The sequence below is a fragment of the Phyllobates terribilis genome, unplaced genomic scaffold (assembly GCF_046119375.1).
Source record: "Phyllobates terribilis strain yellow unplaced genomic scaffold, ASM4611937v1 Scaffold_1__5_contigs__length_1240528914, whole genome shotgun sequence".
NCBI lineage: Eukaryota > Metazoa > Chordata > Amphibia > Anura > Dendrobatidae > Phyllobates > Phyllobates terribilis.
Genome location: NW_027362761.1, coordinates 46,506,016 through 46,578,104, shown reverse-complemented (window position 1 = coordinate 46,578,104; position 72,089 = coordinate 46,506,016).

Genomic DNA, 72,089 nt, shown 5'->3' with positions numbered 1-72,089 from the left:
TATTTTTGTGTCACAACAGTCAGGAGACACTACTGTTTTTCTTTACGGAAAAAACTACCAAAAGCTGAATAATAGAGATGTTTTACCGTGGGATGGCAAAACCACAGTTATTGTTTACTGGGATATACCACACTTTTTTAAATAGAGATATTTGCGGCTGAACAATGAGCGACACACTCAAACTGCTTTTTTTTTAGATACCAAAGGCCCAAAACTGGATAGTACAGCGATTTGACCCGTGGAACTGCGAAACCACACTGGGATGTCGGGCCTACACAAGACTATTTTCAACAGATATATTTTTGTGTTACAACAGTCAGGAGACACTACTGTTTTTCTTTACGGAAAATATACCAAAACCTGAATAATAGAGATTTTTTACCATGGGATGGCAAAACCAGTTATTGTTTACTGGGGTATACCACACTTTTTTAAATAGAGATATTTGCGGCTGAACAGTGAGCGACACACTCAAACTGCTTTTTTTTTTAGATGCCAAAGACCGAAAACTGGATAGTAAAGCGATTTGACCGGTGGAACTGCAAAACCACACTGGGATGTCGGGCCTACACAAGACTATTTTCAACAGATATACTTTTGTGTCACAACAGTCAGGAGACACTACTGTTTTTCTTTACTGAAAATATACCAAAACCTGAATGATAGAGATTTTTTACCGTAGGATGGCAAAACCACAGTTATTGTTTACTGGGGTATACCACACTTTTTTAAATAGAGATATTTGCAGCTGAACAGTGAGTGACACACTCAAACTGCTTTTTTTTTAGATACCAAAGGCCCAAAACTGGATAGTACAGCGATTTGACCCATGGAACTGCGAAACCACACTGGGATGTCGGGCCTACACAGGACTATTTTCAACAGATATATTTTTGTGTCACAACAGTCAGGAGACACTACTGTTTTTCTTTACGGAAAAAACTACCAAAAGCTGAATAATAGAGATTTTTTAACGTGGGATGGCAAAACCACAGTTATTGTTTACTGGGGTATACCACACTTTTTTAAATAGACATATTTGCGGCTGAATAGTGAGCGACACACTCAAACTGCTTTTTTTTTAGATGCCAAAGGCCCAAAACTGGATAGTACAGCGATTTGACCCGTGAAACTGCGAAACCACACTGGGATGTCGGGCCTACACAAGACTATTTTCAACAGATATATTTTTGTGTCACAACAGTCTGGAGACACTACTGTTTTTCTTTACGGAAAATATACCAAAACCTGAATGATAGAAATTTTTTACCGTGGGATGGCAAAACCACAGTTATTGTTTACTGGGGTACACCACACTTTTTAAATAGAGATATTTGCAGCTGAACAGTGAGCGACACACTCAAACTGCTTTTTTTTTAGATACATAAGGCCCAAAACTGGATAGTACAGCGATTTGACCCGTGGAACTGAGAAACCACACTGGGATGTCGGGCCCACACAAGACTATTTTCAACAGATATATTTTTGTGTCACAACAGTCTGGAGACACTACTGTTTTTCTTTACGGAAAATATACCAAAACCTGAATGATAGAAATTTTTTACCGTGAGATGGCAAAACCACAGTTATTGTTTACTGGGGTATACCACACTTTTTAAAATAGAGATATTTGCGGCTGAACAGTGAGCGACACACTCAAACTGCTTTTTTTTTAGATACCAAAGGCCCAAAACTGGATAGTACAGCGATTTGACCCATTGAACTGCGAAACCACACTGGGATGTCGGGCCTACACAAGACTATTTTCAACAGATATATTTTTGTGTCACAACAGTCAGGAGACACTACTGTTTTTCTTTATGGAAAATATACCAAAACCTGAATGATAGAGATTTTTTACCGTGGGATGGCAAAACCACAGTTATTGTTTACTGGGGTATACCAAACTTTTCTAAATAGAGATATTTGCGGCTGAACAGTGAGTGACACACTCAAACTGCTTTTTTTTTAGATACAAAAGGCTCAAAACTGGATAGTACAGCGATTTGACCCATGGAACTGCGAAACCACACTGGGATGTCGGGCCTACACAAGACTATTTTCAACAGATATATTTTTGTGTCACAACAGTCTGGAGACACTACTGTTTTTCTTTACGGAAAATATACCAAAATCTGAATAATTGAAATTTTTTACCGTGGGATGGCAAAACCACAGTTATTGTTTACTGGGGTATACCACACTTTTTTAAATAGAGATATTTGCGGCTGAACAGTGATCGACACACTCAAACTGCTTTTTTTTTAGATAACAAAGGCCCAAAACTGGATAGTACAGCGATTTGACCCATTGAACTGCGAAACCACACTGGGATATCGGGCCTACACAAGACTATTTTCAACAGATATATTTTTGTGTCACAACAGTCAGGAGACACTACTGTTTTTCTTTATGGAAAATATACCAAAACCTGAATGATAGAGATATTTTACCGTGGGATGGCAAAACCACAGTTATTGTTTACTGGGGTATACCACACTTTTCTAAATAGAAAATTGCGGCTGAACAGTGAGTGACACACTCAAACTGCTTTTTTTTTAGATATAAAAGGCCCAAAACTGGATAGTACAGCGATTTGACCCATGGAACTGCGAAACCACACTGGGATGTCGGGCCTACACAAGACTATTTTCAACAGATATATTTTTGTGTCACAACAGTCAGGAGACACTACTGTTTTTCTTTACGGAAAAAACTACCAAAAGCTGAATAATAGAGATGTTTTACCGTGGGATGGCAAAACCACAGTTATTGTTTACTGGGATATACCACACTTTTTTAAATAGAGATATTTGCGGCTGAACAATGAGCGACACACTCAAACTGCTTTTTTTTTAGATACCAAAGGCCCAAAACTGGATAGTACAGCGATTTGACCCGTGGAACTGCGAAACCACACTGGGATGTCGGGCCTACACAAGACTATTTTCAACAGATATATTTTTGTGTTACAACAGTCAGGAGACACTACTGTTTTTCTTTACGGAAAATATACCAAAACCTGAATAATAGAGATTTTTTACCATGGGATGGCAAAACCAGTTATTGTTTACTGGGGTATACCACACTTTTTTAAATAGAGATATTTGCGGCTGAACAGTGAGCGACACACTCAAACTGCTTTTTTTTTTAGATGCCAAAGACCGAAAACTGGATAGTAAAGCGATTTGACCGGTGGAACTGCGAAACCACACTGGGATGTCGGGCCTACACAAGACTATTTTCAACAGATATACTTTTGTGTCACAACAGTCAGGAGACACTACTGTTTTTCTTTACTGAAAATATACCAAAACCTGAATGATAGAGATTTTTTACCGTAGGATGGCAAAACCACAGTTATTGTTTACTGGGGTATACCACACTTTTTTAAATAGAGATATTTGCAGCTGAACAGTGAGTGACACACTCAAACTGCTTTTTTTTTAGATACCAAAGGCCCAAAACTGGATAGTACAGCGATTTGACCCATGGAACTGCGAAACCACACTGGGATGTCGGGCCTACACAGGACTATTTTCAACAGATATATTTTTGTGTCACAACAGTCAGGAGACACTACTGTTTTTCTTTACGGAAAAAACTACCAAAAGCTGAATAATAGAGATTTTTTAACGTGGGATGGCAAAACCACAGTTATTGTTTACTGGGGTATACCACACTTTTTTAAATAGACATATTTGCGGCTGAATAGTGAGCGACACACTCAAACTGCTTTTTTTTTAGATGCCAAAGGCCCAAAACTGGATAGTACAGCGATTTGACCCGTGAAACTGCGAAACCACACTGGGATGTCGGGCCTACACAAGACTATTTTCAACAGATATATTTTTGTGTCACAACAGTCTGGAGACACTACTGTTTTTCTTTACGGAAAATATACCAAAACCTGAATGATAGAAATTTTTTACCGTGGGATGGCAAAACCACAGTTATTGTTTACTGGGGTACACCACACTTTTTAAATAGAGATATTTGCAGCTGAACAGTGAGGGACACACTCAAACTGCTTTTTTTTTAGATACATAAGGCCCAAAACTGGATAGTACAGCGATTTGACCCGTGGAACTGAGAAACCACACTGGGATGTCGGGCCCACACAAGACTATTTTCAACAGATATATTTTTGTGTCACAACAGTCTGGAGACACTACTGTTTTTCTTTACGGAAAATATACCAAAACCTGAATGATAGAAATTTTTTACCGTGAGATGGCAAAACCACAGTTATTGTTTACTGGGGTATACCACACTTTTTTAAATAGAGATATTTGCGGCTGAACAGTGAGCGACACACTCAAACTGCTTTTTTTTTAGATACCAAAGGCCCAAAACTGGATAGTACAGCGATTTGACCCATTGAACTGCGAAACCACACTGGGATGTCGGGCCTACACAAGACTATTTTCAACAGATATATTTTTGTGTCACAACAGTCAGGAGACACTACTGTTTTTCTTTATGGAAAATATACCAAAACCTGAATGATAGAGATTTTTTACCGTGGGATGGCAAAACCACAGTTATTGTTTACTGGGGTATACCAAACTTTTCTAAATAGAGATATTTGCGGCTGAACAGTGAGTGACACACTCAAACTGCTTTTTTTTTAGATACAAAAGGCTCAAAACTGGATAGTACAGCGATTTGACCCATGGAACTGCGAAACCACACTGGGATGTCGGGCCTACACAAGACTATTTTCAACAGATATATTTTTGTGTCACAACAGTCAGGAGACACTACTGTTTTTCTTTACGGAAAAAACTACCAAAAGCTGAAAAATAGAGATGTTTTACCTTGGGATGGCAAAACCACAGTTATTGTTTACTGGGATATACCACACTTTTTTAAATAGAGATATTTGCGGCTGAACAGTGAGCGACACACTCAAAATGCTTTTTTTTTAGATACCAAAAGCCCAAAACTGGATAGTACAGCGATTTGACCCGTGGAACTGCGAAACCACACTGGGATGTCGGGCCTACACAAGACTATTTTCAACAGATATATTTTTGTGTCACAACAGTCAGGAGACACTACTGTTTTTCTTTACGGAAAATATACCAAAACCTGAATAATAGAGATGTTTTACCGTGGGATGGCAAAACCACAGTTATTGTTTACTGGGGTATACCACACTTTTTTAAATAGAGATATTTGCGGCTGAACAGTGAGCGACACACTCAAACTGCTTTTTTTTTAGATACCAAAAGCCCAAAACTGGATAGTACAGCGATTTGACCCGTGGAACTGCGAAACCACACTGGGATGTCGGGCCTACACAAGACTATTTTCAACAGATATATTTTTGTGTCACAACAGTCAGGAGACACTACTGTTTTTCTTTACGGAAAATATACCAAAACCTGAATAATAGAGATGTTTTACCGTGGGATGGCAAAACCACAGTTATTGTTTACTGGGGTATACCACACTTTTTTAAATAGAGATATTTGCGGCTGAACAGTGAGCGACACACTCAAACTGCTTTTTTTTTAGATACCAAAGGCCCAAAACTGGATAGTACAGCGATTTGACCCGTGGAACTGCGAAACCACACTGGGATGTCGGGCCTACACAAGACTATTTTCAACAGATATATTTTTGTGTCACAACAGTCAGGAGACACTACTGTTTTTCTTTACGGAAAAAACTACCAAAAGCTGAAAAATAGAGATGTTTTACCTTGGGATGGCAAAACCACAGTTATTGTTTACTGGGATATACCACACTTTTTTAAATAGAGATATTTGCGGCTGAACAGTGAGCGACACACTCAAAATGCTTTTTTTTTAGATACCAAAAGCCCAAAACTGGATAGTACAGCGATTTGACCCGTGGAACTGCGAAACCACACAGGGATGTCGGGCCTACACAAGACTATTTTCAACAGATATATTTTTGTTTCACAACAGTCAGGAGGCACTACTGTTTTTCTTTACGGAAAAAACTACCAAAAGCTGAATAATAGAGATTTTTTACCGTGGGATGGCAAAACCACAGTTATTGTTTACTGGGGTATACCACACTTTTTTGAATAGAGATATTTTCTGCTGAACAGTGAGCGACACACTCAAACTGCTGTTTTTTTAGATACAAAAGGCCCAAAACTGGATAGTACAGCGATTTGACCCATGGAACTGCGAAAACACACTGGGATGTCGGGCCTACACAAGACTATTTTCAACAGATATATTTTTGTGTCACAACAGTCTGGAGACACTACTGTTTTTCTTTACGGAAAATATACCAAAATCTGAATAATTTAAATTTTTTACCGTGGGATGGCAAAACCACAGTTATTGTTTACTGGGGTATACCACACTTTTTTAAATAGAGATATTTGCGGCTGAACAGTGATCGACACACTCAAACTGCTTTTTTTTTAGATAACAAAGGCCCAAAACTGGATAGTACAGCGATTTGACCCATTGAACTGCGAAACCACACTGGGATATCGGGCCTACACAAGACTATTTTCAACAGATATATTTTTGTGTCACAACAGTCAGGAGACACTACTGTTTTTCTTTATGGAAAATATACCAAAACCTGAATGATAGAGATATTTTACCGTGGGATGGCAAAACCACAGTTATTGTTTACTGGGGTATACCACACTTTTCTAAATAGAAAATTGCGGCTGAACAGTGAGTGACACACTCAAACTGCTTTTTTTTTAGATATAAAAGGCCCAAAACTGGATAGTACAGCGATTTGACCCATGGAACTGCGAAACCACACTGGGATGTCGGGCCTACACAAGACTATTTTCAACAGATATATTTTTGTGTCACAACAGTCAGGAGACACTACTGTTTTTCTTTACGGAAAAAACTACCAAAAGCTGAATAATAGAGATGTTTTACCGTGGGATGGCAAAACCACAGTTATTGTTTACTGGGATATACCACACTTTTTTAAATAGAGATATTTGCGGCTGAACAATGAGCGACACACTCAAACTGCTTTTTTTTTAGATACCAAAGGCCCAAAACTGGATAGTACAGCGATTTGACCCGTGGAACTGCGAAACCACACTGGGATGTCGGGCCTACACAAGACTATTTTCAACAGATATATTTTTGTGTTACAACAGTCAGGAGACACTACTGTTTTTCTTTACGGAAAATATACCAAAACCTGAATAATAGAGATTTTTTACCATGGGATGGCAAAACCAGTTATTGTTTACTGGGGTATACCACACTTTTTTAAATAGAGATATTTGCGGCTGAACAGTGAGCGACACACTCAAACTGCTTTTTTTTTTAGATGCCAAAGACCGAAAACTGGATAGTAAAGCGATTTGACCGGTGGAACTGCGAAACCACACTGGGATGTCGGGCCTACACAAGACTATTTTCAACAGATATACTTTTGTGTCACAACAGTCAGGAGACACTACTGTTTTTCTTTACTGAAAATATACCAAAACCTGAATGATAGAGATTTTTTACCGTAGGATGGCAAAACCACAGTTATTGTTTACTGGGGTATACCACACTTTTTTAAATAGAGATATTTGCAGCTGAACAGTGAGTGACACACTCAAACTGCTTTTTTTTTAGATACCAAAGGCCCAAAACTGGATAGTACAGCGATTTGACCCATGGAACTGCGAAACCACACTGGGATGTCGGGCCTACACAGGACTATTTTCAACAGATATATTTTTGTGTCACAACAGTCAGGAGACACTACTGTTTTTCTTTACGGAAAAAACTACCAAAAGCTGAATAATAGAGATTTTTTAACGTGGGATGGCAAAACCACAGTTATTGTTTACTGGGGTATACCACACTTTTTTAAATAGACATATTTGCGGCTGAATAGTGAGCGACACACTCAAACTGCTTTTTTTTTAGATGCCAAAGGCCCAAAACTGGATAGTACAGCGATTTGACCCGTGAAACTGCGAAACCACACTGGGATGTCGGGCCTACACAAGACTATTTTCAACAGATATATTTTTGTGTCACAACAGTCTGGAGACACTACTGTTTTTCTTTACGGAAAATATACCAAAACCTGAATGATAGAAATTTTTTACCGTGAGATGGCAAAACCACAGTTATTGTTTACTGGGGTATACCACACTTTTTTAAATAGAGATATTTGCGGCTGAACAGTGAGCGACACACTCAAACTGCTTTTTTTTTAGATACCAAAGGCCCAAAACTGGATAGTACAGCGATTTGACCCATTGAACTGCGAAACCACACTGGGATGTCGGGCCTACACAAGACTATTTTCAACAGATATATTTTTGTGTCACAACAGTCAGGAGACACTACTGTTTTTCTTTATGGAAAATATACCAAAACCTGAATGATAGAGATTTTTTACCGTGGGATGGCAAAACCACAGTTATTGTTTACTGGGGTATACCAAACTTTTCTAAATAGAGATATTTGCGGCTGAACAGTGAGTGACACACTCAAACTGCTTTTTTTTTAGATACAAAAGGCTCAAAACTGGATAGTACAGCGATTTGACCCATGGAACTGCGAAACCACACTGGGATGTCGGGCCTACACAAGACTATTTTCAACAGATATATTTTTGTGTCACAACAGTCAGGAGACACTACTGTTTTTCTTTACGGAAAAAACTACCAAAAGCTGAAAAATAGAGATGTTTTACCTTGGGATGGCAAAACCACAGTTATTGTTTACTGGGATATACCACACTTTTTTAAATAGAGATATTTGCGGCTGAACAGTGAGCGACACACTCAAAATGCTTTTTTTTTAGATACCAAAAGCCCAAAACTGGATAGTACAGCGATTTGACCCGTGGAACTGCGAAACCACACTGGGATGTCGGGCCTACACAAGACTATTTTCAACAGATATATTTTTGTGTCACAACAGTCAGGAGACACTACTGTTTTTCTTTACGGAAAATATACCAAAACCTGAATAATAGAGATGTTTTACCGTGGGATGGCAAAACCACAGTTATTGTTTACTGGGGTATACCACACTTTTTTAAATAGAGATATTTGCGGCTGAACAGTGAGCGACACACTCAAACTGCTTTTTTTTTAGATACCAAAAGCCCAAAACTGGATAGTACAGCGATTTGACCCGTGGAACTGCGAAACCACACTGGGATGTCGGGCCTACACAAGACTATTTTCAACAGATATATTTTTGTGTCACAACAGTCAGGAGACACTACTGTTTTTCTTTACGGAAAATATACCAAAACCTGAATAATAGAGATGTTTTACCGTGGGATGGCAAAACCACAGTTATTGTTTACTGGGGTATACCACACTTTTTTAAATAGAGATATTTGCGGCTGAACAGTGAGCGACACACTCAAACTGCTTTTTTTTTAGATACATAAGGCCCAAAACTGGATAGTACAGCGATTTGACCCGTGGAACTGCGAAACCACACTGGGATGTCGGGCCTACACAAGACTATTTTCAACAGATATATTTTTGTGTCACAACAGTCAGGAGACACTACTGTTTTTCTTTACGGAAAATATACCAAAACCTGAATAAAAGAGATTTTTTACCTTGGGATGGCAAAACCAGTTATTGTTTACTGGGGTATACCACACTTTTTTAAATAGAGATATTTGCGGCTGAACAGTGAGCGACACACTCAAACTGCTTTTTTTTTAGATACCAAAGGCCCAAAACTGGATAGTACAGCGATTTGACCCATGGAACTGCGAAACCACACTGGGATGTCGGGCCTACACAAGACTATTTTCAACAGATATATTTTTGTGTCACAACAGTCAGGAGACACTACTGTTTTTCTTTACGGAAAAAACTACCAAAATCTGAATAATAGAGATTTTTTACCGTGGGATGGCAAAACCACAGTTATTGTTTACTGGGGTATACCACACATTTTTAAATAGAGATATTTGCGGCTGAACAGTGAGCGACACACTCAAACTGCTTTTTTTTTAGATACCAAAGGCCCAAAACTGGATAGTACAGCGATTTGACCCGTGGAAATGCGAAACCACACTGGGATGTCGGGCCTACACAAGACTATTTTCAACAGATATATTTTTGTGTCACAACAGTCAGGAGACACTACTGTTTTTCTTTACGGAAAATATACCAAAACCTGAATAATAGAGATGTTTTACCGTGGGATGGCAAAACCACAGTTATTGTTTACTGGGGTATACCACACTTTTTTAAATAGAGATATTTGCGGCTGAACAGTGAGCGACACACTCAAACTGCTTTTTTTTTAGATACATAAGGCCCAAAACTGGATAGTACAGCGATTTGACCCGTGGAACTGCGAAACCACACTGGGATGTCGGGCCTACACAAGACTATTTTCAACAGATATATTTTTGTGTCACAACAGTCAGGAGACACTACTGTTTTTCTTTACGGAAAATATACCAAAACCTGAATAAAAGAGATTTTTTACCTTGGGATGGCAAAACCAGTTATTGTTTACTGGGGTATACCACACTTTTTTAAATAGAGATATTTGCGGCTGAACAGTGAGCGACACACTCAAACTGCTTTTTTTTTAGATACCAAAGGCCCAAAACTGGATAGTACAGCGATTTGACCCATGGAACTGCGAAACCACGCTGGGATGTCGGGCCTACACAAGACTATTTTCAACAGATATATTTTTGTGTCACAACAGTCAGGAGACACTACTGTTTTTCTTTACGGAAAAAACTACCAAAATCTGAATAATAGAGATTTTTTACCGTGGGATGGCAAAACCACAGTTATTGTTTACTGGGGTATACCACACATTTTTAAATAGAGATATTTGCGGCTGAACAGTGAGCGACACACTCAAACTGCTTTTTTTTTAGATACCAAAGGCCCAAAACTGGATAGTACAGCGATTTGACCCGTGGAACTGCGAAACCACACTGGGATGTCGGGCCTACACAAGACTATTTTCAACAGATATATTTTTGTGTCACAACAGTCAGGAGACACTACTGTTTTTCTTTTCGGAAAATATACCAAAACCTGAATAATAGAGATTTTTTACCGTGGGATGGCAAAACCACAGTTATTGTTTTCTGGGGTATACCACACTTTTTTAAATAGAGATATTTGCGGCTGAACAGTGAGCGACACACTCAAACTGCTTTTTTTTTAGATACCAAAGGCCCAAAACTGGATAGTACAGCGATTTGACCCGTGGAACTGCGAAACCACACTGGGATGTCGGGCCTACACAAGACTATTTTCAACAGATATATTTTTGTGTCACAACAGTCAGGAGACACTACTGTTTTTCTTTACGGAAAATATACCAAAACCTGAATAATAGAGATTTTTTACCGTGGGATGGCAAAACCACAGTTATTGTTTACTGGGGTATACCACACTTTTTTAAATAGAGATATTTGCGGCTGAACAGTGAGTGACACACTCAAACTGATTTTTTTTTAGATACAAAAGGCCCAAAACTGGATAGTACAGCGATTTGACCCATGGAACTGCGAAACCACACTGGGATGTCGGGCCTACACAAGACTATTTTCAACAGATATATTTTTGTGTCACAACAGTAAGGAGACAGTACTGTTTTTCTTTACGGAAAAACTACCAAAAGCTGAATAATAGAGATTTTTTACCGCGGGATGGCAAAACCACAGTTATTGTTTACTGGGGTATACCACACTTTTATAAATAGAGATATTTGCGGCTGAACAGTGAGCGACACACTCAAACTGCTTTTTTTTTAGATACCAAAGGCCCAAAACTGGATAGTACAGCGATTTGACCCATGGAACTGCAAAACCACACTGGGATGTCGCGCCTACACAAGACTATTTTCAACAGATATATTTTTGTGTCACAACAGTCAGGAGACACTACTGTTTTTCTTTACGGAAAATATACCAAAACCTGAATAATAGAGATTTTTTACCGTGGGATGGCAAAACCACAGTTATTGTTTACTGGGGTATACCACACTTTTTTAAATAGAGATATTTGCGGCTGAACAGTGAGCGACACACTCAAACTGCTTTTTTTTTTAGATACCAAAGGCCCAAAACTGGATAGTACAGCGATTTGACCCATGGAAATGCAAAACCACACTGGGATGTCGGGCCTACACAAGACTATTTTCAACAGATATATTTTTGTGTCACAACAGTCAGGAGACACTACTGTTTTTCTTTACGGAAAATATACCAAAACCTGAATAATAGAGATTTTTTACCGTGGGATGGCAAAACCACAGTTATTGTTTTCTGGGGTATACCACACTTTTTTAAATAGAGATATTTGCGGCTGAAAAGTGAGCGACACACTCAAACTGCTTTTTTTTTTAGATACCAAAGGCCCAAAACTGGATAGTACAGCGATTTGACCCGTGGAAATGCCAAACCACACTGGGATGTCGGGCCTACACAAGACTATTTTCAACAGATATATTTTTGTGTCACAACAGTCAGGAGACACTACTGTTTTTCTTTACGGAAAAAAATACCAAAAGCTGAATAATAGAGATGTTTTACCGTGGGATGGCAAAACCACAGTTATTGTTTACTGGGGTATACCACACTTTTTTAAATAGAGATATTTGCGGCTGAACAGTGAGCGACACACTCAAACTGCTTTTTTTTTAGATACCAAAGGCACAAAACTGGATAGTACAGCGATTTGACCCGTGGAACTGCGAAACCACACTGGGATGTCGGGCCTACACAAGACTATTTTCAACAGATATATTTTTGTGTCACAACAGTCAGGAGACACTACTGTTTTTCTTTACGGAAAAAAACTACCAAAACCTGAATAATAGAGATTTTTTACCGTGGAATGGCAAAACCAGTTATTGTTTACTGGGGTATACCACACTTTTTTAAATAGAGATATTTGCGGCTGAACAGTGAGCGACACACTCAAACTGCTTTTTTTTTTTATACCAAAGGCCCAAAACTGGATAGTACAGCGATTTGACCGATGGAACTGCGAAACCACACTGGGATGTCGGGCCTACACAAGACTATTTTCAACAGATATATTTTTGTGTCACAACAGTCAGGAGACACTACTGTTTTACTTTACGGAAAAAAGTACCAAAAGCTGAATAATAGAGATTTTTTACCGTGGGATGGCAAAACCACAGTTATTGTTTACTGGAGTATACCACACTTTTTTAAATAGAGATATTTGCGGCTGAACAGTGTGCGACACACTCAAACTGCTTTTTTTTTTAGATACCAAAGGCCCAAAACTGGATAGTTCAGCGATTTGACCCGTGGAAATGCGAAAACACACTGGGATGTCGGGCCTACACAAGACTATTTTCAACAGAAATATTTTTGTGTCACAACAGTCAGGAGACACTACTGTTTTTCTTTACGGAAAATATACCAAAACCTGAATAATAGAGGTTTTTTACCGTGGGATGGCAAAACCACAGTTATTGTTTACTGGGGTATACCACACTTTTTTAAATAGAGATATTTGCGGCTGAACAGTGAGCGACACACTCAAACTTCTTTTTTTTAGATACCAAAGGCCCAAAACTGGATAGTACAGCGATTTGACCCATGGAACTGCGAAACCACACTGGGATGTCGGGCCTACACAAGACTATTTTCAACAGATATATTTTTGTGTCACAACAGTCAGGAGACACTACTGTTTTTCTTTACGGAAAAAAACAACCAAAAGTTGAATAATAGAGATTTTTTACCGTGGGATGGCAAAACCACAGTTATTGTTTACTGGGGTATACCACACTTTTTTAAATAGAGATATTTGCGGCTGAACAGTGAGCGACACACTCAAACTGCTTTTTTTTTTAGATACCAAAGGCCCAAAACTGGATAGTACAGCGATTTGACCCGTGGAAATGCAAAACCACACTGGGATGTCGGGCCTACACAAGACTATTTTCAACAGATATATTTTTGTGTCACAACAGTCAGGAGACACTACTGTTTTACTTTACGGAAAAAAGTACCAAAAGCTGAATAATAGAGATTTTTTACCGTGGGATGGCAAAACCACAGTTATTGTTTACTGGGGTATACCACACTTTTTTAAATAGAGATATTTGCGGCTGAACAGTGTGCGACACACTCAAACTGCTTTTTTTTTAGATACATAAGGCCCAAAACTGGATAGTACAGCGATTTGACCCGTGGAACTGCGAAACCACACTGGGATGTCGGGCCTACACAAGACTATTTTCAACAGATATATTTTTGTGTCACAACAGTCAGGAGACACTACTGTTTTTCTTTACGGAAAATATACCAAAACCTGAATAAAAGAGATTTTTTACCTTGGGATGGCAAAACCAGTTATTGTTTACTGGGGTATACCACACTTTTTTAAATAGAGATATTTGCGGCTGAACAGTGAGCGACACACTCAAACTGCTTTTTTTTTAGATACCAAAGGCCCAAAACTGGATAGTACAGCGATTTGACCCATGGAACTGCGAAACCACACTGGGATGTCGGGCCTACACAAGACTATTTTCAACAGATATATTTTTGTGTCACAACAGTCAGGAGACACTACTGTTTTTCTTTACGGAAAAAACTACCAAAATCTGAATAATAGAGATTTTTTACCGTGGGATGGCAAAACCACAGTTATTGTTTACTGGGGTATACCACACATTTTTAAATAGAGATATTTGCGGCTGAACAGTGAGCGACACACTCAAACTGCTTTTTTTTTAGATACCAAAGGCCCAAAACTGGATAGTACAGCGATTTGACCCGTGGAACTGCGAAACCACACTGGGATGTCGGGCCTACACAAGACTATTTTCAACAGATATATTTTTGTGTCACAACAGTCAGGAGACACTACTGTTTTTCTTTTCGGAAAATATACCAAAACCTGAATAATAGAGATTTTTTACCGTGGGATGGCAAAACCACAGTTATTGTTTTCTGGGGTATACCACACTTTTTTAAATAGAGATATTTGCGGCTGAACAGTGAGCGACACACTCAAACTGCTTTTTTTTTAGATACCAAAGGCCCAAAACTGGATAGTACAGCGATTTGACCCGTGGAACTGCGAAACCACACTGGGATGTCGGGCCTACACAAGACTATTTTCAACAGATATATTTTTGTGTCACAACAGTCAGGAGACACTACTGTTTTTCTTTACGGAAAATATACCAAAACCTGAATAATAGAGATTTTTTTACCGTGGGATGGCAAAACCACAGTTATTGTTTACTGGGGTATACCACACTTTTTTAAATAGAGATATTTGCGGCTGAACAGTGAGTGACACACTCAAACTGATTTTTTTTTAGATACAAAAGGCCCAAAACTGGATAGTACAGCGATTTGACCCATGGAACTGCGAAACCACACTGGGATGTCGGGCCTACACAAGACTATTTTCAACAGATATATTTTTGTGTCACAACAGTAAGGAGACAGTACTGTTTTTCTTTACGGAAAAACTACCAAAAGCTGAATAATAGAGATTTTTTACCGTGGGATGGCAAAACCACAGTTATTGTTTACTGGGGTATACCACACTTTTATAAATAGAGATATTTGCGGCTGAACAGTGAGCGACACACTCAAACTGCTTTTTTTTTAGATACCAAAGGCCCAAAACTGGATAGTACAGCGATTTGACCCATGGAACTGCAAAACCATACTGGGATGTCGCGCCTACACAAGACTATTTTCAACAGATATATTTTTGTGTCACAACAGTCAGGAGACACTACTGTTTTTCTTTACGGAAAATATACCAAAACCTGAATAATAGAGATTTTTTACCGTGGGATGGCAAAACCACAGTTATTGTTTACTGGGGTATACCACACTTTTTTAAATAGAGATATTTGCGGCTGAACAGTGAGCGACACACTCAAACTGCTTTTTTTTTTAGATACCAAAGGCCCAAAACTGGATAGTACAGCGATTTGACCCATGGAAATGCAAAACCACACTGGGATGTCGGGCCTACACAAGACTATTTTCAACAGATATATTTTTGTGTCACAACAGTCAGGAGACACTACTGTTTTTCTTTACGGAAAATATACCAAAACCTGAATAATAGAGATTTTTTACCGTGGGATGGCAAAACCACAGTTATTGTTTTCTGGGGTATACCACACTTTTTTAAATAGAGATATTTGCGGCTGAAAAGTGAGCGACACACTCAAACTGCTTTTTTTTTTAGATACCAAAGGCCCAAAACTGGATAGTACAGCGATTTGACCCGTGGAAATGCCAAACCACACTGGGATGTCGGGCCTACACAAGACTATTTTCAACAGATATATTTTTGTGTCACAACAGTCAGGAGACACTACTGTTTTTCTTTACGGAAAAAAATACCAAAAGCTGAATAATAGAGATGTTTTACCGTGGGATGGCAAAACCACAGTTATTGTTTACTGGGGTATACCACACTTTTTTAAATAGAGATATTTGCGGCTGAACAGTGAGCGACACACTCAAACTGCTTTTTTTTTAGATACCAAAGGCACAAAACTGGATAGTACAGCGATTTGACCCGTGGAACTGCGAAACCACACTGGGATGTCGGGCCTACACAAGACTATTTTCAACAGATATATTTTTGTGTCACAACAGTCAGGAGACACTACTGTTTTACTTTACGGAAAAAAGTACCAAAAGCTGAATAATAGAGATTTTTTACCGTGGGATGGCAAAACCACAGTTATTGTTTACTGGAGTATACCACACTTTTTTAAATAGAGATATTTGCGGCTGAACAGTGTGCGACACACTCAAACTGCTTTTTTTTTTAGATACCAAAGGCCCAAAACTGGATAGTTCAGCGATTTGACCCGTGGAAATGCGAAAACACACTGGGATGTCGGGCCTACACAAGACTATTTTCAACAGAAATATTTTTGTGTCACAACAGTCAGGAGACACTACTGTTTTTCTTTACGGAAAATATACCAAAACCTGAATAATAGAGGTTTTTTACCGTGGGATGGCAAAACCACAGTTATTGTTTACTGGGGTATACCACACTTTTTTAAATAGAGATATTTGCGGCTGAACAGTGAGCGACACACTCAAACTTCTTTTTTTTAGATACCAAAGGCCCAAAACTGGATAGTACAGCGATTTGACCCATGGAACTGCGAAACCACACTGGGATGTCGGGCCTACACAAGACTATTTTCAACAGATATATTTTTGTGTCACAACAGTCAGGAGACACTACTGTTTTTCTTTACGGAAAAAAACAACCAAAAGTTGAATAATAGAGATTTTTTACCGTGGGATGGCAAAACCACAGTTATTGTTTACTGGGGTATACCACACTTTTTTAAATAGAGATATTTGCGGCTGAACAGTGAGCGACACACTCAAACTGCTTTTTTTTTTAGATACCAAAGGCCCAAAACTGGATAGTACAGCGATTTGACCCGTGGAAATGCAAAACCACACTGGGATGTCGGGCCTACACAAGACTATTTTCAACAGATATATTTTTGTGTCACAACAGTCAGGAGACACTACTGTTTTACTTTACGGAAAAAAGTACCAAAAGCTGAATAATAGAGATTTTTTACCGTGGGATGGCAAAACCACAGTTATTGTTTACTGGGGTATACCACACTTTTTTAAATAGAGATATTTGCGGCTGAACAGTGTGCGACACACTCAAACTGCTTTTTTTTTTAGATACCAAAGGCCCAAAACTGGATAGTTCAGCGATTTGACCCGTGGAAATGCGAAACCACACTGGGATGTCGGGCCTACACAAGACTATTTTCAACAGAAATATTTTTGTGTCACAACAGTCAGGAGACACTACTGTTTTTCTTTACGGAAAATATACCAAAACCTGAATAATAGAGGTTTTTTACCGTGGGATGGCAAAACCACAGTTATTGTTTACTGGGGTATACCACACTTTTTTAAATAGAGATATTTGCGGCTGAACAGTGAGCGACACACTCAAACTGCTTTTTTTTAGATACCAAAGGCCCAAAACTGGATAGTACAGCGATTTGACCCATGGAACTGCGAAACCACACTGGGATGTCGGGCCTACACAAGACTATTTTCAACAGATATATTTTTGTGTCACAACAGTCAGGAGACACTACTGTTTTTCTTTACGGAAAAAAACAACCAAAAGTTGAATAATAGAGATTTTTTACCGTGGGATGGCAAAACCACAGTTATTGTTTACTGGGGTATACCACAATTTTTTAAATAGAGATATTTGCGGCTGAAGAGTGAGCGACACACTCAAACTGCTTTTTTTTTAGATACCAAAGGCCCAAAACTGGATAGTACAGCGATTTGACCCATGGAACTGCGAAACCACACTGGGATGTCGGGCCTACACAAGACTATTTTCAACAGATATATTTTTGTGTCACAACAGTCAGGAGACACTACTGTTTTTCTTTACGGAAAATATACCAAAACCTGAATAATAGAGATTTTTTACCGTGGGATGGCAAAACCACAGTTATTGTTTACTGGGGTATACCACACTTTTTTAAATAGAGATATTTGCGGCTGAACAGGGAGCGACACACTCAAACTGCTTTTTTTTTTATACCAAAGGCCCAAAACTGGATAGTACAGCGATTTAACCCGTTGAACTGCGAAACCACACTGGGATGTCGGGCCTACACAAGACTATTTTCAATAGATATATTTTTGTGTCACAACAGTCAGGAGACACTACTGTTTTACTTTACGGAAAAAACTACCAAAAGCTGAATAATAGAGATTTTTTACCGTGGGATGGCAAAACCACAGTTATTGTTTACTGGGGTATACCACACTTTTTTAAATAGAGATATTTGCGGCTGAACAGTGAGCGACACACTCAAACTCCTTTTTTTTTAGATGCCAAAGGCCAAAAACTGGATAGTACAGCGATTTGACCCATGGAACTGCGAAACCACATTGGGATGTCGGGCCTACACAAGACTATTTTCAACAGATATATTTTTTTGTCACAACAGTCTGGAGACACTACTGTTTTTCTTTACGGAAAATATACCAAAACCTGAATGATAGAAATTTTTTACCGTGGGATGGCAAAACCACAGTTATTGTTTACTGGGGTATACCACACTTTTTTAAATAGAGATATTTGCGGCTGAACAGTGAGCGACACACTCAAACTGCTTTTTTTTTAGATACCAAAGGCCCAAAACTGGATAGTACAGCGTTTTGACCCATTGAACTGCGAAAGCACACTGGGATGTCGGGCCTACACAAGACTATTTTCAACAGATATATTTTTGTGTCACAACAGTCAGGAGACACTACTGTTTTTCTTTATGGAAAATATACCAAAACCTGAATGATAGAGATTTTTTACCGTGGGATGCCAACACCACAGTTATTGTTTACTGGGGTATACCACACTTTTTTAAATAGAGATATTTGCGGCTGAACAGTGAGCGACACACTCAAACTGCTTTTTTTTTAGATGCCAAAGGCCCAAAACTGGATAGTACAGCGATTTAACCGCTGGAACTGCGAAACCACACTGGGATGTTGGGCCTACACAAGACTATTTTCAACAGATATATTTTTGTGTCACAACAGTCAGGAGACACTACTGTTTTTCTTTATGGAAAATATACCAAAACCTGAATGATAGAGATTTTTTACCGTGGGATGGCAAAACCACAGTTATTGTTTACTGGGGTATACCACACTTTTTTAAATAGAGATATTTGCGGCTGAACAGTGAGCGACACACTCAAACTGCTTTTTTTTTAGATACCAAAGGCCCAAAACTGGATAGTACAGCGATTTGACCCATGGAACTGCGAAACCACACTGGGATGTCGGGCCTACACAAGACTATTTTCAACAGATATATTTTTGTGTCACAACAGTCAGGAGACACTACTGTTTTTCTTTACGGAAAAAACTACCAAAAGCTGAATAATAGAGATTTTTTACCGTGGGATGGCAAAACCACAGTTATTGTTTACTGGGGTATACCACACTTTTTTAAATAGAGATATTTGCGGCTGAACAGTGAGCGACACACTCAAACTGCTTTTTTTTTAGATGCCAAAGGCCCAAAACTGGATAGTACAGCGATTTGACCCGTGGAACTGCGAAACCACACTGGGATGTCGGGCCTACACAAGACTATTTTCAACAGATATATTTTTGTGTCACAACAGTCAGGAGACACTACTGTTTTTCTTTACGGAAAAAAATACCAAAAGCTGAATAATAGAGATGTTTTACCGTGGGATGGCAAAACCACAGTTATTGTTTACTGGGGTATACCACACTTTTTTAAATAGAGATATTTGCGGCTGAACAGTGAGCGACACACTCAAACTGCTTTTTTTTTAGATACCAAAGGCCCAAAACTGGATAGTACAGCGATTTGACCCGTGGAAATGCGAAACCACACTGGGATGTCGGGCCTACACAAGACTATTTTCAACAGATATATTTTTGTGTCACAACAGTCAGGAGACACTACTGTTTTTCTTTACGGAAAAAACTACCAAAATCTGAATAATAGAGATTTTTTACCGTGGGATGGCAAAACCACAGTTATTGTTTACTGGGGTATACCACACATTTTTAAATAGAGATATTTGCGGCTGAACAGTGAGCGACACACTCAAACTGCTTTTTTTTTAGATACCAAAGGCCCAAAACTGGATAGTACAGCGATTTGACCCGTGGAACTGCGAAACCACACTGGGATGTCGGGCCTACACAAGACTATTTTCAACAGATATATTTTTGTGTCACAACAGTCAGGAGACATTACTGTTTTTCTTTACGGAAAATATACCAAAACCTGAATAATAGAGATTTTTTACCGTGGGATGGCAAAACCACAGTTATTGTTTACTGGGGTATACCACACTTTTTTAAATAGAGATATTTGCGGCTGAACAGGGAGCGACACACTCAAACTGCTTTTTTTTTTGATACCAAAGGCCCAAAACTGGATAGTACAGCGATTTGACCCGTGGAACTGCGAAACCACACTGGGATGTCGGGCCTACACAAGACTATTTTCAACAGATATATTTTTGTGTCACAACAGTCAGGAGACACTACTGTTTTACTTTACGGAAAAAACTACCAAAAGCTGAATAATAGAGATTTTTTACCGTGGGATGGCAAAACCACAGTTATTGTTTACTGGGGTATACCACACTTTTTTAAATAGAGATATTTGCGGCTGAACAGTGAGCGACACACTCAAACTGCTTTTTTTTTAGATACCAAAGGCCCAAAACTGGATAGTACAGCGATTTGACCCGTGGAACTGCGAAACCACACTGGGATGTCGGGCCTACACAAGACTATTTTCAACAGATATATTTTTGTGTCACAACAGTCAGGAGACACTACTGTTTTTCTTTACGGAAAATATACCAAAACCTGAATAATAGAGATTTTTTACCGTGGGATGGCAAAACCACAGTTATTGTTTACTGGGGTATACCACACTTTTTTAAATAGAGATATTTGCGGCTTAACAGTGAGTGACACACTCAAACTGATTTTTTTTTTATATACAAAAGGCCCAAAACTGGATAGTACAGCGATTTGACCCATGGAACTGCGAAACCACACTGGGATGTCGGGCCTACACAAGACTATTTTCAACAGATATATTTTTGTGTCACAACAGTAAGGAGACAGCACTGTTTTTCTTTACGGAAAAAACTACCAAAAGCTGAATAATAGAGATTTTTTACCGTGGGATGGCAAAACCACAGTTATTGTTTACTGGGGTATACCACACTTTTTTAAATAGAGATATTTGCGGCTGAACAGTGAGCGACACACTCAAACTGCTTTTTTTTTAGATGCCAAAGGCCCAAAACTGGATAGTACAGCGATTTGACCGGTGGAACTGCGAAACCACACTGGGATGTCGGGCCTACACAAGACTATTTTCAACAGATATATTTTTGTGTCACAACAGTCAGGAGACACTACTGTTTTTCTTTATGGAAAATATACCAAAACCTGAATGATAGAGATTTTTTACCGTGGGATGCCAACACCACAGTTATTGTTTACTGGGGTATACCACACTTTTTTAAATAGAGATATTTGCGGCTGAACAGTGAGCGACACACTCAAACTGCTTTTTTTTTAGATGCCAAAGGCCCAAAACTGGATAGTACAGCGATTTAACCGCTGGAACTGCGAAACCACACTGGGATGTTGGGCCTACACAAGACTATTTTCAACAGATATATTTTTGTGTCACAACAGTCAGGAGACACTACTGTTTTTCTTTATGGAAAATATACCAAAACCTGAATGATAGAGATTTTTTACCGTGGGATGGCAAAACCACAGTTATTGTTTACTGGGGTATACCACACTTTTTTAAATAGAGATATTTGCGGCTGAACAGTGAGCGACACACTCAAACTGCTTTTTTTTTAGATACCAAAGGCCCAAAACTGGATAGTACAGCGATTTGACCCATGGAACTGCGAAACCACACTGGGATGTCGGGCCTACACAAGACTATTTTCAACAGATATATTTTTGTGTCACAACAGTCAGGAGACACTACTGTTTTTCTTTACGGAAAAAACTACCAAAAGCTGAATAATAGAGATTTTTTACCGTGGGATGGCAAAACCACAGTTATTGTTTACTGGGGTATACCACACTTTTTTAAATAGAGATATTTGCGGCTGAACAGTGAGCGACACACTCAAACTGCTTTTTTTTTAGATGCCAAAGGCCCAAAACTGGATAGTACAGCGATTTGACCCGTGGAACTGCGAAACCACACTGGGATGTCGGGCCTACACAAGACTATTTTCAACAGATATATTTTTGTGTCACAACAGTCAGGAGACACTACTGTTTTTCTTTACGGAAAAAAATACCAAAAGCTGAATAATAGAGATGTTTTACCGTGGGATGGCAAAACCACAGTTATTGTTTACTGGGGTATACCACACTTTTTTAAATAGAGATATTTGCGGCTGAACAGTGAGCGACACACTCAAACTGCTTTTTTTTTAGATACCAAAGGCCCAAAACTGGATAGTACAGCGATTTGACCCGTGGAAATGCGAAACCACACTGGGATGTCGGGCCTACACAAGACTATTTTCAACAGATATATTTTTGTGTCACAACAGTCAGGAGACACTACTGTTTTTCTTTACGGAAAAAACTACCAAAATCTGAATAATAGAGATTTTTTACCGTGGGATGGCAAAACCACAGTTATTGTTTAGTGGGGTATACCACACATTTTTAAATAGAGATATTTGCGGCTGAACAGTGAGCGACACACTCAAACTGCTTTTTTTTTAGATACCAAAGGCCCAAAACTGGATAGTACAGCGATTTGACCCGTGGAACTGCGAAACCACACTGGGATGTCGGGCCTACACAAGACTATTTTCAACAGATATATTTTTGTGTCACAACAGTCAGGAGACATTACTGTTTTTCTTTACGGAAAATATACCAAAACCTGAATAATAGAGATTTTTTACCGTGGGATGGCAAAACCACAGTTATTGTTTACTGGGGTATACCACACTTTTTTAAATAGAGATATTTGCGGCTGAACAGGGAGCGACACACTCAAACTGCTTTTTTTTTTGATACCAAAGGCCCAAAACTGGATAGTACAGCGATTTGACCCGTGGAACTGCGAAACCACACTGGGATGTCGGGCCTACACAAGACTATTTTCAACAGATATATTTTTGTGTCACAACAGTCAGGAGACACTACTGTTTTACTTTACGGAAAAAACTACCAAAAGCTGAATAATAGAGATTTTTTACCGTGGGATGGCAAAACCACAGTTATTGTTTACTGGGGTATACCACACTTTTTTAAATAGAGATATTTGCGGCTGAACAGTGAGCGACACACTCAAACTGCTTTTTTTTTAGATACCAAAGGCCCAAAACTGGATAGTACAGCGATTTGACCCGTGGAACTGCGAAACCACACTGGGATGTCGGGCCTACACAAGACTATTTTCAACAGATATATTTTTGTGTCACAACAGTCAGGAGACACTACTGTTTTTCTTTACGGAAAATATACCAAAACCTGAATAATAGAGATTTTTTACCGTGGGATGGCAAAACCACAGTTATTGTTTACTGGGGTATACCACACTTTTTTAAATAGAGATATTTGCGGCTTAACAGTGAGTGACACACTCAAACTGATTTTTTTTTAGATACAAAAGGCCCAAAACTGGATAGTACAGCGATTTGACCCATGGAACTGCGAAACCACACTGGGATGTCGGGCCTACACAAGACTATTTTCAACAGATATATTTTTGTGTCACAACAGTAAGGAGACAGCACTGTTTTTCTTTACGGAAAAAACTACCAAAAGCTGAATAATAGAGATTTTTTACCGTGGGATGGCAAAACCACAGTTATTGTTTACTGGGGTATACCACACTTTTTTAAATAGAGATATTTGCGGCTGAACAGTGAGCGACACACTCAAACTGCTTTTTTTTTAGATGCCAAAGGCCCAAAACTGGATAGTACAGCGATTTGACCGGTGGAACTGCGAAACCACACTGGGATGTCGGGCCTACACAAGACTATTTTCAACAGATATATTTTTGTGTCACAACAGTCAGGAGACACTACTGTTTTTCTTTACGGAAAATATACCAAAACCTGAATGATAGAGATTTTTTACCGTGGGATGGCAAAACCACAGTTATTGTTTACTGGGGTATACCACACTTTTTTAAATAGAGATATTTGCGGCTGAACAGTGAGCGACACACTCAAACTGCTTTTTTTTTAGATACCAAAGGCCCAAAACTGGATAGTACAGCGATTTGACCCATGGAACTGCAAAACCACACTGGGATGTCGGGCCTACACAAGACTATTTTCAACAGATATATTTTTGTGTCACAACAGTCAGGAGACACTACTGTTTTTCTTTACGGAAAAAACTACCAAAAGCTGAATAATAGAGATTTTTTACCGTGGGATGGCAAAACCACAGTTATTGTTTACTGGGGTATACCACAATTTTTTAAATAGAGATATTTGCGGCTGAACAGTGAGCGACACACTCAAACTGCTTTTTTTTTAGATACCAAAGGCCCAAAACTGGATAGTACAGCGATTTGACCCGTGGAACTGCGAAACCACACTGGGATGTCGGGCCTACACAAGACTATTTTCAACAGATATATTTTTGTGTCACAACAGTCAGGAGACATTACTGATTTTCTTTACGGAAAATATACCAAAACCTGTATAATAGAGATTTTTTACCGTTGGATGGCAAAACCACAGTTATTGTTTACTGGGGTATACCACACTTTTTTAAATAGAGATATTTGCGGCTGAACAGGGAGCGACACACTCAAACTGCTTTTTTTTTTGATACCAAAGGCCCAAAACTGGATAGTACAGCGATTTGACCCGTGGAACTGCGAAACCACACTGGGATGTCGGGCCTACACAAGACTATTTTCAACAGATATATTTTTGTGTCACAACAGTCAGGAGACACTACTGTTTTACTTTACGGAAAAAACTACCAAAAGCTGAATAATAGAGATTTTTTACCGTGGGATGGCAAAACCACAGTTATTGTTTACTGGGGTATACCACACTTTTTTAAATAGAGATATTTGCGGCTGAACAGTGAGCGACACACTCAAACTGCTTTTTTTTTAGATACCAAAGGCCCAAAACTGGATAGTACAGCGATTTGACCCGTGGAACTGCGAAACCACACTGGGATGTCGGGCCTACACAAGACTATTTTCAACAGATATATTTTTGTGTCACAACAGTCAGGAGACACTACTGTTTTTCTTTACGGAAAATATACCAAAACCTGAATAATAGAGATTTTTTACCGTGGGATGGCAAAACCACAGTTATTGTTTACTGGGGTATACCACACTTTTTTAAATAGAGATATTTGCGGCTGAACAGTGAGTGACACACTCAAACTGATTTTTTTTTAGATACAAAAGGCCCAAAACTGGATAGTACAGCGATTTGACCCATGGAACTGCGAAACCACACTGGGATGTCGGGCCTACACAAGACTATTTTCAACAGATATATTTTTGTGTCACAACAGTAAGGAGACAGTACTGTTTTTCTTTACGGAAAAAACTACCAAAAGCTGAATAATAGAGATTTTTTACCGTGGGATGGCAAAACCACAGTTATTGTTTACTGGGGTATACCACACTTTTTTAAATAGAGATATTTGCGGCTGAACAGTGAGCGACACACTCAAACTGCTTTTTTTTTTAAGATACCAAAGGCCCAAAACTGGATAGTACAGCGATTTGACCTGTGGAAATGCGAAACCACACTGGGATGTCGGGCCTACACAAGACTATTTTCAACAGATATATTTTTGTGTCACAACAGTCAGGAGACACTACTGTTTTCTTTACGGAAAAAAATACCAAAAGCTGAATAATAGAGATGTTTTACCGTGGGATGGCAAAACCACAGTTATTGTTTACTGGGGTATACCACACTTTTTTAAATAGAGATATTTGCGGCTGAACAGTGAGCGACACACTCAAACTGCTTTTTTTTTAGATACCAAAGGCCCAAAACTGGATAGTACAGCGATTTGACCCGTGGAACTGCGAAACCACACTGGGATGTCGGGACTAGACAAGACTATTTTCAACAGATATATTTTTGTGTCACAACAGTCAGGAGACACTACTGTTTTTCTTTACGGAAAATATACCAAAACCTGAATAATAGAGATTTTTTACCGTGGGATGGCAAAACCACAGTTATTGTTTACTGGGGTATACCACACTTTTTTAAATAGAGATATTTGCGGCTGAACAGTGAGCGACACACTCAAACTGCTTTTTTTTTTAGATACCAAAGGCCCAAAACTGGATAGTACAGCGATTTGACCCGTGGAAATGCCAAACCACACTGGGATGTCGGGCCTACACAAGACTATTTTCAACAGATATATTTTTGTGTCACAACAGTCAGGAGACACTACTGTTTTTCTTTACGGAAAAAAACTACCAAAACCTGAATAATAGAGATTTTTTACCGTGGGATGGCAAAACCAGTTATTGTTTACTGGGGTATACCACACTTTTTTAAATAGAGATATTTGCGGCTGAACAGTGAGCGACACACTCAAACTGCTTTTTTTTTTTATACCAAAGGCCCAAAACTGGATAGTACAGCGATTTGACCCATGGAACTGCGAAACCACACTGGGATGTAGGGCCTACACAAGACTATTTTCAACAGATATATTTTTGTGTCACAACAGTCAGGAGACACTACTGTTTTTCTTTACGGAAAAAAATACCAAAAGCTGAATAATAGAGATGTTTTACCGTGGGATGGCAAAACCACAGTTATTGTTTACTGGGGTATACCACACTTTTTTAAATAGAGTTATTTGCGGCTGAACAGTGAGCGACACACTCAAACTGCTTTTTTTTTAGATACCAAAGGCCCAAAACTGGATAGTACAGCGATTTGACCCGTGGAACTGCGAAACCACACTGGGATGTCGGGCCTAGACAAGACTATTTTCAACAGATATATTTTTGTGTCACAACAGTCAGGAGACACTACTGTTTTTCTTTACGGAAAATATACCAAAACCTGAATAATAGAGATTTTTTACCGTGGGATGGCAAAACCACAGTTATTGTTTACTGGGGTATACCACACTTTTTTAAATAGAGATATTTGCGGCTGAACAGTGAGCGACACACTCAAACTGCTTTTTTTTTTAGATACCAAAGGCCCAAAACTGGATAGTACAGCGATTTGACCCGTGGAAATGCCAAACCACACTGGGATGTCGGGCCTACACAAGACTATTTTCAACAGATATATTTTTGTGTCACAACAGTCAGGAGACACTACTGTTTTTCTTTACGGAAAAAAATACCAAAAGCTGAATAATAGAGATGTTTTACCGTGGGATGGCAAAACCACAGTTATTGTTTACTGGGGTATACCACACTTTTTTAAATAGAGATATTTGCGGCTGAACAGTGAGCGACACACTCAAACTGCTTTTTTTTTAGATACCAAAGGCCCAAAACTGGATAGTACAGCGATTTGACCCGTGGAACTGCGAAACCACACTGGGATGTCGGGCCTACACAAGACTATTTTCAACAGATATATTTTTGTGTCACAACAGTCAGGAGACACTACTGTTTTTCTTTACGGAAAAAAACTACCAAAAGCTGAATAATAGAGATTTTTTACCGTGGGATGGCAAAACCAGTTATTGTTTACTGGGGTATACCACACTTTTTTAAATAGAGATATTTGCGGCTGAACAGTGAGCGACACACTCAAACTGCTTTTTTTTTTTATACCAAAGGCCCAAAACTGGATAGTACAGCGATTTGACCCATGGAACTGCGAAACCACACTGGGATGTAGGGCCTACACAAGACTATTTTCAACAGATATATTTTTGTGTCACAACAGTCAGGAGACACTACTGTTTTTCTTTACGGAAAATATACCAAAACCTGAATAATAGAGGTTTTTTACCGTGGGATGGCAAAACCACAGTTATTGTTTACTGGGGTATACCACACTTTTTTAAATAGAGATATTTGCGGCTGAACAGTGAGCGACACACTCAAACTGCTTTTTTTTTAGATACCAAAGGCCCAAAACTGGATAGTACAGCGATTTGACCCGTGGAACTGCGAAACCACACTGGGATGTCGGGCCTACACAAGACTATTTTCAACAGATATATTTTTGTGTCACAACAGTCAGGAGACACTACTGTTTTTCTTTACGGAAAATATACCAAAACCTGAATAATAGAGATTTTTTACCGTGGGATGGCAAAACCACAGTTATTGTTTACTGGGGTATACCACACTTTTTTAAATAGAGATATTTGCGGCTGAACAGGGAGCGACACACTCAAACTGCTTTTTTTTTTATACCAAAGGCCCAAAACTGGATAGTACAGCGATTTAACCCGTTGAACTGCGAAACCACACTGGGATGTCGGGCCTACACAAGACTATTTTCAATAGATATATTTTTGTGTCACAACAGTCAGGAGACACTACTGTTTTACTTTACGGAAAAAACTACCAAAAGCTGAATAATAGAGATTTTTTACCGTGGGATGGCAAAACCACAGTTATTGTTTACTGGGGTATACCACACTTTTTTAAATAGAGATTTTTGTGGCTGAACAGTGAGCGACACACTCAAACTGCTTTTTTTTTAGATACCAAAGGCCCAAAACTGGATAGTACAGCGATTTGACCGGTGGAACTGCGAAACCACACTGGGATGTCGGGCCTACACAAGACTATTTTCAACAGATATATTTTTGTGTCACAACAGTCAGGAGACACTACTGTTTTTCTTTACGGAAAATATACCAAAACCTGAATGATAGAGATTTTTTACCGTGGGATGGCAAAACCACAGTTATTGTTTACTGGGGTATACCACACTTTTTTAAATAGAGATATTTGCGGCTGAACAGTGAGCGACACACTCAAACTCCTTTTTTTTTAGATGCCAAAGGCCAAAAACTGGATAGTACAGCGATTTGATCCGTGGAACTGCGAAACCACATTGGGATGTCGGGCCTACACAAGACTATTTTCAACAGATATATTTTTTTGTCACAACAGTCTGGAGACACTACTGTTTTTCTTTACGGAAAATATACCAAAACCTGAATGATAGAAATTTTTTACCGTGGGATGGCAAAACCACAGTTATTGTTTACTGGGGTATACCACACTTTTTTAAATAGAGATATTTGCGGCTGAACAGTGAGCGACACACTCAAACTGCTTTTTTTTTAGATACCAAAGGCCCAAAACTGGATAGTACAGCGTTTTGACCCATTGAACTGCGAAACCACACTGGGATGTCGGGCCTACACAAGACTATTTTCAACAGATATATTTTTGTGTCACAACAGTCAGGAGACACTACTGTTTTTCTTTATGGAAAATATACCAAAACCTGAATGATAGAGATTTTTTACCGTGGGATGGCAACACCACAGCTATTGTTTACTGGGGTATACCACACTTTTTTAAATAGAGATATTTGCGGCTGAACAGTGAGCGACACACTCAAACTGCTTTTTTTTTAGATGCCAAAGGCCCAAAACTGGATAGTACAGCGATTTGACCGCTGTAACTGCGAAACCACACTGGGATGTTGGGCCTACACAAGACTATTTTCAACAGATATATTTTTGTGTCACAACAGTCAGGAGACACTACTGTTTTTCTTTACGGAAAATATACCAAAACCTGAATGATAGAGATTTTTTACCGTGGGATGGCAAAACCACAGTTATTGTTTACTGGGGTATACCACACTTTTTTAAATAGAGATATTTGCGGCTGAACAGTGAGCGACACACTCAAACTGCTTTTTTTTTAGATACCAAAGGCCCAAAACTGGATAGTACAGCGATTTGACCCATGGAACTGCGAAACCACACTGGGATGTCGGGCCTACACAAGACTATTTTCAACAGATATATTTTTATGTCACAACAGTCAGGAGACACTACTGTTTTTCTTTACGGAAAAAACTACCAAAAGCTGAATAATAGAGATTTTTTACCGTGGGATGGCAAAACCACAGTTATTGTTTACTGGGGTATACCACACTTTTTTAAATAGAGATATTTGCGGCTGAACAGTGAGCGACACACTCAAACTGCTTTTTTTTTAGATGCCAAAGGCCCAAAACTGGATAGTACAGCGATTTGACCCGTGGAACTGCGAAACCACACTGGGATGTCGGGCCTACACAAGACTATTTTCAACAGATATATTTTTGTGTCACAACAGTCAGGAGACACTACTGTTTTTCTTTACGGAAAAAAATACCAAAAGCTGAATAATAGAGATGTTTTACCGTGGGATGGCAAAACCACAGTTATTGTTTACTGGGGTATACCACACTTTTTTAAATAGAGATATTTGCGGCTGAACAGTGAGCGACACACTCAAACTGCTTTTTTTTTAGATACCAAAGGCCCAAAACTGGATAGTACAGCGATTTGACCCGTGGAACTGCGAAACCACACTGGGATGTCGGGCCTACACAAGACTATTTTCAACAGATATATTTTTGTGTCACAACAGTCAGGAGACACTACTGTTTTTCTTTACGGAAAATATACCAAAACCTGAATAATAGAGATTTTTTACCGTGGGATGGCAAAACCAGTTATTGTTTACTGGGGTATGCCACACTTTTTTAAATAGAGATATTTGCGGCTGAACAGTGAGCGACACACTCAAACTGCTTTTTTATTTATACCAAAGGCCCAAAACTGGATAGTACAGCGATTTGACCCATGGAACTGCGAAACCACACTGGGATGTCGGGCCTACACAATACTATTTTCAACAGATATATTTTTGTGTCAGAACAGTCAGGAGACACTACTGTTTTATTTTACGGAAAAAACTACCAAAAGCTGAATAATAGAGATTTTTTACTGTGTGATGGCAAAACCACAGTTATTGTTTACTGGGGTATACCACACTTTTTTAAATAGAGATATTTGCGGCTGAACAGTGAGCGACACACTCAAACTGCTTTTTTTTTAGATACCAAAGGCCCAAAACTGGATAGTTCAGCGATTTGACCCGTGGAAATGCGAAACCACACTGGGATGTCGGGCCTACACAAGACTATTTTCAACAGATATATTTTTGTGTCACAACAGTCAGTAGACACTACTGTTTTTCTTTACGGAAAATATACCAAAACCTGAATAATAGAGGTTTTTTACCGTGGGATGGCAAAACCACAGTTATTGTTTACTGGGGTATACCACACTTTTTTAAATAGAGATATTTGCGGCTGAACAGTGAGCAACACACTCAAACTGCTTTTTTTTTAGATACCAAAGGCCCAAAACTGGATAGTACAGCGATTTGACCCATGGAACTGCGAAACCACACTGGGATGTCGGGCCTACACAAGACTATTTTCAACAGATATATTTTTGTGTCACAACAGTCAGGAGACACTACTGTTTTTCTTTACGTAAAAAACTACCAAAAGCTGAATAATAGAGATTTTTTACCGTGGGATGGCAAAACCACAGTTATTGTTTACTGGGGTATACCACACTTTTTTAAATAGAGATATTTGCGGCTGAACAGTGAGCGACACACTCAAACTGCTTTTTTTTTAAATACCAAAGACCCAAAACTGGATAGTACAGCGATTTGACCCGTGGAACTGCGAAACCACACTGGGATGTCGGGCCTACACAAGACTATTTTCAACAGATATATTTTTGTGTCACAACAGTCAGGAGACACTACTGTTTTTCTTTACGGAAAATATACCAAAACCTGAATGATAGAGATTTTTTACCGTGGGATGGCAAAACCACAGTTATTGTTTACTGGGGTATACCACACTTTTTTAAATAGAGATATTTGCGGCTGAACAGTGAGCGACACACTCAAACTGCTTTTTTTTTAGATACCAAAGGCCCAAAACTGGATAGTACAGCGATTTGACCCATGGAACTGCGAAACCACACTGGGATGTCGGGCCTACACAAGACTATTTTCAACAGATATATTTTTGTGTCACAACAGTCAGGAGACACTACTGTTTTTCTTTACGGAAAAAACTACCAAAAGCTGAATAATAGAGATTTTTTACCGTGGGATGGCAAAACCACAGTTATTGTTTACTGGGGTATACCACACTTTTTTAAATAGAGATATTTGCGGCTGAACAGTGAGCGACACACTCAAACTGCTTTTTTTTTAGATGCCAAAGGCCCAAAACTGGATAGTACAGCGATTTGACCCGTGGAACTGCGAAACCACACTGGGATGTCGGGCCTACACAAGACTATTTTCAACAGATATATTTTTGTGTCACAACAGTCAGGAGACACTACTGTTTTTCTTTACGGAAAAAAATACCAAAAGCTGAATAATAGAGATGTTTTACCGTGGGATGGCAAAACCACAGTTATTGTTTACTGGGGTATACCACACTTTTTTAAATAGAGATATTTGCGGCTGAACAGTGAGCGAAACACTCAAACTGCTTTTTTTTTAGAAACCAAAGGCCCAAAACTGGATAGTACAGCGATTTGACCCGTGGAACTGCGAAACCACACTGGGATGTCGGGCCTACACAAGACTATTTTCAACAGATATATTTTTGTGTCACAACAGTCAGGAGACACTACTGTTTTTCTTTACGGAAAATATACCAAAACCTGAATAATAGAGATTTTTTACCGTGGGATGGCAAAACCAGTTATTGTTTACTGGGGTATACCACACTTTTTTAAATAGAGATATTTGCGGCTGAACAGTGAGCGACACACTCAAACTGCTTTTTTTTTTTATACCAAAGGCCCAAAACTGGATAGTACAGCGATTTGACCCATGGAACTGCGAAACCACACTGGGATGTCGGGCCTACACAAGACTATTTTCAACAGATATATTTTTGTGTCAGAACAGTCAGGAGACACTACTGTTTTACTTTACGGAAAAAACTACCAAAAGCTGAATAATAGAGATTTTTTACCGTGGGATGGCAAAACCACAGTTATTGTTTACTGGGGTATACCACACTTTTTTAAATAGAGATATTTGCGGCTGAACAGTGAGCGACACACTCAAACTGCTTTTTTTTTAGATGCCAAAGGCCCAAAACTGGATAGTACAGCGATTTGACCGGTGGAACTGCGAAACCACACTGGGATGTCGGGCCTACACAAGACTATTTTCAACAGATATATTTTTGTGTCACAACAGTCAGGAGACACTACTGTTTTACTTTACGGAAAAAACTACCAAAAGCTGAATAATAGAGATTTTTTACCGTGGGATGGCAAAACCACAGTTATTGTTTACTGGGGTATACCACACTTTTTTAAATAGAGATATTTGCGGCTGAACAGTGAGCGACACACTCAAACTGCTTTTTTTTAGATACCAAAGGCCCAAAACTGGATAGTACAGCGATTTGACCCGTGGAACTGCGAAACCACACTGGGATGTCGGGCCTACACAAGACTATTTTCAACAGATATATTTTTGTGTCACAACAGTCAGGAGACACTACTGTTTTTCTTTACGGAAAATATACCAAAACCTGAATAATAGAGATTTTTTACCGTGGGATGGCAAAACCACAGTTATTGTTTACTGGGGTATACCACACTTTTTTAAATAGAGATATTTGCGGCTTAACAGTGAGTGACACACTCAAACTGATTTTTTTTTAGATACAAAAGGCCCAAAACTGGATAGTACAGCGATTTGACCCATGGAACTGCGAAACCACACTGGGATGTCGGGCCTACACAAGACTATTTTCAACAGATATATTTTTGTGTCACAACAGTAAGGAGACAGCACTGTTTTTCTTTACGGAAAAAACTACCAAAAGCTGAATAATAGAGATTTTTTACCGTGGGATGGCAAAACCACAGTTATTGTTTACTGGGGTATACCACACTTTTTTAAATAGAGATATTTGCGGCTGAACAGTGAGCGACACACTCAAACTGCTTTTTTTTTAGATGCCAAAGGCCCAAAACTGGATAGTACAGCGATTTGACCGGTGGAACTGCGAAACCACACTGGGATGTCGGGCCTACACAAGACCATTTTCAACAGATATATTTTTGTGTCACAACAGTCAGGAGACACTACTGTTTTTCTTTACGGAAAATATACCAAAACCTGAATGATAGAGATTTTTTACCGTGGGATGGCAAAACCACAGTTATTGTTTACTGTGGTATACCACACTTTTTTAAATAGAGATATTTGCGGCTGAACAGTGAGCGACACACTCAAACTGCTTTTTTTTTAGATACCAAAGGCCCAAAACTGGATAGTACAGCGATTTGACCCATGGAACTGCAAAACCACACTGGGATGTCGGGCCTACACAAGACTATTTTCAACAGATATATTTTTGTGTCACAACAGTCAGGAGACACTACTGTTTTTCTTTACGGAAAAAACTACCAAAAGCTGAATAATAGAGATTTTTTACCGTGGGATGGCAAAACCACAGTTATTGTTTACTGGGGTATACCACAATTTTTTAAATAGAGATATTTGCGGCTGAACAGTGAGCGACACACTCAAACTGCTTTTTTTTTAGATACCAAAGGCCCAAAACTGGATAGTACAGCGATTTGACCCGTGGAACTGCGAAACCACACTGGGATGTCGGGCCTACACAAGACTATTTTCAACAGATATATTTTTGTGTCACAACAGTCAGGAGACATTACTGATTTTCTTTACGGAAAATATACCAAAACCTGTATAATAGAGATTTTTTACCGTTGGATGGCAAAACCACAGTTATTGTTTACTGGGGTATACCACACTTTTTTAAATAGAGATATTTGCGGCTGAACAGGGAGCGACACACTCAAACTGCTTTTTTTTTTGATACCAAAGGCCCAAAACTGGATAGTACAGCGATTTGACCCGTGGAACTGCGAAACCACACTGGGATGTCGGGCCTACACAAGACTATTTTCAACAGATATATTTTTGTGTCACAACAGTCAGGAGACACTACTGTTTTACTTTACGGAAAAAACTACCAAAAGCTGAATAATAGAGATTTTTTACCGTGGGATGGCAAAACCACAGTTATTGTTTACTGGGGTATACCACACTTTTTTAAATAGAGATATTTGCGGCTGAACAGTGAGCGACACACTCAAACTGCTTTTTTTTTAGATACCAAAGGCCCAAAACTGGATAGTACAGCGATTTGACCCGTGGAACTGCGAAACCACACTGGGATGTCGGGCCTACACAAGACTATTTTCAACAGATATATTTTTGTGTCACAACAGTCAGGAGACACTACTGTTTTTCTTTACGGAAAATATACCAAAACCTGAATAATAGAGATTTTTTACCGTGGGATGGCAAAACCACAGTTATTGTTTACTGGGGTATACCACACTTTTTTAAATAGAGATATTTGCGGCTTAACAGTGAGTGACACACTCAAACTGATTTTTTTTTAGATACAAAAGGCCCAAAACTGGATAGTACAGCGATTTGACCCATGGAACTGCGAAACCACACTGGGATGTCGGGCCTACACAAGACTATTTTCAACAGATATATTTTTGTGTCACAACAGTAAGGAGACAGCACTGTTTTTCTTTACGGAAAAAACTACCAAAAGCTGAATAATAGAGATTTTTTACCGTGGGATGGCAAAACCACAGTTATTGTTTACTGGGGTATACCACACTTTTTTAAATAGAGATATTTGCGGCTGAACAGTGAGCGACACACTCAAACTGCTTTTTTTTTAGATGCCAAAGGCCCAAAACTGGATAGTACAGCGATTTGACCGGTGGAACTGCGAAACCACACTGGGATGTCGGGCCTACACAAGACCATTTTCAACAGATATATTTTTGTGTCACAACAGTCAGGAGACACTACTGTTTTTCTTTACGGAAAATATACCAAAACCTGAATGATAGAGATTTTTTACCGTGGGATGGCAAAACCACAGTTATTGTTTACTGGGGTATACCACACTTTTTTAAATAGAGATATTTGCGGCTGAACAGTGAGCGACACACTCAAACTGCTTTTTTTTTAGATACCAAAGGCCCAAAACTGGATAGTACAGCGATTTGACCCATGGAACTGCAAAACCACACTGGGATGTCGGGCCTACACAAGACTATTTTCAACAGATATATTTTTGTGTCACAACAGTCAGGAGACACTACTGTTTTTCTTTACGGAAAAAACTACCAAAAGCTGAATAATAGAGATTTTTTACCGTGGGATGGCAAAACCACAGTTATTGTTTACTGGGGTATACCACAATTTTTTAAATAGAGATATTTGCGGCTGAACAGTGAGCGACACACTCAAACTGCTTTTTTTTTAGATACCAAAGGCCCAAAACTGGATAGTACAGCGATTTGACCCGTGGAACTGCGAAACCACACTGGGATGTCGGGCCTACACAAGACTATTTTCAACAGATATATTTTTGTGTCACAACAGTCAGGAGACATTACTGATTTTCTTTACGGAAAATATACCAAAACCTGTATAATAGAGATTTTTTACCGTTGGATGGCAAAACCACAGTTATTGTTTACTGGGGTATACCACACTTTTTTAAATAGAGATATTTGCGGCTGAACAGGGAGCGACACACTCAAACTGCTTTTTTTTTTGATACCAAAGGCCCAAAACTGGATAGTACAGCGATTTGACCCGTGGAACTGCGAAACCACACTGGGATGTCGGGCCTACACAAGACTATTTTCAACAGATATATTTTTGTGTCACAACAGTCAGGACACACTACTGTTTTACTTTACGGAAAAAACTACCAAAAGCTGAATAATAGAGATTTTTTACCGTGGGATGGCAAAACCACAGTTATTGTTTACTGGGGTATACCACACTTTTTTAAATAGAGATATTTGCGGCTGAACAGTGAGCGACACACTCAAACTGCTTTTTTTTTAGATACCAAAGGCCCAAAACTGGATAGTACAGCGATTTGACCCGTGGAACTGCGAAACCACACTGGGATGTCGGGCCTACACAAGACTATTTTCAACAGATATATTTTTGTGTCACAACAGTCAGGAGACACTACTGTTTTTCTTTACGGAAAATATACCAAAACCTGAATAATAGAGATTTTTTACCGTGGGATGGCAAAACCACAGTTATTGTTTACTGGGGTATACCACACTTTTTTAAATAGAGATATTTGCGGCTGAACAGTGAGTGACACACTCAAACTGATTTTTTTTTAGATACAAAAGGCCCAAAACTGGATAGTACAGCGATTTGACCCATGGAACTGCGAAACCACACTGGGATGTCGGGCCTACACAAGACTATTTTCAACAGATATATTTTTGTGTCACAACAGTAAGGAGACAGTACTGTTTTTCTTTACGGAAAAAACTACCAAAAGCTGAATAATAGAGATTTTTTACCGTGGGATGGCAAAACCACAGTTATTGTTTACTGGGGTATACCACACTTTTTTAAATAGAGATATTTGCGGCTGAACAGTGAGCGACACACTCAAACTGCTTTTTTTTTTAAGATACCAAAGGCCCAAAACTGGATAGTACAGCGATTTGACCTGTGGAAATGCGAAACCACACTGGGATGTCGGGCCTACACAAGACTATTTTCAACAGATATATTTTTGTGTCACAACAGTCAGGAGACACTACTGTTTTCTTTACGGAAAAAAATACCAAAAGCTGAATAATAGAGATGTTTTACCGTGGGATGGCAAAACCACAGTTATTGTTTACTGGGGTATACCACACTTTTTTAAATAGAGATATTTGCGGCTGAACAGTGAGCGACACACTCAAACTGCTTTTTTTTTAGATACCAAAGGCCCAAAACTGGATAGTACAGCGATTTGACCCGTGGAACTGCGAAACCACACTGGGATGTCGGGACTAGACAAGACCATTTTCAACAGATATATTTTTGTGTCACAACAGTCAGGAGACACTACTGTTTTTCTTTACGGAAAATATACCAAAACCTGAATGATAGAGATTTTTTACCGTGGGATGGCAAAACCACAGTTATTGTTTACTGGGGTATACCACACTTTTTTAAATAGAGATATTTGCGGCTGAACAGTGAGCGACACACTCAAACTGCTTTTTTTTTAGATACCAAAGGCCCAAAACTGGATAGTACAGCGATTTGACCCATGGAACTGCAAAACCACACTGGGATGTCGGGCCTACACAAGACTATTTTCAACAGATATATTTTTGTGTCACAACAGTCAGGAGACACTACTGTTTTTCTTTACGGAAAAAACTACCAAAAGCTGAATAATAGAGATTTTTTACCGTGGGATGGCAAAACCACAGTTATTGTTTACTGGGGTATACCACAATTTTTTAAATAGAGATATTTGCGGCTGAACAGTGAGCGACACACTCAAACTGCTTTTTTTTTAGATACCAAAGGCCCAAAACTGGATAGTACAGCGATTTGACCCGTGGAACTGCGAAACCACACTGGGATGTCGGGCCTACACAAGACTATTTTCAACAGATATATTTTTGTGTCACAACAGTCAGGAGACATTACTGATTTTCTTTACGGAAAATATACCAAAACCTGTATAATAGAGATTTTTTACCGTTGGATGGCAAAACCACAGTTATTGTTTACTGGGGTATACCACACTTTTTTAAATAGAGATATTTGCGGCTGAACAGGGAGCGACACACTCAAACTGCTTTTTTTTTTGATACCAAAGGCCCAAAACTGGATAGTACAGCGATTTGACCCGTGGAACTGCGAAACCACACTGGGATGTCGGGCCTACACAAGACTATTTTCAACAGATATATTTTTGTGTCACAACAGTCAGGACACACTACTGTTTTACTTTACGGAAAAAACTACCAAAAGCTGAATAATAGAGATTTTTTACCGTGGGATGGCAAAACCACAGTTATTGTTTACTGGGGTATACCACACTTTTTTAAATAGAGATATTTGCGGCTGAACAGTGAGCGACACACTCAAACTGCTTTTTTTTTAGATACCAAAGGCCCAAAACTGGATAGTACAGCGATTTGACCCGTGGAACTGCGAAACCACACTGGGATGTCGGGCCTACACAAGACTATTTTCAACAGATATATTTTTGTGTCACAACAGTCAGGAGACACTACTGTTTTTCTTTACGGAAAATATACCAAAACCTGAATAATAGAGATTTTTTACCGTGGGATGGCAAAACCACAGTTATTGTTTACTGGGGTATACCACACTTTTTTAAATAGAGATATTTGCGGCTGAACAGTGAGTGACACACTCAAACTGATTTTTTTTTAGATACAAAAGGCCCAAAACTGGATAGTACAGCGATTTGACCCATGGAACTGCGAAACCACACTGGGATGTCGGGCCTACACAAGACTATTTTCAACAGATATATTTTTGTGTCACAACAGTAAGGAGACAGTACTGTTTTTCTTTACGGAAAAAACTACCAAAAGCTGAATAATAGAGATTTTTTACCGTGGGATGGCAAAACCACAGTTATTGTTTACTGGGGTATACCACACTTTTTTAAATAGAGATATTTGCGGCTGAACAGTGAGCGACACACTCAAACTGCTTTTTTTTTTAAGATACCAAAGGCCCAAAACTGGATAGTACAGCGATTTGACCTGTGGAAATGCGAAACCACACTGGGATGTCGGGCCTACACAAGACTATTTTCAACAGATATATTTTTGTGTCACAACAGTCAGGAGACACTACTGTTTTCTTTACGGAAAAAAATACCAAAAGCTGAATAATAGAGATGTTTTACCGTGGGATGGCAAAACCACAGTTATTGTTTACTGGGGTATACCACACTTTTTTAAATAGAGATATTTGCGGCTGAACAGTGAGCGACACACTCAAACTGCTTTTTTTTTAGATACCAAAGGCCCAAAACTGGATAGTACAGCGATTTGACCCGTGGAACTGCGAAACCACACTGGGATGTCGGGACTAGACAAGACTATTTTCAACAGATATATTTTTGTGTCACAACAGTCAGGAGACACTACTGTTTTTCTTTACGGAAAATATACCAAAACCTGAATAATAGAGATTTTTTACCGTGGGATGGCAAAACCACAGTTATTGTTTACTGGGGTATACCACACTTTTTTAAATAGAGATATTTGCGGCTGAACAGTGAGCGACACACTCAAACTGCTTTTTTTTTTAGATACCAAAGGCCCAAAACTGGATAGTACAGCGATTTGACCCGTGGAAATGCCAAACCACACTGGGATGTCGGGCCTACACAAGACTATTTTCAACAGATATATTTTTGTGTCACAACAGTCAGGAGACACTACTGTTTTTCTTTACGGAAAAAAACTACCAAAACCTGAATAATAGAGATTTTTTACCGTGGGATGGCAAAACCAGTTATTGTTTACTGGGGTATACCACACTTTTTTAAATAGAGATATTTGCGGCTGAACAGTGAGCGACACACTCAAACTGCTTTTTTTTTTTATACCAAAGGCCCAAAACTGGATAGTACAGCGATTTGACCCATGGAACTGCGAAACCACACTGGGATGTAGGGCCTACACAAGACTATTTTCAACAGATATATTTTTGTGTCACAACAGTCAGGAGACACTACTGTTTTTCTTTACGGAAAAAAATACCAAAAGCTGAATAATAGAGATGTTTTACCGTGGGATGGCAAAACCACAGTTATTGTTTACTGGGGTATACCACACTTTTTTAAATAGAGTTATTTGCGGCTGAACAGTGAGCGACACACTCAAACTGCTTTTTTTTTAGATACCAAAGGCCCAAAACTGGATAGTACAGCGATTTGACCCGTGGAACTGCGAAACCACACTGGGATGTCGGGCCTAGACAAGACTATTTTCAACAGATATATTTTTGTGTCACAACAGTCAGGAGACACTACTGTTTTTCTTTACGGAAAATATACCAAAACCTGAATAATAGAGATTTTTTACCGTGGGATGGCAAAACCACAGTTATTGTTTACTGGGGTATACCACACTTTTTTAAATAGAGATATTTGCGGCTGAACAGTGAGCGACACACTCAAACTGCTTTTTTTTTTAGATACCAAAGGCCCAAAACTGGATAGTACAGCGATTTGACCCGTGGAAATGCCAAACCACACTGGGATGTCGGGCCTACACAAGACTATTTTCAACAGATATATTTTTGTGTCACAACAGTCAGGAGACACTACTGTTTTTCTTTACGGAAAAAAATACCAAAAGCTGAATAATAGAGATGTTTTACCGTGGGATGGCAAAACCACAGTTATTGTTTACTGGGGTATACCACACTTTTTTAAATAGAGATATTTGCGGCTGAACAGTGAGCGACACACTCAAACTGCTTTTTTTTTAGATACCAAAGGCCCAAAACTGGATAGTACAGCGATTTGACCCGTGGAACTGCGAAACCACACTGGGATGTCGGGCCTACACAAGACTATTTTCAACAGATATATTTTTGTGTCACAACAGTCAGGAGACACTACTGTTTTTCTTTACGGAAAAAAACTACCAAAAGCTGAATAATAGAGATTTTTTACCGTGGGATGGCAAAACCAGTTATTGTTTACTGGGGTATACCACACTTTTTTAAATAGAGATATTTGCGGCTGAACAGTGAGCGACACACTCAAACTGCTTTTTTTTTTTATACCAAAGGCCCAAAACTGGATAGTACAGCGATTTGACCCATGGAACTGCGAAACCACACTGGGATGTAGGGCCTACACAAGACTATTTTCAACAGATATATTTTTGTGTCACAACAGTCAGGAGACACTACTGTTTTTCTTTACGGAAAATATACCAAAACCTGAATAATAGAGGTTTTTTACCGTGGGATGGCAAAACCACAGTTATTGTTTACTGGGGTATACCACACTTTTTTAAATAGAGATATTTGCGGCTGAACAGTGAGCGACACACTCAAACTGCTTTTTTTTTAGATACCAAAGGCCCAAAACTGGATAGTACAGCGATTTGACCCGTGGAACTGCGAAACCACACTGGGATGTCGGGCCTACACAAGACTATTTTCAACAGATATATTTTTGTGTCACAACAGTCAGGAGACACTACTGTTTTTCTTTACGGAAAATATACCAAAACCTGAATAATAGAGATTTTTTACCGTGGGATGGCAAAACCACAGTTATTGTTTACTGGGGTATACCACACTTTTTTAAATAGAGATATTTGCGGCTGAACAGGGAGCGACACACTCAAACTGCTTTTTTTTTTATACCAAAGGCCCAAAACTGGATAGTACAGCGATTTAACCCGTTGAACTGCGAAACCACACTGGGATGTCGGGCCTACACAAGACTATTTTCAATAGATATATTTTTGTGTCACAACAGTCAGGAGACACTACTGTTTTACTTTACGGAAAAAACTACCAAAAGCTGAATAATAGAGATTTTTTACCGTGGGATGGCAAAACCACAGTTATTGTTTACTGGGGTATACCACACTTTTTTAAATAGAGATTTTTGTGGCTGAACAGTGAGCGACACACTCAAACTGCTTTTTTTTTAGATACCAAAGGCCCAAAACTGGATAGTACAGCGATTTGACCGGTGGAACTGCGAAACCACACTGGGATGTCGGGCCTACACAAGACTATTTTCAACAGATATATTTTTGTGTCACAACAGTCAGGAGACACTACTGTTTTTCTTTACGGAAAATATACCAAAACCTGAATGATAGAGATTTTTTACCGTGGGATGGCAAAACCACAGTTATTGTTTACTGGGGTATACCACACTTTTTTAAATAGAGATATTTGCGGCTGAACAGTGAGCGACACACTCAAACTCCTTTTTTTTTAGATGCCAAAGGCCAAAAACTGGATAGTACAGCGATTTGATCCGTGGAACTGCGAAACCACATTGGGATGTCGGGCCTACACAAGACTATTTTCAACAGATATATTTTTTTGTCACAACAGTCTGGAGACACTACTGTTTTTCTTTACGGAAAATATACCAAAACCTGAATGATAGAAATTTTTTACCGTGGGATGGCAAAACCACAGTTATTGTTTACTGGGGTATACCACACTTTTTTAAATAGAGATATTTGCGGCTGAACAGTGAGCGACACACTCAAACTGCTTTTTTTTTAGATACCAAAGGCCCAAAACTGGATAGTACAGCGTTTTGACCCATTGAACTGCGAAACCACACTGGGATGTCGGGCCTACACAAGACTATTTTCAACAGATATATTTTTGTGTCACAACAGTCAGGAGACACTACTGTTTTTCTTTATGGAAAATATACCAAAACCTGAATGATAGAGATTTTTTACCGTGGGATGGCAACACCACAGCTATTGTTTACTGGGGTATACCACACTTTTTTAAATAGAGATATTTGCGGCTGAACAGTGAGCGACACACTCAAACTGCTTTTTTTTTAGATGCCAAAGGCCCAAAACTGGATAGTACAGCGATTTGACCGCTGTAACTGCGAAACCACACTGGGATGTTGGGCCTACACAAGACTATTTTCAACAGATATATTTTTGTGTCACAACAGTCAGGAGACACTACTGTTTTTCTTTACGGAAAATATACCAAAACCTGAATGATAGAGATTTTTTACCGTGGGATGGCAAAACCACAGTTATTGTTTACTGGGGTATACCACACTTTTTTAAATAGAGATATTTGCGGCTGAACAGTGAGCGACACACTCAAACTGCTTTTTTTTTAGATACCAAAGGCCCAAAACTGGATAGTACAGCGATTTGACCCATGGAACTGCGAAACCACACTGGGATGTCGGGCCTACACAAGACTATTTTCAACAGATATATTTTTATGTCACAACAGTCAGGAGACACTACTGTTTTTCTTTACGGAAAAAACTACCAAAAGCTGAATAATAGAGATTTTTTACCGTGGGATGGCAAAACCACAGTTATTGTTTACTGGGGTATACCACACTTTTTTAAATAGAGATATTTGCGGCTGAACAGTGAGCGACACACTCAAACTGCTTTTTTTTTAGATGCCAAAGGCCCAAAACTGGATAGTACAGCGATTTGACCCGTGGAACTGCGAAACCACACTGGGATGTCGGGCCTACACAAGACTATTTTCAACAGATATATTTTTGTGTCACAACAGTCAGGAGACACTACTGTTTTTCTTTACGGAAAAAAATACCAAAAGCTGAATAATAGAGATGTTTTACCGTGGGATGGCAAAACCACAGTTATTGTTTACTGGGGTATACCACACTTTTTTAAATAGAGATATTTGCGGCTGAACAGTGAGCGACACACTCAAACTGCTTTTTTTTTAGATACCAAAGGCCCAAAACTGGATAGTACAGCGATTTGACCCGTGGAACTGCGAAACCACACTGGGATGTCGGGCCTACACAAGACTATTTTCAACAGATATATTTTTGTGTCACAACAGTCAGGAGACACTACTGTTTTTCTTTACGGAAAATATACCAAAACCTGAATAATAGAGATTTTTTACCGTGGGATGGCAAAACCAGTTATTGTTTACTGGGGTATGCCACACTTTTTTAAATAGAGATATTTGCGGCTGAACAGTGAGCGACACACTCAAACTGCTTTTTTATTTATACCAAAGGCCCAAAACTGGATAGTACAGCGATTTGACCCATGGAACTGCGAAACCACACTGGGATGTCGGGCCTACACAATACTATTTTCAACAGATATATTTTTGTGTCAGAACAGTCAGGAGACACTACTGTTTTATTTTACGGAAAAAACTACCAAAAGCTGAATAATAGAGATTTTTTACTGTGTGATGGCAAAACCACAGTTATTGTTTACTGGGGTATACCACACTTTTTTAAATAGAGATATTTGCGGCTGAACAGTGAGCGACACACTCAAACTGCTTTTTTTTTAGATACCAAAGGCCCAAAACTGGATAGTTCAGCGATTTGACCCGTGGAAATGCGAAACCACACTGGGATGTCGGGCCTACACAAGACTATTTTCAACAGATATATTTTTGTGTCACAACAGTCAGTAGACACTACTGTTTTTCTTTACGGAAAATATACCAAAACCTGAATAATAGAGGTTTTTTACCGTGGGATGGCAAAACCACAGTTATTGTTTACTGGGGTATACCACACTTTTTTAAATAGAGATATTTGCGGCTGAACAGTGAGCAACACACTCAAACTGCTTTTTTTTTAGATACCAAAGGCCCAAAACTGGATAGTACAGCGATTTGACCCATGGAACTGCGAAACCACACTGGGATGTCGGGCCTACACAAGACTATTTTCAACAGATATATTTTTGTGTCACAACAGTCAGGAGACACTACTGTTTTTCTTTACGTAAAAAACTACCAAAAGCTGAATAATAGAGATTTTTTACCGTGGGATGGCAAAACCACAGTTATTGTTTACTGGGGTATACCACACTTTTTTAAATAGAGATATTTGCGGCTGAACAGTGAGCGACACACTCAAACTGCTTTTTTTTTAAATACCAAAGACCCAAAACTGGATAGTACAGCGATTTGACCCGTGGAACTGCGAAACCACACTGGGATGTCGGGCCTACACAAGACTATTTTCAACAGATATATTTTTGTGTCACAACAGTCAGGAGACACTACTGTTTTTCTTTACGGAAAATATACCAAAACCTGAATGATAGAGATTTTTTACCGTGGGATGGCAAAACCACAGTTATTGTTTACTGGGGTATACCACACTTTTTTAAATAGAGATATTTGCGGCTGAACAGTGAGCGACACACTCAAACTGCTTTTTTTTTAGATGCCAAAGGCCCAAAACTGGATAGTACAGCGATTTGACCCGTGGAACTGCGAAACCACACTGGGATGTCGGGCCTACACAAGACTATTTTCAACAGATATATTTTTGTGTCACAACAGTCAGGAGACACTACTGTTTTTCTTTACGGAAAAAAATACCAAAAGCTGAATAATAGAGATGTTTTAACGTGGGATGGCAAAACCACAGTTATTGTGTACTGGGGTATACCACACTTTTTTAAATAGAGATATTTGCGGCTGAACAGTGAGCGAAACACTCAAACTGCTTTTTTTTTAGAAACCAAAGGCCCAAAACTGGATAGTACAGCGATTTGACCCGTGGAACTGCGAAACCACACTGGGATGTCGGGCCTACACAAGACTATTTTCAACAGATATATTTTTGTGTCACAACAGTCAGGAGACACTACTGTTTTTCTTTACGGAAAATATACCAAAACCTGAATAATAGAGATTTTTTACCGTGGGATGGCAAAACCAGTTATTGTTTACTGGGGTATACCACACTTTTTTAAATAGAGATATTTGCGGCTGAACAGTGAGCGACACACTCAAACTGCTTTTTTTTTTTATACCAAAGGCCCAAAACTGGATAGTACAGCGATTTGACCCATGGAACTGCGAAACCACACTGGGATGTCGGGCCTACACAAGACTATTTTCAACAGATATATTTTTGTGTCAGAACAGTCAGGAGACACTACTGTTTTACTTTACGGAAAAAACTACCAAAAGCTGAATAATAGAGATTTTTTACCGTGGGATGGCAAAACCACAGTTATTGTTTACTGGGGTATACCACACTTTTTTAAATAGAGATATTTGCGGCTGAACAGTGAGCGACACACTCAAACTGCTTTTTTTTTAGATACCAAAGGCCCAAAACTGGACAGTACAGCGATTTGACCCATGGAACTGCGAAACCACACTGGGATGTAGGGCCTACACAAGACTATTTTCAACAGATATATTTTTGTGTCACAACAGTCAGGAGACACTACTGTTTTACTTTACGGAAAAAAGTACCAAAAGCTGAATAATAGAGATTTTTTACCGTGGGATGGCAAAACCACAGTTATTGTTTACTGGGGTATACCACACTTTTTTAAATAGAGATTTTTGCGGCTGAACAGTGAGCGACACACTCAAACTGCTTTTTTTTTAGATACCAAAGGCCCAAAACTGGATAGTACAGCGATTTGACCCATGGAACTGCGAAACCACACTTGGATGTCGGGCCTACACAAGACTATTTTCAACAGAAATATTTTTGTGTCAGAACAGTCAGGAGACACTACTGTTTTACTTTACGGAAAAAAGTACCAAAAGCTGAATAATAGAGATTTTTTACCGTGGGATGGCAAAACCACAGTTATTGTTTACTGGGGTATACCACACTTTTTTAAATAGAGATATTTGCGGCTGAACAGTGTGCGACACACTCAAACTGCTTTTTTTTTAGATACCAAAGGCCCAAAACTGGATAGTTCAGCGATTTGACCCGTGGAAATGCGAAACCACACTGGGATAGCGGGCCTACACAAGACTATTTTCAACAGATATATTTTTGTGTCACAACAGTCAGGAGACACTACTGTTTTTCTTTACGGAAAAAACTACCAAAAGCTGAATAATAGAGATTTTTTACCGTGGGATGGCAAAACCACAGTTATTGTTTACTGGGGTATACCACACTTTTTTAAATAGAGATATTTGCGGCTGAACAGTGAGCGACACACTCAAACTGCTTTTTTTTTAGATACCAAAGGCCCAAAACTGGATAGTACAGCGATTTGACCCGTGGAACTGCGAAACCACACTGGGATGTCGGGCCTACACAAGACTATTTTCAACAGATATATTTTTGTGTCACAACAGTCAGGAGACACTACTGTTTTTCTTTACGGAAAATATACCAAAACCTGAATAATAGAGATTTTTTACCGTGGGATGGCAAAACCAGTTATTGTTTACTGGGGTATACCACACTTTTTTAAATAGAGATATTTGCGGCTGAACAGTGAGCGACACACTCAAACTGCTTTTTTTTTAGATACCAAAGGCCCAAAACTGGATAGTACATCGATTTGACCCATGGAACTGCGAAACCACACTGGGATGTAGAGCCTACACAAGACTATTTTCAACAGATATATTTTTGTGTCACAACAGTCAGGAGACACTACTGTTTTACTTTACATAAAAAAGTACCAAAAGCTGAATAATAGAGATTTTTTACCGTGGGATGGCAAAACCACAGTTATTGTTTACTGGGGTATACCACACTTTTTTAAATAGAGATATTTGCGGCTGAACAGTGAGCGACACACTCAAACTGCTTTTTTTTTAGATACCAAAGGCCCAAAACTGGATAGTACAGCGATTTGACCCATGGAACTGCGAAACCACACTGGGATGTCGGGCCTACACAAGACTATTTTCAACAGATATATTTTTGTGTCACAACAGTCACCAGACACTACTGTTTTACTTTACGGAAAAAAGTGCCAAAAGCTGAATAATAGAGATTTTTTACCGTGGGATGGCAAAACCACAGTTATTGTTTACTGGGGTATACCACACTTTTTTAAATAGAGATATTTGCGGCTGAACAGTGTGCGACACACTCAAACTGCTTTTTTTTTAGATACCAAAGGCCCAAAACTGGATAGTTCAGCGATTTGACCCGTGGAAATGCGAAACCACACTGGGATGTCGGGCCTACACAAGACTATTTTCAACAGATATATTTTTGTGTCACAACAGTCAGGAGACACTACTGTTTTTCTTTACGGAAAATATACCAAAACCTGAATAATAGAGATTTTTTACCGTGGGATGGCAAAACCAGTTATTGTTTACTGGGGTATACCACACTTTTTTAAATAGAGATATTTGCAGCTGAACAGTGAGCGACACACTCAAACTGCTTTTTTTTTATACCAAAGGCCCAAAACTGGATAGTACAGCGATTTGACCCATGGAACTGCGAAACCACACTGGGATGTCGGGCCTACACAAGACTATTTTCAACAGATATATTTTTGTGTCAGAACAGTCAAGAGACACTACTGTTTTACTTTACGGAAAAAACTACCAAAAGCTGAATAATAGAGATTTTTTACTGTGGGATGGCAAAACCACAGTTATTGTTTACTGGGGTATACCACACTTTTTTAAATAGAGATATTTGCGGCTGAACAGTGAGCGACACACTCAAACTGCTTTTTTTTTAGATACCAAAGGCCCAAAACTGGATAGTACAGCGATTTGACCCATGGAACTGCGAAACCACACTGGGATGTAGGGCCTACACAAGACTATTTTCAACAGATATATTTTTGTGTCACAACAGTCAGGAGACACTACTGTTTAACTTTACGGAAAAAAGTACCAAAAGCTGAATAATAGAGATTTTTTACCGTGGGATGGCAAAACCACAGTTATTGTTTACTGGGGTATACCACACTTTTTTAAATAGAGATATTTGCGGCTGAACAGTGTGCGACACACTCAAACTGCTTTTTTTTTAGATACCAAAGGCCCAAAACTGGATAGTACAGCGATTTGACCCATGGAACTGCGAAACCACACTTGGATGTCGGGCCTACACAAGACTATTTTCAACAGATATATTTTTGTGTCAGAACAGTCAGGAGACACTACTGTTTTTCTTTACGGAAAAAAGTACCCAAAGCTGAATAATAGAGATTTTTTACCGTGGGATGGCAAAACCACAGTTATTGTTTACTGGGGTATACCACACTTTTTTAAATAGAGATATTTGCGGCTGAACAGTGTGCGACACACTCAAACTGCTTTTTTTTTAGATACCAAAGGCCCAAAACTGGATAGTTCAGCGATTTGACCCGTGGAAATGCGAAACCACACTGGGATAGCGGGCCTACACAAGACTATTTTCAACAGATATATTTTTGTGTCACAACAGTCAGGAGACACTACTGTTTTTCTTTACGGAAAATATACCAAAACCTGAATAATAGAGGTTTTTTACCGTCGGATGGCAAAACCACAGTTATTGTTTACTGGGGTATACCACACTTTTTTAAATAGAGATATTTGCGGCTGAACAGTGAGCGACACACTCAAACTGCTTTTTTTTTAGATACCAAAGGCCCAAAACTGGATAGTACAGCGATTTGACCCGTGGAACTGCGAAACCACACTGGGATGTCGGGCCTACACAAGACTATTTTCAACAGATATATTTTTGTGTCCCAACAGTCAGGAGACACTACTGTTTTTCTTTACGGAAAAAGCTACCAAAAGCTGAATAATAGAGATTTTTTACCGTGGGATGGCAAAACCACAGTTATTGTTTACTGGGGTATACCACACTTTTTTAAATAGAGATATTTGCGGCTGAACAGTGAGCGACACACTCAAACTGCTTTTTTTTTAGATACCAAAGGCCCAAAACTGGATAGTACAGCGATTTGACCCGTGGAACTGCGAAACCACACTGGGATGTCGGGCCTACACAAGACTATTTTCAACAGATATATTTTTGTGTCACAACAGTCAGGAGACACTACTGTTTTTCTTTACGGAAAATATACCAAAACCTGAATAATAGAGATTTTTTACCGTGGGATGGCAAAACCAGTTATTGTTTACTGGGGTATACCACACTTTTTTAAATAGAGATATTTGCGGCTGAACAGTGAGCGACACACTCAAACTGCTTTTTTTTTAGATACCAAAGGCCCAAAACTGGATAGTACATCGATTTGACCCATGGAACTGCGAAACCACACTGGGATGTAGAGCCTACACAAGACTATTTTCAACAGATATATTTTTGTGTCACAACAGTCAGGAGACACTACTGTTTTACTTTACATAAAAAAGTACCAAAAGCTGAATAATAGAGATTTTTTACCGTGGGATGGCAAAACCACAGTTATTGTTTACTGGGGTATACCACACTTTTTTAAATAGAGATATTTGCGGCTGAACAGTGAGCGACACACTCAAACTGCTTTTTTTTTAGATACCAAAGGCCCAAAACTGGATAGTACAGCGATTTGACCCATGGAACTGCGAAACCACACTGGGATGTCGGGCCTACACAAGACTATTTTCAACAGATATATTTTTGTGTCACAACAGTCACCAGACACTACTGTTTTACTTTACGGAAAAAAGTGCCAAAAGCTGAATAATAGAGATTTTTTACCGTGGGATGGCAAAACCACAGTTATTGTTTACTGGGGTATACCACACTTTTTTAAATAGAGATATTTGCGGCTGAACAGTGTGCGACACACTCAAACTGCTTTTTTTTTAGATACCAAAGGCCCAAAACTGGATAGTTCAGCGATTTGACCCGTGGAAATGCGAAACCACACTGGGATGTCGGGCCTACACAAGACTATTTTCAACAGATATATTTTTGTGTCACAACAGTCAGGAGACACTACTGTTTTTCTTTACGGAAAATATACCAAAACCTGAATAATAGAGATTTTTTACCGTGGGATGGCAAAACCAGTTATTGTTTACTGGGGTATACCACACTTTTTTAAATAGAGATATTTGCAGCTGAACAGTGAGCGACACACTCAAACTGCTTTTTTTTTATACCAAAGGCCCAAAACTGGATAGTACAGCGAATTGACCCATGGAACTGCGAAACCACACTGGGATGTCGGGCCTACACAAGACTATTTTCAACAGATATATTTTTGTGTCAGAACAGTCAAGAGACACTACTGTTTTACTTTACGGAAAAAACTACCAAAAGCTGAATAATAGAGATTTTTTACTGTGGGATGGCAAAACCACAGTTATTGTTTACTGGGGTATACCACACTTTTTTAAATAGAGATATTTGCGGCTGAACAGTGAGCGACACACTCAAACTGCTTTTTTTTTAGATACCAAAGGCCCAAAACTGGATAGTACAGCGATTTGACCCATGGAACTGCGAAACCACACTGGGATGTAGGGCCTACACAAGACTATTTTCAACAGATATATTTTTGTGTCACAACAGTCAGGAGACACTACTGTTTAACTTTACGGAAAAAAGTACCAAAAGCTGAATAATAGAGATTTTTTACCGTGGGATGGCAAAACCACAGTTATTGTTTACTGGGGTATACCACACTTTTTTAAATAGAGATATTTGCGGCTGAACAGTGTGCGACACACTCAAACTGCTTTTTTTTTAGATACCAAAGGCCCAAAACTGGATAGTACAGCGATTTGACCCATGGAACTGCGAAACCACACTTGGATGTCGGGCCTACACAAGACTATTTTCAACAGATATATTTTTGTGTCAGAACAGTCAGGAGACACTACTGTTTTACTTTACGGAAAAAAGTACCCAAAGCTGAATAATAGAGATTTTTTACCGTGGGATGGCAAAACCACAGTTATTGTTTACTGGGGTATACCACACTTTTTTAAATAGAGATATTTGCGGCTGAACAGTGTGCGACACACTCAAACTGCTTTTTTTTTAGATACCAAAGGCCCAAAACTGGATAGTTCAGCGATTTGACCCGTGGAAATGCGAAACCACACTGGGATAGCGGGCCTACACAAGACTATTTTCAACAGATATATTTTTGTGTCACAACAGTCAGGAGACACTACTGTTTTTCTTTACGGAAAATATACCAAAACCTGAATAATAGAGGTTTTTTACCGTCGGATGGCAAAACCACAGTTATTGTTTACTGGGGTATACCACACTTTTTTAAATAGAGATATTTGCGGCTGAACAGTGAGCGACACACTCAAACTGCTTTTTTTTTAGATACCAAAGGCCCAAAACTGGATAGTACAGCGATTTGACCCGTGGAACTGCGAAACCACACTGGGATGTCGGGCCTACACAAGACTATTTTCAACAGATATATTTTTGTGTCACAACAGTCAGGAGACACTACTGTTTTTCTTTACGGAAAAAACTACCAAAAGCTGAATAATAGAGATTTTTTACCGTGGGATGGCAAAACCACAGTTATTGTTTACTGGGGTATACCACACTTTTTTAAATAGAGATATTTGCGGCTGAACAGTGAGCGACACACTCAAACTGCTTTTTTTTTAGATACCAAAGGCCCAAAACTGGATAGTACAGCGATTTGACCCGTGGAACTGCGAAACCACACTGGGATGTCGGGCCTACACAAGACTATTTTCAACAGATATATTTTTGTGTCACAACAGTCAGGAGACACTATTGTTTTTCTTTACGGGAAATATACCAAAACCTGAATAATAGAGATTTTTTACCGTGGGATGGCAAAACCAGTTATTGTTTACTGGGGTATACCACACTTTTTTAAATAGAGATATTTGCGGCTGAACAGTGAGCGACACACTCAAACTGCTTTTTTTTTAGATACCAAAGGCCCAAAACTGGATAGTACATCGATTTGACCCATGGAACTGCGAAACCACACTGGGATGTAGGGCCTACACAAGACTATTTTCAACAGATATATTTTTGTGTCACAACAGTCAGGAGACACTACTGTTTTACTTTACATAAAAAAGTACCAAAAGCTGAATAATAGAGATTTTTTACCGTGGGATGGCAAAACCACAGTTATTGTTTACTGGGGTATACCACACTTTTTTAAATAGAGATATTTGCGGCTGAACAGTGAGCAACACACTCAAACTGCTTTTTTTTTAGATACCAAAGGCCCAAAACTGGATAGTACAGCGATTTGACCCATGGAACTGCGAAACCACACTGGGATGTCGGGCCTACACAAGACTATTTTCAACAGATATATTTTTGTGTCACAACAGTGACCAGACACTACTGTTTTACTTTACGGAAAAAAGTGCCAAAAGCTGAATAATAGAGATTTTTTACCGTGGGATGGCAAAACCACAGTTATTGTTTACTGGGGTATACCACACTTTTTTAAATAGAGATATTTGCGGCTGAACAGTGTGCGACACACTCAAACTGCTTTTTTTTAGATACCAAAGGCCCAAAACTGGATAGTTCAGCGATTTGACCCGTGGAAATGCGAAACCACACTGGGATGTCGGGCCTACACAAGACTATTTTCAACAGATATATTTTTGTGTCACAACAGTCAGGAGACACTACTGTTTTTCTTTACGGAAAAAAATACCAAAAGCTGAATAATAGAGATGTTTTACCGTGGGATGGCAAAACCACAGTTATTGTTTACTGGGGTATACCACACGTTTTTAAATAGAGATATTTGCGGCTGAACAGTGAGCGACACACTCAAACTGCTTTTTTTTTAGATACCAAAGGCCCAAAACTGGATAGTACAGCGATTTGACCCGTGGAACTGCGAAACCACACTGGGATGTCGGGCCTACACAAGACTATTTTCAACAGATATATTTTTGTGTCACAACAGTCAGGAGACACTACTGTTTTTCTTTACGGAAAATATACCAAAACCTGAATAATAGAGATTTTTTACCGTGGGATGGCAAAACCAGTTATTGTTTACTGGGGTATACCACACTTTTTTAAATAGAGATATTTGCGGCTGAACAGTGAGCGACACACTCAAACTGCTTTTTTTTTATACCAAAGGCCCAAAACTGGATAGTACAGCGATTTGACCCATGGAACTGCGAAACCACACTGGGATGTCGGGCCTACACAAGACTATTTTCAACAGATATATTTTTGTGTCAGAACAGTCAGGAGACACTACTGTTTTACTTTACGGAAAAAACTACCAAAAGCTGAATAATAGAGATTTTTTACTGTGGGATGGCAAAACCACAGTTATTGTTTACTGGGGTATACCACACTTTTTTAAATAGAGATATTTGCGGCTGAACAGTGAGCGACACACTCAAACTGCTTTTTTTTTAGATACCAAAGGTCCAAAACTGGATAGTACAGCGATTTGACCCATGGAACTGCGAAACCACACTGGGATGTAGGGCCTACACAAGACTATTTTCAACAGATATATTTTTGTGTCACAACAGTTAGGAGACACTACTGTTTTACTTTACGGAAAAAAGTACCAAAAGCTGAATAATAGAGATTTTTTACCGTGGGATGGCAAAACCACAGTTATTGTTTACTGGGGTATACCACACTTTTTTAAATAGAGATATTTGCGGCTGAACAGTGTGCGACACACTCAAACTGCTTTTTTTTTAGATACCAAAGGCCCAAAACTGGGTAGTTCAGCGATTTGACCCGTGGAAATGCGAAACCACACTGGGATGTCGGGCCTACACAAGTCTATTTTCAACAGATATATTTTTGTGTCACAACAGTCAGGAGACACTACTGTTTTTCTTTACGGAAAATATACCAAAACCTGAATAATAGAGGTTTTTTACAGTGGGATGGCAAAACCACAGTTATTGTTTACTGGGGTATACCACACTTTTTTAAATAGAGATATTTGCGGCTGAACAGTGAGCGACACACTCAAACTGCTTTTTTTTTAGATACCAAAGGCCCAAAACTGGATAGTACAGCGATTTGACCCATGGAACTGCGAAACCACACTGGGATGTCGGGCCTACACAAGACTATTTTCAACAGATATATTTTTGTGTCACAACAGTCAGGAGACACTACTGTTTTTCTTTACGGAAAAAACTACCAAAAGCTGAATAATAGAGATTTTTTACCGTGGGATGGCAAAACCACAGTTATTGTTTACTGGGGTATACCACACTTTTTTAAATAGAGATATTTGCGGCTGAACAGTGAGCGACACACTCAAACTGCTTTTTTTTTAAATACCAAATACCCAAAACTGGATAGTACAGCGATTTGACCCGTGGAACTGCGAAACCACACTGGGATGTCGGGCCTACACAAGACTATTTTCAACAGATATATTTTTGTGTCACAACAGTCAGGAGACACTACTGTTTTTCTTTACGGAAAATATACCAAAACCTGAATAATAGAGATTTTTTACCGTGGGATGGCAAAACCACAGTTATTGTTTACTGGGGTATACCACACTTTTTTAAATAGAGATATTTGCGGCTGAACAGTGAGCGACACACTCAAACTGCTTTTTTTTTAGATGCCAAAGGCCCAAAACTGGATAGTACAGCGATTTGACCCGTGGAACTGCGAAACCACACTGGGATGTCGGGCCTACACAAGACTATTTTCAACAGATATATTTTTGTGTCACAACATTCAGGAGACACTACTGTTTTTCTTTACGGAAAAAAATAACAAAAGCTGAATAATAGAGATGTTTTACCGTGGGATGGCAAAACCACAGTTATTGTTTACTGGGGTATACCACACTTTTTTAAATAGAGATATTTGCGGCTGAACAGTGAGCGACACACTCAAACTGCTTTTTTTTTAGATACCAAAGGCCCAAAACTGGATAGTACAGCGATTTGACCCGTGGAACTGCGAAACCACACTGGGATGTCGGGCCTACACAAGACTATTTTCAACAGATATATTTTTGTGTCACAACAGTCAGGAGACACTACTGTTTTTCTTTACGGAAAATATACCAAAACCTGAATAATAGAGATTTTTTACCGTGGGATGGCAAAACCAGTTATTGTTTACTGGGGTATACCACACTTTTTTAAATAGAGATATTTGCGGCTGAACAGTGAGCGACACACTCAAACTGCTTTTTTTTTTATAAGAAAGGCCCAAAACTGGATAGTACAGCGATTTGACCCATGGAACTGCGAAACCACACTGGGATGTCGGGCCTACACAAGACTATTTTCAACAGATATATTTTTGTGTCAGAACAGTCAGGAGACACTACTGTTTTACTTTACGGAAAAAACTACCAAAAGCTGAATAATAGAGATTTTTTACTGTGGGATGGCAAAACCACAGTTATTGTTTACTGGGGTATACCACACTTTTTTAAATAGAGATATTTGCGGCTGAACAGTGAGCGACACACTCAAACTGCTTTTTTTTTAGATACCAAAGGCCCAAAACTGGATAGTACATCGATTTGACCCATGGAACTGCGAAACCACACTGGGATGTAGGGCCTACACAAGACTATTTTCAACAGATATATTTTTGTGTCACAACAGTCAGGAGACACTACTGTTTTACTTTACATAAAAAAGTACCAAAAGCTGAATAATAGAGATTTTTTACCGTGGGATGGCAAAACCACAGTTATTGTTTACTGGGGTATACCACACTTTTTTAAATAGAGATATTTGCGGCTGAACAGTGAGCGACACACTCAAACTGCTTTTTTTTTAGATACCAAAGGCCCAAAACTGGATAGTACAGCGATTTGACCCATGGAACTGCGAAACCACACTGGGATGTCGGGCCTACACAAGACTATTTTCAACAGATATATTTTTGTGTCACAACAGTGACCAGACACTACTGTTTTACTTTACGGAAAAAAGTGCCAAAAGCTGAATAATAGAGATTTTTTACCGTGGGATGGCAAAACCACAGTTATTGTTTACTGGGGTATACCACACTTTTTTAAATAGAGATATTTGCGGCTGAACAGTGTGCGACACACTCAAACTGCTTTTTTTTTAGATACCAAAGGACCAAAACTGGATAGTTCAGCGATTTGACCCGTGGAAATGCGAAACCACACTGGGATGTCGGGCCTACACAAGACTATTTTCAACAGATATATTTTTGTGTCACAACAGTCAGGAGACACTACTGTTTTTCTTTACGGAAAAAAATACCAAAAGCTGAATAATAGAGATGTTTTACCGTGGGATGGCAAAACCACAGTTATTGTTTACTGGGGTATACCACACGTTTTTAAATAGAGATATTTGCGGCTGAACAGTGAGCGACACACTCAAACTGCTTTTTTTTTAGATACCAAAGGCAGAAAAACTGGATAGTACAGCGATTTGACCCGTGGAACTGCGAAACCACACTGGGATGTCGGGCCTACACAAGACTATTTTCAACAGATATATTTTTGTGTCACAACAGTCAGGAGACACTACTGTTTTTCTTTACGGAAAATATACCAAAACCTGAATAATAGAGATTTTTTACCGTGGGATGGCAAAACCAGTTATTGTTTACTGGGGTATACCACACTTTTTTAAATAGAGATATTTGCGGCTGAACAGTGAGCGACACACTCAAACTGCTTTTTTTTTATACCAAAGGCCCAAAACTGGATAGTACAGCGATTTGACCCATGGAACTGCGAAACCACACTGGGATGTCGGGCCTACACAAGACTATTTTCAACAGATATATTTTTGTGTCAGAACAGTCAGGAGACACTACTGTTTTACTTTACGGAAAAAACTACCAAAAGCTGAATAATAGAGATTTTTTACTGTGGGATGGCAAAACCACAGTTATTGTTTACTGGGGTATACCACACTTTTTTAAATAGAGATATTTGCGGTTGAACAGTGAGCGACACACTCAAACTGCTTTTTTTTTAGATACCAAAGGTCCAAAACTGGATAGTACAGCGATTTGACCCATGGAACTGCGAAACCACACTGGGATGTAGGGCCTACACAAGACTATTTTCAACAGATATATTTTTGTGTCACAACAGTCAGGAGACACTACTGTTTTACTTTACGGAAAAAAGTACCAAAAGCTGAATAATAGAGATTTTTTACCGTGGGATGGCAAAACCACAGTTATTGTTTACTGGGGTATACCACACTTTTTTAAATAGAGATATTTGCGGCTGAACAGTGTGCGACACACTCAAACTGCTTTTTTTTTAGATACCAAAGGCCCAAAACTGGGTAGTTCAGCGATTTGACCCGTGGAAATGCGAAACCACACTGGGATGTCGGGCCTACACAAGTCTATTTTCAACAGATATATTTTTGTGTCACAACAGTCAGGAGACACTACTGTTTTTCTTTACGGAAAATATACCAAAACCTGAATAATAGAGGTTTTTTACAGTGGGATGGCAAAACCACAGTTATTGTTTACTGGGGTATACCACACTTTTTTAAATAGAGATATTTGCGGCTGAACAGTGAGCGACACACTCAAACTGCTTTTTTTTTAGATACCAAAGGCCCAAAACTGGATAGTACAGCGATTTGACCCATGGAACTGCGAAACCACACTGGGATGTCGGGCCTACACAAGACTATTTTCAACAGATATATTTTTGTGTCACAACAGTCAGGAGACACTACTGTTTTTCTTTACGGAAAAAACTACCAAAAGCTGAATAATAGAGATTTTTTACCGTGGGATGGCAAAACCACAGTTATTGTTTACTGGGGTATACCACACTTTTTTAAATAGAGATATTTGCGGCTGAACAGTGAGCGACACACTCAAACTGCTTTTTTTTTAAATACCAAATACCCAAAACTGGATAGTACAGCGATTTGACCCGTGGAACTGCGAAACCACACTGGGATGTCGGGCCTACACAAGACTATTTTCAACAGATATATTTTTGTGTCACAACATTCAGGAGACACTACTGTTTTTCTTTACGGAAAAAAATAACAAAAGCTGAATAATAGAGATGTTTTACCGTGGGATGGCAAAACCACAGTTATTGTTTACTGGGGTATACCACACTTTTTTAAATAGAGATATTTGCGGCTGAACAGTGAGCGACACACTCAAACTGCTTTTTTTTTAGATACCAAAGGCCCAAAACTGGATAGTACAGCGATTTGACCCGTGGAACTGCGAAACCACACTGGGATGTCGGGCCTACACAAGACTATTTTCAACAGATATATTTTTGTGTCACAACAGTCAGGAGACACTACTGTTTTTCTTTACGGAAAATATACCAAAACCTGAATAATAGAGATTTTTTACCGTGGGATGGCAAAACCAGTTATTGTTTACTGGGGTATACCACACTTTTTTAAATAGAGATATTTGCGGCTGAACAGTGAGCGACACACTCAAACTGCTTTTTTTTTTTATAAGAAAGGCCCAAAACTGGATAGTACAGCGATTTGACCCATGGAACTGCGAAACCACACTGGGATGTCGGGCCTACACAAGACTATTTTCAACAGATATATTTTTGTGTCAGAACAGTCAGGAGACACTACTGTTTTACTTTACGGAAAAAACTACCAAAAGCTGAATAATAGAGATTTTTTACTGTGGGATGGCAAAACCACAGTTATTGTTTACTGGGGTATACCACACTTTTTTAAATAGAGATATTTGCGGCTGAACAGTGAGCGACACACTCAAACTGCTTTTTTTTTAGATACCAAAGGCCCAAAACTGGATAGTACAGCGATTTGACCCATGGAACTGCGAAACCACACTGGGATGTAGGGCCTACACAAGACTATTTTCAACAGATATATTTTTGTGTCACAACAGTCAGGAGACACTACTGTTTTACTTTACGGAAAAAAGTACCAAAAGCTGAATAATAGAGATTTTTTACCGTGGGATGGCAAAACCACAGTTATTGTTTACTGGGGTATACCACACTTTTTTAAATAGAGATATTTGCGGCTGAACAGTGAGCGACACACTCAAACTGCTTTTTTTTTAGATACCAAAGGCCCAAAACTGGATAGTACAGCGATTTGACCCATGGAACTGCGAAACCACACTTCGATGTCGGGCCTACACAAGACTATTTTCAACAGATATATTTTTGTGTCACAACAGTCAGGAGACACTACTGTTTTTCTTTACGGAAAATATACAAAAACCTGAATAATAGAGGTTTTTTACCGTGGGATGGCAAAACCACAGTTATTGTTTACTGGGGTATACCACACTTTTTTAAATAGAGATATTTGCGGCTGAACAGTGAGCGACACACTCAAACTGCTTTTTTTTTTTATACCAAAGGCCCAAAACTGGATAGTACAGCGATTTGACCCATGGAACTGCGAAACCACACTGGGATGTCGGGCCTACCCAAGACTATTTTCAACAGATATATTTTTGTGTCAGAACAGTCAGAAGACACTACTGTTTTACTTTACGGAAAAAACTACCAAAAGCTGAATAATAGAGATTTTTTACCGTGGGATGGCAAAACCACAGTTATTGTTTACTGGGGTATACCACACTTTTTTAAATAGAGATATTTGCGGCTGAACAGTGAGCGACACACTCAAACTGCTTCTTTTTTAGATACCAAAGGCCCAAAACTGGATAGTACAGCGATTTGACCCGTGGAACTGCGAAACCACACTGGGATGTCGGGCCTACACAAGACTATTTTCAACAGATATATTTTTGTGTCACAACAGTCAGGAGACACTACTGTTTTTCTTTACGGAAAATATACCAAAACCTGAATAATAGAGATTTTTTACCGTGGGATGGCAAAACCACAGTTATTGTTTACTGGGGTATACCACACGTTTTTAAATAGAGATATTTGCAGCTGAACAGTGTGCGACACACTCAAACTGCTTTTTTTTTTAGATACCAAAGGCCCAAAACTGGATAGTTCAGCGATTTGACCCGTGGAAATGCGAAACCACACTGGGATGTCGGGCCTACACAAGACTATTTTCAACAGATAAATTTTTGTGTCACAACAGTCAGGAGACACTACTGTTTTTCTTTATGGAAAATATACCAAAACCTGAATAATAGAGGTTTTTTACCGTGGGATGGCAAAACCACAGTGATTGTTTACTGGGGTATACCACACTTTTTTAAATAGAGATATTTGCGGCTGAACAGTGAGCGACACACTCAAACTGCTTTTTTTTTAGATACCAAAGGCCCAAAACTGGATAGTACAGCAATTTGACCCATGGAACTGCGAAACCACACTGGGATGTCGGGCCTACACAAGACTATTTTCAACAGATATATTTTTGTGTCACAACAGTCAGGAGACACTACTGTTTTTCTTTACGGAAAAAACTACCAAAAGCTGAATAATAGAGATTTTTTACCGTGGGATGGCAAAACCACAGTTATTGTTTACTGGGGTATACCACACTTTTTTAAATAGAGATATTTGCGGCTGAACAGTGAGCGACACACTCAAACTGCTTTTTTTTTAGATACCAAAGGCCCAAAACTGGATAGTACAGCGATTTGACCCGTGGAACTGCGAAACCACACTGGGATGTCGGGCCTACACAAGACTATTTTCAACAGATATATTTTTGTGTCACAACAGTCAGGAGACACTACTGTTTTTCTTTACGGAAAAAAATACCAAAAGCTGAATAATAGAGATGTTTTACCGTGGGATGGCAAAACCACAGATATTGTTTACTGGGGTATACCACACTTTTTTAAATAGAGATATTTGCGGCTGAACAGTGAGCGACACACTCAAACTGCTTTTTTTTTTAGATACCAAAGGCCCAAAACTGGATAGTACAGCGATTTGACCCGTGGAACTGCGAAACCACACTGGGATGTCGGGCCTACACAAGACTATTTTCAACAGATATATTTTTGTGTCACAACAGTCAGGAGACACTACTGTTTTTCTTTACGGAAAATATACCAAAACCTGAATAATAGAGATTTTTTACCGTGGGATGGCACAACCAGTTATTGTTTACTGGGGTATACCACACTTTTTTAAATAGAGATATTTGCGGCTGAACAGTGAGCGACACACTCAAACTGCTTTTTTTTTAGATGCCAAAGGCCCAAAACTGGATAGTACAGCGATTTGACCCATGGAACTGCGAAACCACACTGGGATGTACACAAGACTATTTTCAACAGATATATTTTTGTGTCAGAACAGTCAGGAGACACTACTGTTTTACTTTACGGAAAAAACTACCAAAAGCTGAATAATAGAGATTTTTTACCGTGGGATGGCAAAACCACAGTTATTATTTACTGGGGTATATCACACTTTTTTAAATAGAGATATTTGCGGCTGAACAGTGAGCGACACACTCAAACTGCTTTTTTTTTAGATACCAAAGGCCCAAAACTGGATAGTACAGCGATTTGACCCATGGAACTGCGAAACCACACTGGGATGTAGGGCCTACACAAGACTATTTTCAACAGATATATTTTTGTGTCACAACAGTCAGGAGACACTACTGTTTTACTTTACGGAAAAAACTACCAAAAGCTGAATAATAGAGATTTTTTACCGTGGGATGGCAAAACCACAGTTATTATTTACTGGGGTATATCACACTTTTTTAAATAGAGATATTTGCGGCTGAACAGTGAGCGACACACTCAAACTGCTTTTTTTTTTAGATACCAAAGGCCCAAAACTGGATAGTACAGCGATTTGACCCATGGAACTGCGAAACCACACTGGGATGTAGGGCCTACACAAGACTATTTTCAACAGATATATTTTTGTGTCACAACAGTCAGGAGACACTTCTGTTTTACTTTACGGAAAAAACTACCAAAAGCTGAATAATAGAGATTTTTTACCGTGGGATGGCAAAACCACAGTTATTGTTTACTGGGGTATACCACACTTTTTTAAATAGAGATATTTGCGGCTGAACAGTGAGCGACACACTCAAACTGCTTTTTTTTTAGATACCAAAGGCCCAAAACTGGATAGTACAGCGATTTGACCCGTGGAACTGCGAAACCACACTGGGATGTCGGGCCTACACAAGACTATTTTCAACAGATATATTTTTGTGTCACAACAGTCAGGAGACACTACTGTTTTTCTTTACGGAAAATATACCAAAACCTGAATAATAGAGATTTTTTACCGTGGGATGGCAAAACCAGTTATTGTTTACTGGGGTATACCACACTTTTTTAAATAGAGATATTTGCGGCTGAACAGTGAGCGACACACTCAAACTGCTTTTTTTTTATACCAAAGGCCCAAAACTGGATAGTACAGCGATTTGACCCATGGAACTGCGAAACCACACTGGGATGTCGGGCCTACACAAGACTATTTTCAACAGATATATTTTTGTGTCAGAACAGTCAGGAGACACTACTGTTTTACTTTACGGAAAAAACTACCAAAAGCTGAATAATAGAGATTTTTTACTGTGGGATGGCAAAACCACAGTTATTGTTTACTGGGGTATACCACACTTTTTTAAATAGAGATATTTGCGGCTGAACAGTGAGCGACACACTCAAACTGCTTTTTTTTTAGATACCAAAGGTCCAAAACTGGATAGTACAGCGATTTGACCCATGGAACTGCGAAACCACACTGGGATGTAGGGCCTACACAAGACTATTTTCAACAGATATATTTTTGTGTCACAACAGTTAGGAGACACTACTGTTTTACTTTACGGAAAAAAGTACCAAAAGCTGAATAATAGAGATTTTTTACCGTGGGATGGCAAAACCACAGTTATTGTTTACTGGGGTATACCACACTTTTTTAAATAGAGATATTTGCGGCTGAACAGTGTGCGACACACTCAAACTGCTTTTTTTTTAGATACCAAAGGCCCAAAACTGGGTAGTTCAGCGATTTGACCCGTGGAAATGCGAAACCACACTGGGATGTCGGGCCTACACAAGTCTATTTTCAACAGATATATTTTTGTGTCACAACAGTCAGGAGACACTACTGTTTTTCTTTACGGAAAATATACCAAAACCTGAATAATAGAGGTTTTTTACAGTGGGATGGCAAAACCACAGTTATTGTTTACTGGGGTATACCACACTTTTTTAAATAGAGATATTTGCGGCTGAACAGTGAGCGACACACTCAAACTGCTTTTTTTTTAGATACCAAAGGCCCAAAACTGGATAGTACAGCGATTTGACCCATGGAACTGCGAAACCACACTGGGATGTCGGGCCTACACAAGACTATTTTCAACAGATATATTTTTGTGTCACAACAGTCAGGAGACACTACTGTTTTTCTTTACGGAAAAAACTACCAAAAGCTGAATAATAGAGATTTTTTACCGTGGGATGGCAAAACCACAGTTATTGTTTACTGGGGTATACCACACTTTTTTAAATAGAGATATTTGCGGCTGAACAGTGAGCGACACACTCAAACTGCTTTTTTTTTAAATACCAAATACCCAAAACTGGATAGTACAGCGATTTGACCCGTGGAACTGCGAAACCACACTGGGATGTCGGGCCTACACAAGACTATTTTCAACAGATATATTTTTGTGTCACAACAGTCAGGAGACACTACTGTTTTTCTTTACGGAAAATATACCAAAACCTGAATAATAGAGATTTTTTACCGTGGGATGGCAAAACCACAGTTATTGTTTACTGGGGTATACCACACTTTTTTAAATAGAGATATTTGCGGCTGAACAGTGAGCGACACACTCAAACTGCTTTTTTTTTAGATGCCAAAGGCCCAAAACTGGATAGTACAGCGATTTGACCCGTGGAACTGCGAAACCACACTGGGATGTCGGGCCTACACAAGACTATTTTCAACAGATATATTTTTGTGTCACAACATTCAGGAGACACTACTGTTTTTCTTTACGGAAAAAAATAACAAAAGCTGAATAATAGAGATGTTTTACCGTGGGATGGCAAAACCACAGTTATTGTTTACTGGGGTATACCACACTTTTTTAAATAGAGATATTTGCGGCTGAACAGTGAGCGACACACTCAAACTGCTTTTTTTTTAGATACCAAAGGCCCAAAACTGGATAGTACAGCGATTTGACCCGTGGAACTGCGAAACCACACTGGGATGTCGGGCCTACACAAGACTATTTTCAACAGATATATTTTTGTGTCACAACAGTCAGGAGACACTACTGTTTTTCTTTACGGAAAATATACCAAAACCTGAATAATAGAGATTTTTTACCGTGGGATGGCAAAACCAGTTATTGTTTACTGGGGTATACCACACTTTTTTAAATAGAGATATTTGCGGCTGAACAGTGAGCGACACACTCAAACTGCTTTTTTTTTTTATAAGAAAGGCCCAAAACTGGATAGTACAGCGATTTGACCCATGGAACTGCGAAACCACACTGGGATGTCGGGCCTACACAAGACTATTTTCAACAGATATATTTTTGTGTCAGAACAGTCAGGAGACACTACTGTTTTACTTTACGGAAAAAACTACCAAAAGCTGAATAATAGAGATTTTTTACTGTGGGATGGCAAAACCACAGTTATTGTTTACTGGGGTATACCACACTTTTTTAAATAGAGATATTTGCGGCTGAACAGTGAGCGACACACTCAAACTGCTTTTTTTTTAGATACCAAAGGCCCAAAACTGGATAGTACATCGATTTGACCCATGGAACTGCGAAACCACACTGGGATGTAGGGCCTACACAAGACTATTTTCAACAGATATATTTTTGTGTCACAACAGTCAGGAGACACTACTGTTTTACTTTACATAAAAAAGTACCAAAAGCTGAATAATAGAGATTTTTTACCGTGGGATGGCAAAACCACAGTTATTGTTTACTGGGGTATACCACACTTTTTTAAATAGAGATATTTGCGGCTGAACAGTGAGCGACACACTCAAACTGCTTTTTTTTTAGATACCAAAGGCCCAAAACTGGATAGTACAGCAATTTGACCCATGGAACTGCGAAACCACACTGGGATGTCGGGCCTACACAAGACTATTTTCAACAGATATATTTTTGTGTCACAACAGTGACCAGACACTACTGTTTTACTTTACGGAAAAAAGTGCCAAAAGCTGAATAATAGAGATTTTTTACCGTGGGATGGCAAAACCACAGTTATTGTTTACTGGGGTATACCACACTTTTTTAAATAGAGATATTTGCGGCTGAACAGTGTGCGACACACTCAAACTGCTTTTTTTTTAGATACCAAAGGACCAAAACTGGATAGTTCAGCGATTTGACCCGTGGAAATGCGAAACCACACTGGGATGTCGGGCCTACACAAGACTATTTTCAACAGATATATTTTTGTGTCACAACAGTCAGGAGACACTACTGTTTTTCTTTACGGAAAAAAATACCAAAAGCTGAATAATAGAGATGTTTTACCGTGGGATGGCAAAACCACAGTTATTGTTTACTGGGGTATACCACACGTTTTTAAATAGAGATATTTGCGGCTGAACAGTGAGCGACACACTCAAACTGCTTTTTTTTTAGATACCAAAGGCAGAAAAACTGGATAGTACAGCGATTTGACCCGTGGAACTGCGAAACCACACTGGGATGTCGGGCCTACACAAGACTATTTTCAACAGATATATTTTTGTGTCACAACAGTCAGGAGACACTACTGTTTTTCTTTACGGAAAATATACCAAAACCTGAATAATAGAGATTTTTTACCGTGGGATGGCAAAACCAGTTATTGTTTACTGGGGTATACCACACTTTTTTAAATAGAGATATTTGCGGCTGAACAGTGAGCGACACACTCAAACTGCTTTTTTTTTATACCAAAGGCCCAAAACTGGATAGTACAGCGATTTGACCCATGGAACTGCGAAACCACACTGGGATGTCGGGCCTACACAAGACTATTTTCAACAGATATATTTTTGTGTCACAACAGTCAGGAGACACTACTGTTTTTCTTTACGGAAAAAACTACCAAAAGCTGAATAATAGAGATTTTTTACTGTGGGATGGCAAAACCACAGTTATTGTTTACTGGGGTATACCACACTTTTTTAAATAGAGATATTTGCGGTTGAACAGTGAGCGACACACTCAAACTGCTTTTTTTTTAGATACCAAAGGTCCAAAACTGGATAGTACAGCGATTTGACCCATGGAACTGCGAAACCACACTGGGATGTAGGGCCTACACAAGACTATTTTCAACAGATATATTTTTGTGTCACAACAGTCAGGAGACACTACTGTTTAACTTTACGGAAAAAAGTACCAAAAGCTGAATAATAGAGATTTTTTACCGTGGGATGGCAAAACCACAGTTATTGTTTACTGGGGTATACCACACTTTTTTAAATAGAGATATTTGCGGCTGAACAGTGTGCGACACACTCAAACTGCTTTTTTTTTAGATACCAAAGGCCCAAAACTGGATAGTACAGCGATTTGACCCATGGAACTGCGAAACCACACTTGGATGTCGGGCCTACACAAGACTATTTTCAACAGATATATTTTTGTGTCAGAACAGTCAGGAGACACTACTGTTTTACTTTACGGAAAAAAGTACCCAAAGCTGAATAATAGAGATTTTTTACCGTGGGATGGCAAAACCACAGTTATTGTTTACTGGGGTATACCACACTTTTTTAAATAGAGATATTTGCGGCTGAACAGTGTGCGACACACTCAAACTGCTTTTTTTTTAGATACCAAAGGCCCAAAACTGGATAGTTCAGCGATTTGACCCGTGGAAATGCGAAACCACACTGGGATAGCGGGCCTACACAAGACTATTTTCAACAGATATATTTTTGTGTCACAACAGTCAGGAGACACTACTGTTTTTCTTTACGGAAAATATACCAAAACCTGAATAATAGAGGTTTTTTACCGTCGGATGGCAAAACCACAGTTATTGTTTACTGGGGTATACCACACTTTTTTAAATAGAGATATTTGCGGCTGAACAGTGAGCGACACACTCAAACTGCTTTTTTTTTAGATACCAAAGGCCCAAAACTGGATAGTACAGCGATTTGACCCGTGGAACTGCGAAACCACACTGGGATGTCGGGCCTACACAAGACTATTTTCAACAGATATATTTTTGTGTCACAACAGTCAGGAGACACTACTGTTTTTCTTTACGGAAAAAACTACCAAAAGCTGAATAATAGAGATTTTTTACCGTGGGATGGCAAAACCACAGTTATTGTTTACTGGGGTATACCACACTTTTTTAAATAGAGATATTTGCGGCTGAACAGTGAGCGACACACTCAAACTGCTTTTTTTTTAGATACCAAAGGCCCAAAACTGGATAGTACAGCGATTTGACCCGTGGAACTGCGAAACCACACTGGGATGTCGGGCCTACACAAGACTATTTTCAACAGATATATTTTTGTGTCACAACAGTCAGGAGACACTATTGTTTTTCTTTACGGGAAATATACCAAAACCTGAATAATAGAGATTTTTTACCGTGGGATGGCAAAACCAGTTATTGTTTACTGGGGTATACCACACTTTTTTAAATAGAGATATTTGCGGCTGAACAGTGAGCGACACACTCAAACTGCTTTTTTTTTAGATACCAAAGGCCCAAAACTGGATAGTACATCGATTTGACCCATGGAACTGCGAAACCACACTGGGATGTAGGGCCTACACAAGACTATTTTCAACAGATATATTTTTGTGTCACAACAGTCAGGAGACACTACTGTTTTACTTTACATAAAAAAGTACCAAAAGCTGAATAATAGAGATTTTTTACCGTGGGATGGCAAAACCACAGTTATTGTTTACTGGGGTATACCACACTTTTTTAAATAGAGATATTTGCGGCTGAACAGTGAGCGACACACTCAAACTGCTTTTTTTTTAGATACCAAAGGCCCAAAACTGGATAGTACAGCGATTTGACCCATGGAACTGCGAAACCACACTGGGATGTCGGGCCTACACAAGACTATTTTCAACAGATATATTTTTGTGTCACAACAGTGACCAGACACTACTGTTTTACTTTACGGAAAAAAGTGCCAAAAGCTGAATAATAGAGATTTTTTACCGTGGGATGGCAAAACCACAGTTATTGTTTACTGGGGTATACCACACTTTTTTAAATAGAGATATTTGCGGCTGAACAGTGTGCGACACACTCAAACTGCTTTTTTTTAGATACCAAAGGCCCAAAACTGGATAGTTCAGCGATTTGACCCGTGGAAATGCGAAACCACACTGGGATGTCGGGCCTACACAAGACTATTTTCAACAGATATATTTTTGTGTCACAACAGTCAGGAGACACTACTGTTTTTCTTTACGGAAAAAAATACCAAAAGCTGAATAATAGAGATGTTTTACCGTGGGATGGCAAAACCACAGTTATTGTTTACTGGGGTATACCACACGTTTTTAAATAGAGATATTTGCGGCTGAACAGTGAGCGACACACTCAAACTGCTTTTTTTTTAGATACCAAAGGCCCAAAACTGGATAGTACAGCGATTTGACCCGTGGAACTGCGAAACCACACTGGGATGTCGGGCCTACACAAGACTATTTTCAACAGATATATTTTTGTGTCACAACAGTCAGGAGACACTACTGTTTTTCTTTACGGAAAATATACCAAAACCTGAATAATAGAGATTTTTTACCGTGGGATGGCAAAACCAGTTATTGTTTACTGGGGTATACCACACTTTTTTAAATAGAGATATTTGCGGCTGAACAGTGAGCGACACACTCAAACTGCTTTTTTTTTATACCAAAGGCCCAAAACTGGATAGTACAGCGATTTGACCCATGGAACTGCGAAACCACACTGGGATGTCGGGCCTACACAAGACTATTTTCAACAGATATATTTTTGTGTCAGAACAGTCAGGAGACACTACTGTTTTACTTTACGGAAAAAACTACCAAAAGCTGAATAATAGAGATTTTTTACTGTGGGATGGCAAAACCACAGTTATTGTTTACTGGGGTATACCACACTTTTTTAAATAGAGATATTTGCGGCTGAACAGTGAGCGACACACTCAAACTGCTTTTTTTTTAGATACCAAAGGTCCAAAACTGGATAGTACAGCGATTTGACCCATGGAACTGCGAAACCACACTGGGATGTAGGGCCTACACAAGACTATTTTCAACAGATATATTTTTGTGTCACAACAGTTAGGAGACACTACTGTTTTACTTTACGGAAAAAAGTACCAAAAGCTGAATAATAGAGATTTTTTACCGTGGGATGGCAAAACCACAGTTATTGTTTACTGGGGTATACCACACTTTTTTAAATAGAGATATTTGCGGCTGAACAGTGTGCGACACACTCAAACTGCTTTTTTTTTAGATACCAAAGGCCCAAAACTGGGTAGTTCAGCGATTTGACCCGTGGAAATGCGAAACCACACTGGGATGTCGGGCCTACACAAGTCTATTTTCAACAGATATATTTTTGTGTCACAACAGTCAGGAGACACTACTGTTTTTCTTTACGGAAAATATACCAAAACCTGAATAATAGAGGTTTTTTACAGTGGGATGGCAAAACCACAGTTATTGTTTACTGGGGTATACCACACTTTTTTAAATAGAGATATTTGCGGCTGAACAGTGAGCGACACACTCAAACTGCTTTTTTTTTAGATACCAAAGGCCCAAAACTGGATAGTACAGCGATTTGACCCATGGAACTGCGAAACCACACTGGGATGTCGGGCCTACACAAGACTATTTTCAACAGATATATTTTTGTGTCACAACAGTCAGGAGACACTACTGTTTTTCTTTACGGAAAAAACTACCAAAAGCTGAATAATAGAGATTTTTTACCGTGGGATGGCAAAACCACAGTTATTGTTTACTGGGGTATACCACACTTTTTTAAATAGAGATATTTGCGGCTGAACAGTGAGCGACACACTCAAACTGCTTTTTTTTTAAATACCAAATACCCAAAACTGGATAGTACAGCGATTTGACCCGTGGAACTGCGAAACCACACTGGGATGTCGGGCCTACACAAGACTATTTTCAACAGATATATTTTTGTGTCACAACAGTCAGGAGACACTACTGTTTTTCTTTACGGAAAATATACCAAAACCTGAATAATAGAGATTTTTTACCGTGGGATGGC